The 65,069-nt window shown below is 28.9% G+C and overlaps 4 protein-coding genes across 22 annotated transcripts; 1 reads left to right on the top strand and 3 right to left on the bottom strand.

The window, feature by feature from the left end:
- The first annotated feature begins 449 nt into the window (after positions 1-449).
- Positions 450-1,123, top strand: LOC100807295 (ethylene-responsive transcription factor ERF098). The gene has a single exon (XM_003534825.4). The coding sequence runs from the start codon at positions 504-506 to the stop codon at positions 915-917; it is 414 nt and encodes a 137-aa protein (XP_003534873.1). The 5' UTR covers positions 450-503; the 3' UTR covers positions 918-1,123.
- A 25,631-nt stretch (positions 1,124-26,754) lies between these two features.
- On the bottom strand, positions 26,755-27,532 carry LOC111240477 (uncharacterized). The gene has a single exon (NM_001356517.1). It carries the CDS (start codon positions 27,439-27,441, stop codon positions 27,148-27,150), a length of 294 nt encoding a protein of 97 aa, NP_001343446.1. The 5' UTR covers positions 27,442-27,532; the 3' UTR covers positions 26,755-27,147.
- A 5,301-nt stretch (positions 27,533-32,833) lies between these two features.
- Positions 32,834-46,224, bottom strand: LOC100808366 (uncharacterized). 7 transcript variants are annotated; one of them, XM_014761919.3, is made up of 11 exons: positions 45,897-46,224; positions 45,610-45,750; positions 45,223-45,310; positions 42,166-42,234; positions 40,665-40,767; positions 37,899-38,255; positions 36,796-36,905; positions 35,706-36,182; positions 35,452-35,616; positions 34,190-34,605; positions 32,834-33,622 (listed from the first exon to the last, which is right to left on the bottom strand). In XM_014761919.3, the coding sequence occupies exons 6-11, from the start codon at positions 38,231-38,233 to the stop codon at positions 32,996-32,998; spliced, it is 2,130 nt and encodes a 709-aa protein (XP_014617405.1). In that variant the 5' UTR covers positions 38,234-38,255; positions 40,665-40,767; positions 42,166-42,234; positions 45,223-45,310; positions 45,610-45,750; positions 45,897-46,224; the 3' UTR covers positions 32,834-32,995. The 7 variants fall into 7 exon arrangements, with proteins under 7 accessions (XP_014617405.1, XP_040861314.1, XP_014617406.1 ...); XM_041005380.1 differs by having other exon boundaries at positions 45,535-45,750; XM_014761920.3 differs by lacking the exon at positions 45,610-45,750 and having other exon boundaries at positions 45,988-46,224.
- Positions 46,225-51,329: 5,105 nt separating this feature from the next.
- Positions 51,330-60,540, bottom strand: LOC100808896 (uncharacterized). 13 transcript variants are annotated; one of them, XM_014761930.3, is made up of 8 exons: positions 60,308-60,540; positions 60,165-60,219; positions 57,486-57,529; positions 56,568-56,773; positions 54,039-54,515; positions 53,235-53,408; positions 52,681-53,102; positions 51,330-52,074 (listed from the first exon to the last, which is right to left on the bottom strand). In XM_014761930.3, exons 4-8 carry the CDS (start codon positions 56,767-56,769, stop codon positions 51,433-51,435), a joined length of 1,917 nt encoding a protein of 638 aa, XP_014617416.1. In that variant the 5' UTR covers positions 56,770-56,773; positions 57,486-57,529; positions 60,165-60,219; positions 60,308-60,540; the 3' UTR covers positions 51,330-51,432. The 13 variants fall into 13 exon arrangements, with proteins under 13 accessions (XP_014617416.1, XP_014617411.1, XP_014617414.1 ...); XM_014761925.3 differs by having other exon boundaries at positions 56,568-56,800; XM_014761928.3 differs by having other exon boundaries at positions 57,486-57,581.
- Between the last annotated feature and the right edge of the window lie 4,529 nt (positions 60,541-65,069).

Consider the following 65,069-nt stretch of genomic DNA (forward strand, 5'->3'; position numbering starts at 1 on the left):
ATATATTTATAAATTATCTATTAATAAAATTTTCATATTAATAAGAGAAATTGAACTCATGTTTTTTTTTAAGATATGAGTTCATTTCTTGGATCAACTTTTATTAATAAGTGCACGGAATATTCAATACTACAGTCACGAACTATATAAATCATATGACAAAATACTATTCATCACCTTGTCCAAGTAGCATTTTTCTTTTTCTGTCTACACCGGTCCAAATATTTTGATTCCAGTTAACGTAAGTCGAGTCGGTATATGAATCGAAGTTTTACACTTCGTCGCGAAAAAAATTCTTCTAAGAAAACACGCCAATATATAGTAGGGCCCAACATAAATTAATTGAAGTGGAAGAAAACGTGTGACAGAATTTTCTCAAATAGGTTTCTTATATATACATGCACAATTGTATGGCATATGAACCCTACTCAAAATAATGCAAAGGAAAACTAGAAGAGTGTGTTAAAAAGGAGGGACCAAAGTTTTAATCAGCAAATAATAACATGGAAGAGGCACGTAAAGGGGAGCAAGAGAAAGAGAGAGGAGAGGAAGAAGTGAAGTACCGTGGAGTGAGAAAGAGGCCATGGGGTAAGTTCGGAGCAGAGATCAGAGACCCAACAAAACCTACGGGAAGGCAATGGTTAGGGACATTTGACACTGCTGAAGAAGCTGCTAGAGCTTATGATCGTGCAGCCATTGCTTTGAGGGGTGCTCTTGCAATCCTTAATTTTCCTCATGAGTTCCATTCTCATCTCCCTTTCATTTCATCATCATCGTCTTCTTCTTGTTCTTCTACTGGTGTCGTTGGAAGTTCTTCTAGTGCACAACAAGGGGAAGTTATTGAGTTTGAATATTTGGATGACAAGGTGTTGGAAGACCTTCTTGAGTTAGAGGAGAAGAGAGGGAAGAAAGAATAACAGAAAGTGAACTATTTTTTAAAACTAGTGTCTCAGTCTTCAGTATTTCAGAGTTCATATTGATCTCTGAAAATGTTCATTTTTTCCACATTTTTAGTGTCTTAGTGTGTTCCTTTCGAATATATCCAGGTTTCACTTGGCAAATTAAATTTAAAATTTATAAGCTAGCTTAATTTTAAATTTATAAGTTGCTATTATTATTATTATTATTAAGACCATTTTATGTTAATATTGAACGTTAAGTTTTTGTTACACATGGCAACTGGCCCAAACTTGTGATACTCGCCCCGACTTTGACGGAGAAAACTCGAGTTGATTGGGGTCGGATTTTCCCCAATAACCAAAGTCGGATTCGAGGTCGGAGATGGGATTAATAATATCCACCCCGAACCGCTAATAATTAATTTAAAAAATACATTTAAATATGAAATTATTATATTAAATTTTATGTTGGCATGTACAATTTAAAAATATGTTATGGTTATTTAAAATTTCATTTTTTATTTTATTAAAAATTATTTTTTTTAATAAAATTTTATAAATATATCGGGGACGGGAAAAATCCGATCCCATCAAGGACAGGAATAAAAAGTAAATATACACCCCGTTGAGTGGAGGAAAATGGGGAGTCGAGGCGGGGGTGGGGTAAGCAAAACCCACCCCCGACCCGCCCGTTGCTATACCTAATTTTTGTATTTGTTTATGTCAACCCTTACAATTTTAATAACATATTTTTATGCACTACTTAATTATTTTTTACTTAATTGTACGTCTCTTCATAATATATAACCATTTTTTTTTCATAATTACCAAAAAAAAACATATTTTACATTTTTTAAACATTTTTTCAATGACTTTTATATCCTCATTCTAGTATAGAAAGACTTATACAACTTGAACCTATATATGTTCTCAACAATCTTGTAAATTTTTTAAGGCAAAAGGACAACAAAGGATGGTCTTATATATATAAACAAAAAACGAAGAGATTCAAACCAGTGCATCCAAACCTTAGAGGTCCTTTTGTACCCGAAACGTGTCTCTGCTTGTTGCTGCTTTAATTAATTAATTAATTTCATCTTAATTCCCCTTTTTTTTGTCTTTTTTTTCTGATTGGGATATGGTAGCCTTTGTTAGTTTGGAGTTGACCCAATATGTTTGGGCTTTGAGTTTTTTGGTAGCCTGGATTAAAGGATGAGCTTTGCTATTCTCACTCCTAACTCACTTTTTCATCCCCAAGCTTTACTTTTCTATTTTATTTTTTATACCAAAAATATCCTTGATGAAAACATGTATCTATTAAACATTATACACAATGAAACCATATTTCTTTTGGCTTAGGGGGTGCATTTGTATACACAATAGAAATACACTTCCATTATGTATATTATTTAATGGAAACACATTTCCATTGAAGAACATATAGAACGAAACTGGGAAAACATGTTTTCACTTTATATTTTGAAATTAACTTTTATGCTTTTAATTATTCACTAATGCGTGAGCAAAGCACATGTTTGAATCGGTGTAATTAATATAGACCCTTGATTTATTATGTGCAAACTCAACTATTTCCTTTTTCTGATCACATCTATGTATAAATGCTTTTATTTAATTAAATAATATAATTTATGATGCCTTTTTTTTATCATGCATTTTAATTTTTTTATTGATAAGAATTGAACATGATATCAAAAAATTACAACAAAGTGCACTTTAAGTCCAACATATATAAAATTAAAAATGTATTTAACCCACCAAAAATACATACAATTGGATCCATACAAACGAATTAAAATACTAAATGCTGCGAATACAAAACAGAAATAAGAATCAATCATCGATGATGGTCCTCCTCCTTTGCTTCGACCTCTTAGGTGCACACAAATGTCATGTTTAATTTCCTCGTGCAATGCTGAATGTCTGCACACAAATGCCCTAATGGTCCACGAAATTAAAAAGAGTGAGATGAACAATAAAAATTTTAAAAATTCATATTTTTACTCTATTTTAATTTAAAACCTTTATTTCTTTTTCATTTGCGTTCTAGGTTTTGAGCAACTTCATCCCACTGTGTTTACCTAAAAAGAATGGAAACAATTATATATATTATTTAAGGTTTCATTGTCATACATAATACAAATGAGAAAGATATGGATAATTACCTTGCATGAATGATAATAGCTAGACAAAGACTCCTTAAGTTACAACAAAGGGACTTGTACAGGGTCTCACAGAATGTTCCTATCTCAGCAGAATGAGGTATTGATATTGAGAAACATGATAGAGCTATTACATGCACTAATCCGTGCATGTCTATGGAGCCTTGCGGAACACATGTAACCTTCTGTTCACCAAGGGTGCCTATTAGTCTGCCTAAGCATATCGGCACACTTGGTCAGCATGCATAAGAATTTGTTATATTATTTAATTTGTTTATTTTACCAGTAGTATATATGTATATTTTTGTTCTCTACACATTTTAGTTTCCGTACTTTGTAAAATTTTAGTTTTAGTCTCTTATTTCACGTTTTAATATTTTGGTTCCAGGACTTTTAAAATTTAGTATTTTTAGTCTCTCAGGATAAATGTCATGTAGAAAACAATGTTAATAATATTTGTCCTAATTAATGGACTAAAAATATTTATTTCAATTAAATAATTTTAAGAATAGAAGAGAGATACTGAAAATAAAATTTTAAGCTTAAATATATTTTTGGTTTCTGTAATTTAACCTTTTTTCATTTTTGTTTCTATATTTTTTTTATTTTAGTCCTTACAAAATATATTTATTTTATTTTTCATTTTTAAAGTACCTTAAATAGTATTTTGTTATTATTCAAAGTCTTATCTAAAATACTTTAAGAACAAAAAATAAAACAAATATATTTTGTAAGAATTAAAATAAAAAAGTAAATTACAGGAATTAAAATGAAGAGAGTGTTAAATTGTAGAAATAAAAAATATGTTTAAATCAAAATTTTAATTAAATTAAGGAGTATTTTATGAATGATCTCATTAATTAAGTTAAAATTAATTATAATTTTCTTATATTTAAGATCAACACTCCATGTTTTTTTCATTTTCTTATATTCGACAAAAAAAATTACCAAATAAAGTATTCTAGCGATTCTCATGTATGTTGTTAAAATATAGGATAGTAAATGATGGCTTGAATTTCATTCATATTAAAAATATGGAAATTTGATCTGAACAACTGAAATCATAAGAGCTATAATCATTCATTTAATAAATTGCAGGGGTAGTTTGTATTTATATAAGTATTCATAAATCATCATGTGGTAGTTTGTATTTAGGACTAATAAATATATACATTTATTCTACATAGATAATTAATTATGTACATGATAAGAGAATTCAAAAATAAAGTGATCATCACGCACTTCATTTACTGAGGAAGAATTTGTTCTAATAACAGGAGTGGGCATGGAACTCATGTAGATCGATACATGCATCACGCTCCATCTACAAGTGTCATGGATAATTAAAAGGAAAATGTTTAATGAATACCCATGTGATATCTAACACTTAAACAGAGAGAAAAAAAAGTAAAAATATTAATGATTAATAAGAAGAGAAAGATATAAAAAAATAAAATGTGTTGGTTGAATGTTTAAATCCTTAATTTCCACAAATAATATACTTGTGGATCCCGTTAATTAAGAAGGAAATTAAAATATAGAATTTTAGTTAATTAAGGTTAGGTAACAAGTCTCTTTCTCTGAGAAAAACACGCAAGGGAAAAACGGACAATATATTTTCTCTGACCAAGATCAAACAACCACAGTCCCTTCTGGATTGCAGTATGGCTGACGGAGTGACAGCTTTTAACAGTTGGAAGGAACAATATGTTGTGTTCACAACAGAAACATTCGATTTTGACCAACAAAAAACCTGAAGGAATATATATATATATATATATATATATATATATATATGTGTGTGTGTGTGTGCCCCTTAAGGATCCTAAGGAAAGTTACACACACTCTAAACTGTAAATGACCCTATAATTTGGAGAATATTTACTTGTCCACAAATAGAACCCGCATATTAGTTGTCAGTGTATATATATGTATAAAGCTAAATTCTTTTGTTTTTATGAAATTCATTTCCATATAAGTCATTATAGAAACTAATAGGTTAAAGTTAAAACTGGTTTAAGTATTACGGTTTAAATCTTTGAACACCTTAACTTACAAGAATATGTTTGACCAATTTTTTAAGATTTTTTTTTATTTTTTTAGGTTATATATTTATACCAATTTATGGAAAAAAATAATGATTAAATAATAATCTTTCACTTTTTAATCTATTAGTATATAAACATATAATTAACTAAATAACTATCCATTTCTGTAAAAAAAATAACTATCAATTTATTTTAAAGGATTTACATACTTTTAAACCTAAAACACTTTAAAAAATGAAATACAAACAAACGGTAAAATCTCCTGCTGTCTGATATCATTTACAAATGACTTAAATATATTTTTGTTATTTTAAATTTGAATCTTTTTTTCATGTTGAATTCCAAAATTTAAATTTATTTTTTTGGTTTCTGAATTTCAAAAAAGCTTTTTAGTCCTTCTCCTTAGAACAAAATAAATATCTCAATCACCCTAAAATTTTAATGAGATTTTCTTTTACGAAGATGAACTAAAAAAATATTTTTTCTGAAGTTGAAGGACTAAAAAAATAAATTGGAAATTAGAAAAAACAAAACAAAAGTAAGCCAAATTTAAGGATCAAAATGTATAAGTCCCCAAAAATATACGAATGGAGAGTCTACCTGAATTGCCCACAATAGACGTAACAAAGAAACACATGTAGTTTACCACTATTATTGAAAAGCTTCCCATATTCAAAGAGTCAAAGATATAGCTACTCCTCCATTAACGCAATACAAAGTCCTGTGATATTATTCGCAAATGATACTTCCACGAAAAATTAAGTGGTTTCTACAACCCAAAGAGGATAAGCTAGCACACGGCAAGACCTTGTCTTCTTAGTCACCATAAATTAAGTGTATCTATTGCTTTCCACAAGCATGGTCAATTTATTTGGGTTAGTTTTCAGAAAAACTCATACGTCAGTCATATGTATGTCACAATGTAAAATATTGTTCCCTGTTAATGGCTATAAAATTACTTGGTATGTTCCTTCCTTGAATATTGTTGACATACAGGGTGCTTGCTTCAATTTTTCATCATAAATGCAATATATATATAATAATAATAATAATAATAATAATAACACTATTATTATATGCCTTTATTTAACAATTTAAGTTTCTTGAAATAGTTTACAGCATAATATTACAATTCTTATGACCAAATGATCTATAGTTTCACACTTATAACCTCATTCTTTTATTGAGAAATAAATTGAATCGTAATTCAAGGTGAATAACTATGTATTATATTCATATTTCAAGTCCAAAGGAATATTTATTAGGAGATATATAAGAGATATAATATAAAGCTATTTTTATGTTTACCTAATAGTTTAAGGTTTGGAAATAATTAATTTAATTATGACTTAAAAAACCTGTTTAGTATTACAATCTGATGTATATGTGGCAACGAAAAATGTAGTTTAATATCCATATTAATCACCATCAAATTAATTACTTGGTAAGTTCCTTCTTTGAATGTAGGCACAGTGAGGCTTCAAATTTCCATTATAAATACGTCTGTGTGATATTGGAAGTAACGTGTGCCAATTACACAACTGCCAAACAAGCCATTACTTAACAAACTTTAATTTTGTTTTTCAAAAGCCCTTACTTAAAATGAGTTCCAAGGACACCAACATTCAGAAGGCCCTTTGTCCTACAAAACCCCCACCTAAGAGCACTGGCTCAACTTCTTCAAGCTCCGGTGGTAAAAAGCCACCATCTACGAAGGATATATTTTATCCCAAAAATAGATGATTTCTCAAAAGGTACTATATATCTAGCTATGATAATTAGGAATGACACCTTTTCTATTCGTTTTAGTTCATAATAAGTATCATATATCTTTAGCTATAAATTAGTTCGTATGCATTTGTTTGAGAGTCTTGCTTATTTCGTTAATTTTGATCTTCATGCAGGTTTACGTAGATGCGCTCAATAATATATATTTGAAGCATTGATTCTAAAAAGAACGAAAGCATGGTACTAGTTACTAGTTAGGTTACCATAGTCTCTTTTCGTTATTTAGGGTTTCCATGTGTCTGCTTCTAATAATGGAGATTAGAATTGCACAGTTCGTAATCCCTATTAATTACATAGCAAATACTTTGTGAGCTACTACCATTTATTTTGGTTTGTGTGCTTTGTACTCATCAAAATTAAAGTTGAGCAATAATGGTATACAGAACTAGCTAGGAATTAACAAAGTTAATGATTTAATTTTGTGTTTCTTATTCATGCTATCGTTATTAACAAGCTAAAAGTCAATTAATGTCTTAAATCTTTAATTTTGTTTCCTTTCACAAGTTCACATCTTAATACAGTGATGAGTAGGGGAGAAAGTAAAAACATATCCCTCTTAGTTACTAATAATTCTCTTAGTTAATTTGCAGTCATATATGGATTCAGTCATATCTCTTGTGAAATATGTAATAATAGAATATTGAGAAAAGTACATCAAAAGAAAATCAGAAAGAAACACGAATAGAAGGATTGCTTTTTTCTCTCCTTTTTGGTCGGTGAAACGGAAATTCGGGAGATCTTAGCGCAGTTAAAGTGCAAAAGCTAATATTCAATTCATACGAGTAATGCACAACGATGCAAGTCGATAATAACAGTATGTTGGAAATCTTTGTCAAAATAAATATAAAAATATATATTGAAACTAGCTTGCAGAAAAATAGAGAATTAAAATTGAAGAATGAAAATCTTCATTAAAATCCATATATTGATAATATCTATAAATAGACTTACAATCAATTAGAAATTCCTAAAAAATCTAATTCATCATCAAAATTATTTGAAATTACATTATATTAACTTACTGAAACAAAATATATAAAAGATAAATATGCAACAATAACAAAAGCTCAATCTAAAACTTAGTCAAAATTTAAATTTCAAATGAGACAGTTTATATCATAACTCTACCACTCCTCCTTGAGCTTTGTCATGAAAATGCTAAGTTTTACCTTCATGAATTTCTGAAATGTTTTAACCATTATGCTAGTAAGTTGTCATCAATTTCTTAGCCTAAACCATTATTATCATAACCAGATATTAAGATTTGTCATCTCAAATTCACCAAGTTTAAACATTAACTACTTCAAATTTATGTGATAAAATATTTCGCGCCAAACATCACTCATCAATTTTAACAATAAAGCCATGACATTCCACTAATCCCAACTTCAAATGAAAATGATTTTGAATCATTTCAACCTTTTTCATTTGTGTTCCATGTTCATTAGTGATAAAACACTATTTTTTTTTGAAAGAGACTATATTTGTATTCTTATCATTTGTGCAATACTAAATTTTTCTTGATCTAGTTTCAAAATGTAAATAACATCTTTGACAATTATCTTACCTTTTTTAGTTGATATAAAAATTACTTGTTTTCCTTTTACTTGTACTATTTCACCATTTCCTAACTTGACTTTTGGTTGAATTGATTTTTCAATGAAGATAAAAATTGGAAGACATTGGTCTTGTGGCTAACCACTATCAATGAATCAATTAAGTATCCAATCCATGTGAATAAGTTCTTATGATGCCATAAATAAAGTGTCCATCATCGATGTTATCTTCAATCAATTTTGTAGGTTGTTTTAGTTCTTGCTCATATATTTTTTTCTTTAATCTACAATAAATCTCACTATGACAAAGTTTATTGCAAAAATTATAGTGAATAAGAGATTATGTTTGTACTAGCAATCTTCTTCAGCATGATTGATTCTTTGGTAATCAGGATAAGGCAAAAACTTTTTTCTTTTTCTTGAAGAACCTTCAACTTTTCCTTTGTTGATATTGAAAGATTGAGTTTTCAAAATGTCTTCTATTGTGTTTACTCGAAAGACACCTTTAATAGCTTGTATACTTCTCATTGAAATACTTTGCTCTTTGCATGAAACTTGCTTAATTAATTATGTAATTGCGAGACTCTTCAATTACAATAAACTTGGCTTCAAACATTTTAGGCATCGAAATCATGAATTTTTTTATTTTATTTTAAATATTACCTCGCGCACATTTCACCGAAGTTGATCCAGTGATGCTTAAAACATTCTGCATATCTATTTATTAATCAAATTGTTACTATAAGATTTAAAAGAAAAATCAAATTTGAGACATTTTTTTTAACAAATCCAATTCACTTCCTTCTCTTGGATTTCTTTCCAATTGTCTAACAACAAATATGTTAATTATTTCAAAAGAAAATGTTTAAATAATATCACAAAATTGATACTAAAATGTTATTAAAAATATTCACTCAATTTTATTTATAACGTTTGAATATTGTTATTATATTTATTGATATTTATTTAATACTTTTATTAAATCTTTAATAATCTAATCCTTATGTTTACCAATTGTCTAATAATTAGTAATATATTATTATTATTATTATTATTATTAAATGAAAATGACTATTAAATTTTATGATTTTCTTAAAGAACTATTAACTTATATGATTGGAGAAACTTTGTGGTAACTAATTAATGTGTGTTTAAGTAAACATATCATAAATATTTTTTGATAATTTATTCACATTATTAAATTACTTTTTTATGAATATATATATACATGATTCCAAGTTAGTATCATAATTAGTAACGAATTAACAAGCCGCGGCGCAGTTGATCTTCATTGCAATTTGGAGTTCACTGTAGGCCTTGTAATTGGTGTCGTCGCCTCGTGAAGAAATTGAGATTGCAATCGATTACCTACCGTGAAAGGATTGCAATCATTACTTTCTATTCTCCACCGAGCAACCATGCTTTGGACAGGCGCAATATGTGTCAAGATCTTCATCCTAACTTCATCACATTCTCATTGTCATTGTTAAGGAGACATTAAGTAATCATATTTTTTTTATAATTACACACTTAGAATTATAATATTAACAATTTTGTGATATATTTATTTTTTTCAGACAAGAAAAAAGTTATGCATAAGAAAATATAAAAAATATATATAATGTCATTCATCGTATATAATAAATTTATTAATTTTTAAAATAATTATCTTAAAATAATTTAAATAGTTATTTATAATTAAATAATAATATAAAATCTTCAAACAATCTTCACAAAGTAGATATTAAACGAAGATCTATAAGGATTTAATCTTTCTTATCATAAATATTTCAATTTTATAATAATAGTTATAATCTTTTTCAATCAAATTAATAAGTGTATATTTTGTATATTATACATTTTTTTATTTAAATAAGTTTGTAAAATACAAATAAAATATATTTAAAATTATAAAAAAAATACATATTTATTTCAAAATAAATAAGTAAAAAGTAAGCGATATATAATTTAAAGAGAAAAAAAGAGAAAAGGAAAATAGTTAATTGAAATATAAATAACTTGATATTTAAAGTAGAAATAATAAAAATATAAAATTAACCTAAATTAACTAAGATTTGGGAGGGTGAAGAAAATAAATTTTAATTAAAATAAAAGGAAATATAAAAATACTAAATTAAATTGAGAAATTTAAAAGTAATATTAATACTGAAGTCACTTTTTACAAGAAGATCAGAGAGTATAATAAAAATATTAAGTCTTTACATTAAAAAAATATAGAGTTGATTTATATTATATGAAAAATAATTTTATAAAATATATCAATTAAATAGTGAGAGATTATGTTTTTTTTTCATTGGTGTCCAGTTACGGATCCAGAATTTTTCTAAATGGGGAAAAATATTTTAATATTTTCTCAGACAGTAAATAATATAAGTTTTATTAACAAGGTATATATTAGAGAAATTCAAAATAATAAAATTGAATTAAAAAGATAAAATAGATAAAATTAATATAATTTTTTTTATCTTATAACTTTTTACATTAATCTTTTTTTTTAAAATATCCTATGGGAGTAACATTTATTTTTTTTTATAAAAAAATATTCAAAATTTACTTTGTGGGAATAATTGTCCCATTGCCATTTGCCCTGCATATAAATCCGCTCTAGTGTCCATAGTTTTATTAAAGTTAATAATTATATTTTTTAGTAAAGATTAATTATTGAACAAGTCAACAGATATTTTACACTTATAGTATAATTAATAATAAATAAATATATAAGAGAATATTATAAAATCCATTTTTTTTTAAAAAAAATCATTAAATAATATAGATTTCGCTGACTAAACTTATTAAAATATATTTTTTACTTGACGGTGGTATCATAAACCAGATCATACGTGAATCTCCAGCATCAAATGAATCATTAAATATGTTCATTTCAGTATATGGAAGAGAAGAGGGGTTGACCTCAGTAGTCATCGAAAAGGGTGCTTTCAGACTAACGTATGATAAATGTCTGTTCAACAAAGAAACAACCGTTGACCGAATCGTGGAATTCAAACATATTAAGTACCCTATTTAATGTTAATGTTTTTTGTTTGTTTGTCAAAAACAATAACTACCCTATTCTTAACTAAAATCAACTCCGCGTAAGGATACACATATGCAAGTGATGTTCGTGAAAAAATTTGTTGAATCACAGTTAGATTTAATTCTTCAATTCATAAAAAAAAAAAGAGTTTGATTAATTTGAAATTTAATAAAATACAAATCAAATTTAATAAAAAAATATTTTCATTAAAGATTAAACTGAAATAATATTTAAATAATTCAACCTAAAAAATATTTATATATATATATATATATATATATATATATATATATATATATATATATATATTAATGGAAATTGAAATTTCTCTGTCCATTACCATTCGATTGCTTAGTAAGTTCCTTTTATTTAAAATGTGGCCATGAACGCGTTGTGTGGTGTACAACAACCAATATAAATACCTCTTCTCATCTATATATCTTGTGCATTTGAAGTTGTATCCAAAGACATAATTAGTTAACCCTAGCAGAATTTGGTTTTGATTTGCCAAAAGTCCTGTGTAATAACATCATGAGCTCCAGCAGCGTCAATATTCAAGAGGCTCTTCTTCCCACTAAGCCTCCACCTAATGGAAGTAGCTCAACTTCTTCAAGCCTCCAAAATCAGATGTACTACGTGATTTTAAGTGAAAATACGCTCAAATTTATGATTATTTTATATATCATAATGGACATTAGTAAAAAGAAAGAAAAAACGTGTCTTTCATCGTGATGAATTTGGCCCGTACCGTGTTGCAATTTTTTTGAGTGATTTGCGTGAAAGTAGATATGCATTTGCGACGTTTGAAGGTTCAGTCAAAAGTTGTTAACGTGCTGCGTTAGTATATGAATTCAAACTTTCAAAATATAATATTGGGTTCTACATTCTCTATCTGATCCTATATTATGCAAGAAACTGTAAATTCCTGCTTTATTTCCCAAATATATGGACTGCAAGTGCTAAATCTCTTTACTTTTGGTTTAGTACTTTAGACTTTGAAGAGATTAATATATTTTTCAACCATAAGTTATTTTGAAATTTTCATCATAAAGAAAACTATATGAAAATTATGGTAATAAAAACTCAATGAAAACTCAATCGCAATTGATATCATATACTAGTTGGATATATTAAAACTAATTGGCCAAAATTAGAATTTAATAGGATTGACCTAGCCGTAGAAGATAGGAATGTTCATGGATTGGATTCTTAAATAATATGTATGAGATCATATATTCAAACCTTAGTATGATCATTGTATAAAAAAATAATACTATAATTAATTTCTAAGAAATTAAATAATATAGCAATATGTACAAAGATATTGGAAGAATATAAAGTATAAATTTCTTTGGATTAAACGGTGATTAAAGTCCTGTAAAATATTACGATTTTTATTCAGTATATCATTTTCAAATTTTTGTAATTTAATGAAACTATTCTAAGTGGTCTCCACAAAAGGGTTCATTCATTGTCTTCACCCCAACACCTTCCTCCTCAATCGCGCCATTGAAGCCGAAACCAAATGCAACTGTCTCCGCGACGCCCTTTTAGCCATGAACTATTTGATAAAATGCCCCAATGTTGTCATATTGTTGTTACTTTCTATAATGCTCTTGTTGCTTGTTCTATCATGTTGTTTTGAACTCCCTTGTGAATGTGCATGTCAAGTGTTGTAACAAGTAAATTAATTTAAGTTTAACTTTGTATTTTAAAAATGTTTTTTTAATTATTATTACTCATAGAATGTATTTTAAAGTAAATAAATTGAAACAATAAAAACTTGGGTATTAATATTAATCTAGCATTTATTTAAAATATAAATAAAATATTTTCTTATATATATTAATTATTTTATTTATTAAATATAATATACTTTTCACTTTAATGATATTATTAATTATTTTTAATTAAATATGTTACAATTAATAAATTTGATAAATTTAATAAACACGTCACTTTTCATATGAAACTATGTACATTAAAAATTTATTATTGAATATAAAGTAATTATTACAATTTTTTAAAGGGACTCAAATTAGTCATTGAAATTCAGCATGAACTAAAAATAGAAAAAAAAATTAAGAGAGAATAGAAATCAAAATCTAAAGTATATAGCTGAGTAAGCAAAAACTTATTACTAATATTTTTCATAAACTATATTTTAGAGTAATTAAATTCAAATTCATATTAATATAATTCTAGAATTATTTAAAACTTATTATTGAATATAAGTTAATTAGTACAATATTTTAAAATTAAGGGTCTCAAATTAGTCATCCGAAAGGACTAAAAATAGACAAAATTTTTAAAAGAGAATAGAAATCAAAGTCTAAAATATATAGCTAAGTAACCAAAAGCTTATTATTAATTTAACCTTTAATTATAAATTTTAAAAATTCTTATTTTAATTAAAAAAAATTCATAAACTATATTTTAGAGTAATTAAATTCAAATTCATATCAATACAATTTTAAATTTTCTTAACAATTTTTAAAGTTCAGGCCTTACAATAGTGATCTATATCCAAGATCACAAATATCCCAATAGTGTGTGTGGAAGCATTTAAAATTCTTCATCCATCTTTATTTTTATCCTACGTAAAACTTTCCAATTATTTATATGATATAATGACATCAATTAATTTATAATTATATATTATAAATTCTAAAGAACATAGATAGTATAATGCAATAAAAGAATATATATATATATATATATATATATATATATATATATATATATATATATATATATCTTTTTATTTTAATCACACCGATCATATCATTTTTCATACCAATATTTATATTTCTTTTCTTTTCTTTTTATATCTCATTATAAGTATCATTTAGCATTAGATGTCCATGCATTTTTTCCCCATATATTAAAAAATTGTCATAAGTAAGATCTACATTTACTTGCGTTGTGGTGGTGAACTCATTTTGTTATTGAACAATACAAATGACAAATAATAGACTAGCTAGATTGTTTTCGATGTGCTTTCGAGACCTATATTTATAGATGCATGGGGCATGCAAAGGAACGTGTTATGTAACTCCTGGTAAATTTAAGTCCCATGTACAACTCGATTTTATTATCACACGAAACAGAGTTAAGTCTTAATCAATTAAATTAAGGTGAAATTGCTAGTGTTTCTCAACGTTTGATTATATCTGTAAAATATGTAATGGTAAATTAAAAAAAGAGACCACAAGGAAGCTCTGCTTATCGTCTATAAAACGGAGCAGGAACGAGTCATGATACGCAATCTCAATTTTCTTATATTATAATTTTTCTCTATTCTGAAATCCACCATTAATCTTCTCGCTTATCGCATGCAAAGTTGCGTCTTGCATTTCTTCGTTTATTCGACACTTTTGTACATGACAAATACGCTAAAATTAAATTTTAAATTTTCAATTACTTTATAGATTATAATGGAAGCCTTTTCTTGGTGAAAGATGTAAGAATTAATGTCTCATGTGAGAGATATATAACTTATGTAGGGACTAATAAGTAAATAATTAACGATTAAGAGCTAAATTGTAATTGGGCTTAATAGGAGAAATTTCTAGGGTTAACTGCTACTTGATGGGAGTAGTGATTATAAAAGGGGCTTAATATCCACTAACGTGAAATAAGGTCCCCTTCCTGACCAGAAAGTGTTCTCTCTCACCCATAGTCATCACGAACGAAGAGAGACAGAAAAGAAAGGCCTAAGGAAGTGAAATCTTATATCTCTCCTTTTTCAAGTAAATCAGAGTGCACTCGAGAGAAGTTCCTACGGAGAAAGGTACAAGTCTTCCTATGGAGAAAGATATACATCATTATCTATTGTTGTTTATTGATTGTTTGTGAGAACCATAAGTTTCAAGCTCCTTGATTCCCTTGGTGGCTAACATAATGGACTAAGTGACTTCCTTGATTCTTAAGTCTCGTTTCTTCCTGAACTAATTAACATTCTGTGCAATTCATGCACATTTCATTTATCTTTCATGGTATTATAGTTCATTTAGAACAGGTCAAACTCAGACGATAATGAGTTTAGAATAAACTGAACAAGAAAGTTATCATTCACAACCATTATATTTCCAAGGTCTTAAGTCTTGCTGCAATGTTTGTCATCTCAATGACATGTTCATTCATAGTACGTGAACCATCAAACTTCATGGTGGTCAATGTACTCATTAATGTCCCAGCAACAAACTTATCAGCTGTTTGAGAATACTCTCCCACTAATCCCATAAACTTTTTAGCACTTTCAATTTTAGGGAGAGTTGTCTTAATATTGTTTGCAACAGTCATTCTCATCAACATTAGGCTGAGTCTGTTAGGTCTTTCCCAAGTTTTATAATGAACCTTCTCTTCATTGCTACTAACATCAATAATAGTAACAAACTTCTCTTCTAACATAGTAAGATCATGATCCAAAACACCGAGGTGAAATTGGACTTGCTCATTTCAGTCAGAGAAGTTAAGCCCATTAAAATTGGCTCAGATGATGCATAAGAATCCAATGAATTCAAAACATGTATTACATAATAAAATTCACATAAGTGTTTTGAGACATAAAATACATGTCATACACATGATTCATTCAGATAACGGACAATGTATATTGATGTTTTCCTTTGGGTGATACACCAACATACAACATACAAACATAATGATGCTAATAAAATTTTAACATTATTTGGCAATTAAATATGCACCAATTAGTAGTATCTATTTCCTTTGGGCATATAAATAAAACTAATGATACACACAAATCGCCTACAATTATATTCATTAATTATAAGAACAACTAATCAACCTTTGGGCGATCCATAAATGCCTTATAACAATGAATTTCAATTACCCATAAACCAATAACCATATAATTTAGCATCCATTATTCTATGAGTAATCAAAATAATCATTAATTTTGGAATTAAATAACCTTACAAATTTGGCCACTTTGATGACTAATAAATTTAACATACATTTAATTCCAACCAAGTATAATTGAAATAATCATTAATTTGGAATTAAATAACCTTACAAATTTGGCCACTTTGATGACTAACAAATTCAACATACGTTTAATTCCAACCAAATATGTATGGCCTGCACATACTTATTGCTATTAACAATTCATAGTCATTCTATTAATTTCATTCCAGGCCATAAAATAATATTTGCATTTATTTGTGTTTTTACATTCAAACACGTTCAAGCAAATATGTAGCATATACATATATTTACTGCTACCAATAATTGCAAAACATTCACATTAATTTAATTATAGAACATAAACTTTTAATCCTTTAATCACGTTCAACAATAATTTTTCAGGAAAAAAAAGATCAAGTAGGATTGGAAATAGCAAACATAAGGTTGCAAATAGCAATTTCCAAAATTTCATATCTTCCTACGACAAACAACAAATGTATATGCGCACGCAACTTTTTAAAATTGAAATTGAATCTTTACGATTAGGTACACTTCATTTCTTTCACCATTAGAAGTAAAAACTTTCTCCAAATTTAATATATACATGTCGTGCAACTTTCTCTCCCATAATCATAAGTTTTCAAATAATCTTTCTAGAAAAATTGGTATTCAATAATAATAAAATATTACCAATAAAATAATACATGCAGCGGAAAATAAAATTCCTAAATTTCATAATTAGGATTTATGCATAATTGAGAGAAATTAAATTATCCCTAAATTTCATAATTAGGGTTCATACATAATTGAAAGAAATTAAATTATCCCTAAATTTCATAAGTAGGGTTCATGTATAATTGAGAGAAATTAAATCATTCTTGGAGAATCATAAATTTCATAACACATGCTCTGATACCACATGTAAAAATTCTTAAGGGGTTTCCTAGACTATCAATGATAGGAAACAACAGGATCTTGAAAATTATGGTTCTCACAAACAATCAATAAACAACAATAGATAATGATGTATATCTTTCTCCATAGGAAGACTTGTACCTTTCTCCGTAGGAACTTCTCTCCAGTGCACTCTGATTTACTTGAAAAAGGAGAGAAATAAAATTTCACTTCCTTAGGCCTTTCTTTTCTGTCTCTCTTCGTTCGATGACTATGGGTGAGAGAGAACACTTTCTGGTCAGGAAGGGGACCTTATTTCACGTTAGTGGGTATTAAGCCCCTTTTATAATCACTACTCCCATCAAGTAGCAGTTAATGCTAGAAATTTCTTCTATTAAGCCTAATTATAATTTAGCTCTTAATAGTTAATTATTTACTTATTAGTCCCTACATAAGTCACATGTCTCTCACATGAGACATTAATTCTTACAAAAGATTATAATGGACGTTAGTAATAAGAAAATAAAGAAAAAAATTGACTTTAATCGTGATGAATTTGGCCCGTTTCATCTTTGCAAGATTTCGACTGATTTACGAGAATGTGTAGAGGCATTTGCGCAGTTTGAATGATCCAGTTAGTTGTTAACGCGCTTTGTTATAGTACATATGAATTCAAACTTTCAAAATATAATAGAGTTCTATAATCACTGATCCTTACTGTGTAAGAAATTGTAAATTCCTGCTTTATTTCCAAGATATATAGACTGCAAGTGATTATTATATTTTTCATCAATAAGTTATTTTGATTGTTTTCAGATTATATCGATTACTTTATATTCTTTATTGGCTGTTCATTTTGGGGTATATTCTGATCCATTTGTATAAACCTTTACTACAGGATCACATTTCGTGCCCTATGAATAACTTGTTTTTGAGTTTGCCTTCAAAAAATATTATTTTGAAATCTTCAACATAAAGAGCAGTATATTAAAATTTAAATATTAAAAACACGATTAGATTAATTGATATCATATACTACTCAGATAGATTAAACTAATTTAGTGTAATTAATTTAAATAATAATGATAATAATAATAATAATAATAATAATAATATGGATAAATATATTGGAAAAATATAAAGTATAAAAATCATTAGATTGCATGATATCTAAAATATTATGATTTTTTCTATCATTTTAAAACTTTGTAATTTAATCCTTAGTTTATCTTTTCATCATGTAATCCCTTTGTTTATTTTTCGTTAATTTTGTTTATTAAATAACATTTTTTATTTAACTTTTGGTATATTAAAATATGAAAAATTTAACTTACTGGTCTAGAGTTCGAATACTCAAATTGAGTATGGAACAAATTATGCGGGAAGGAGGATAAATTCTCCATAAAGTTTCTCTAAATATCAAGATTTTTTTCATTTACTAAATTTTAATCTAGATAATTTTAATGCAATAAATTATGGCATATTTTATTTTCTTTTACATTTATGTCACTTTAATGTTTCTTAAAAAATTGTAATATAGATGTTTAATACAATTTCAATTTTTATCGTAACAGAGATAATTAAATTGTAATGCATTAAAAAATTATAAATAATTTCTTAATTTTTTGTTTCAAGAGTTTAATTTTTTCATAGCAAAGCCTATCTAAGTATCAACAGTTTCACTCAGAAATTCATAAGGGCAAAGTCACTAGGCAGTTTTCATAACATGTGCATGGACACTTTTGTTTTTATCTTAGCCTTTTTATAAAAATAAAATCAAACACTTAAGTACAAAATAAAAACTTAGAGAATTTCACCTAAAGAATTCCTTTATTGGTTCAATTGTTTCTTCATTCGATCCTTTGAGCTTTTTATAGTGAGTGTTGATTTGAATGTTGGAGGTTTATTGTTTTAGAAGACACACATGTACGTATTTATGGACGACCATGATTCTTGGTGCTGGGGCATTCGTGGTAGATCTTATACTGCTGCTAAAGCTTACTCTATGGCATCTTTTCGTACAGTTTATATTTTTTTATGCTGGTTTATTGGTGAAAAAAAATGTAATTATCCTTGATATAAAGTAACACTTCATGTCCTTTCAATAAAGTTCAATTTTTCCTTCAAAAGAAAAAAACCGGGCTTTTGAAATTTAATTATAACATCCTACTTTATTTATAAACAATTAAACAAAAATAATTTTTACAGAGAAATTAATAAGGACTTATATATGCGAATAAAAAATTCGTAGCCTATTATACAACAACAATAGAATTTTATCTCCCTAGATAAAATTGACTACATGAATCACACTATTAAAAACGTATTTATTTACCTACAGTAATATTTTGTTCTTCAGCCATTATGGGCAAGATTAACATTAATGTGTAATCAATTAACACAAAAGTCCTAAGATTTTACATAAGCAATAGACTACCATTTTGTAAATGATTAGCCGTGGTTAAAAACCATCTCCAACGTAACGTCCTTTGCCTCAGACTCAACAACAACGGGCCATGCTAGAGGGAAATACTGATCATTGTCATCTCTATCCACTACAACCAGCAGTTGCCCTCCAAAAGGGGTCTTTAGATGGCATCCATCCACCCTGACAAATGGTCTTGATCTCGGCAAAAATCCTTTCTTACAACCATCTAATCACATATTCAACAAACTAAATGTAGGTTCCACATCCAACTATTAATGTTCAATTGTATCCCTTTCTATATATTCAATAGCCAATTTCCTAGTCCTATCTGCCCAGGCCCAAGTAATACAAACAACCTAATTCATTCTAATGTCATCTTGAATGTCAGGAACTGTCATCCTTAAAGAAGCTCTGGACTTGTCTTTGATAACCTTTGCCATCCATTTTGGTCTTCTATTTTTGTTGTCAAACACTCTTCCACACTAATTATGACCATCAATTAAAGTTTGCATCCAGAAAGTCTTCTTCCCTATGTCACCTAGCTAACCAGTACCTTAAATGGGCATCCCTCTTTTTACACCCCATCCTTACTCTTATTGTATCATTCTTGACAAATTTCAGTTGCATACCATTCAATACAACATGCTCAGCCTCACTTTGAACTTGAAATCTTGAAGCTAAGGGATCTAAATTCCATGCCAACTTTGAACTTGAATTCTTTACACAACTCCTTCCTCAAAACAAATTGGTTTTGGTTTTGGAACATCATCAGCCTCACTGTCATCACTGTCACTAAATAATTCTCACTAAAATAGTCATCTTCAATTTTGTGCCTCTCATTATCTGCAACTGACTGCTGATGTATTCCAGCACCTAAAGTCACATCAATGCCACTTCCCCCAACGTCTTCCTCCAAATTGTTGTCACTGCCACTTTCACTTCCAAATGGACGTTGCCAACCCTAACCAGTTGACTGATTGAACCTACCGACACTGTACCACCGCCATCTTGTTCCTTCCTATCCTTCTGCATCCTGTCATAATCAAGCTGCTCAACTATGTCAGCACTAGACATCGTGTGTTCAACATAAATATGGGCTTTACATTTGTTTGTCAGTGCGAATTTAGCCAAATCCATCGCATCTAAGTCATTCATAAAATGTTTCAAGTTGCCTTCGAATTTTTTATTCTCTGATTTCCACCAAAATTTCATGTTCCCATCATAGACTAAATTCTTCAATAAACCAATGCCTTGAAAGAAGGACCATCTATCTATGTCGAGGCCATGGAAAGCATGTATTTCAACATCAGCAAAGTGCAAGGAAGACTAGAACTTGAATTTCCCCTATATGATGGGACTACAACGGTGAAGGCTCCTTCTCTATGTGTCATATTGTAAAAAAATATATTACTTGATTAAAATAAAAAATACATAATTAACAACTACATTAGAAATTTAAAACCCAAATAAGAAATCCCCCCAATTGGGGAACCCTAAATTCACCAAACCCTTGACCAGATAACCCTAAACCCTTTTTTGGGGATTAATTAAACACATTTCCCATTTAGAACGAAAACAACTATTTAATTACATAACTCTAAAAATCACCATAGTAATGTCTGTTGGAGAGAAGGAAAGAAAACCAAGGAATCACACACACTCAAAATGATGAGATGAATATTATTGAAAATTGAATTACACATTAGACCATTTATATAGTCTAAGTACAAATTTAACAGACTTAACAAACTTACAATTATGCATTATATCTAATATATTCTGAATTACAACTATCACACCCCCTTAATTCAAAATCTCTATAGATGACACTCCAAGCTTGTCTCTCAATACTACGAAACTGTTCACCTTCAAGTCTTTTGTGAGAATATCCACAAGTTGCATTTCAGTACTGCAGTACTTCACGTCAAGTTGTTTTTTGCTCACTTTTTCACGAAGAAAGTGAAGCCTTGTCTATCTGTGTTTTGACCTTCCATGTGCTACTAGATTCATGGCCAAGCTGATAGTGGATTTGTTGTTCACGTACAATTTGATTGGCCTCTGAATTTCTATCTTCAATTCTTCAAGTAAAGAGTCTAGCCATAGTGCTTGGCATGCAGCATAGCATGTTGCAATGTACTCAGCCTCGCACGAAGATAATGCCACTCAGGTTGTTTCTTTGAACACCAACTTATTGGTGCACCTAAGAACTTGAAGAGATATCCTGTAGTGCTCTTCCTTTCCACCTTGTCTCCACACCAGTCTAAGTCTAAGAAGCCCATCAACATAGTTGTAGATTCTGAAATTCCAACCTGACCTGTGAGAGCAGTTTGATTAGAATCCTTAGGAAATAGAACACCATAGTTGAGTGTTCCTCTGAGATATCTCAAAATTCTCTTTGTAGCAACCCAATGAGAGGCTTTAGGATCGTCCACAAACCTACTAATTAGACCAACTGCAAAAGAGATGTCTGGTCTTGTGTTGCAGAGGTATCTCAATGACCCTACAACCTGCTTGAATAAGGTACTATCCACTGATTTTTCTGAATCATCTTTCACTAATCTCAAGCCTGGTTCAACTGGAGTGGACGCTGGGTTGCAGCTCATCATCTTAAATCTTTTCAGCAGGTCTATTGCATACTTTAGTTGGTGCATAATCAAAAGTCCTTTGGCTTCCTTGAACTCAATTCCAAGGAAATAAGACAATATCCCCAAGTCTGTCATCTTAAATTCAAGCTTTAAACTCCTCTTGAATCTCTCTATATGAATCTGATTGCTCCCTGTGATCAATAGATCATCAACATACAAGCACATAATTATCAAATCATCTTTGTCACTCTTCTTTACATAAACTCCATATTCCTTTTCACACTTATGGAAACCTTGTTTGACAAGAAAGGAATCTATTCTCTTGTTCCAGGCCCTTGGAGCTTGCTTTAGGCCATACAATGCCTTATATAACCTGAACACCTTGTCTTCTTCACCCTTGATCTCAAATCCAGGAGGTTGCTTTACAAAGACCTCCTCTTCCAAAGTACCATTGAGGAATGTCGACTTTACATCAAGCTGGTATAGGGGCCAATCTCTACTGTGGGCTAGAGCTATTACAAACCTTTTGGTTTCTAGCCTAGCTACTGGAGCAAACACTTCTGAATAATCCAAACTAGCTCTTTGGAGGAATCCTCTTGCAACCATCCTTGCTTTATGCCTGGCAACAGTTCCATCAGGCTTTAATTTCACCTTAAACACTCACTTCACATCTATTGGAGACTTGTTTGGAGGCAAGTCAACAAGTTTCCAGATCTGATTTCTTTAAATTGCTCTCAATTCCTCTTCCATTGCAACCTTTCAATGGTCTTGTTGCAATGCATCTTTGTGATCAATTGGTTCAATATCTGCCAAAAAGGCAAAATGCACAAACTCACTTGCTTTCCTCTTTGCTTCTGCCTTCTCTTCATCTTCTGTCACTGCAGCTTGCCTAAGAATGTTAGGCATATCAACATGATAATCTTTATACTTCAAAGGTAGGTGTTTATCTCTCTGTGGTTTTTGTTGCACAGCAGTAGGTTCCTCATGATAAGCTTCTATTTCTGCTGCTTCACTGAGTCCAGTCTCATTGTTCTCTTCTCCAAACAAAGTGTTGATAATGCACTTCCTCTTCCAGTCCCAGGAGCCATCTTCATCTATCACAACATCTCTGCTAATAAAGATCTTGTGAGTTAGCGGATCATACAACCTATAGGCACCAGTTGGATGATATCCAACCAATATCATAGGTACATTCTTGTCCTGAAGCTTTTTTCTCCTCTCATCAGGCACATGCTTGAAACACAATGACCCAAACACTCTCAAATGCTTCACTGTAGGCTTCCTTCATGTCCACACTTCTTCAGGAACTCTATCTTTTAGCTTCTTTGTGGAACACTTATTCAAAATGTATGCTACAATGGACACTGCTTCTCCCCAAAAATCTGATGGCAAGTGCTTTTCTTTCAACATACACCTTGCAATGTTCATCACTGTCTTGTTCCTCCTCTCAGCCAAACCATTATGTTGAGGAGTATAGGGAGCAGTGATCTTGTGTATTATACCATGATGAGTACAAAAAGATTCAAAATCATTGGATGTGTACTATCCTCCACCATCCGTTCTAATGATTTTGATTGACTTTCCACTTTGATTTTCACTTAACACTTTGAACTCTTTGAAAATAGAGGGCACTTCACTTTTGGCTTTAATCAAGTATAACCACATCATTCTACTAAACTCATCAATAAAGGTTACAAAATATTTGTTACCTCCCATTGAAGACACTCCCAGTGGGCCACATACATCAGAGTGAACCACTCCTAGCACTTCAGTTGCTCTTACAGGTGATTCTGATTTGAAAAAGTTCTTGGGTTGCTTGCTTGTCAAGCATCTCTCACAAATCTTATTGGGAACTCTGATCCTGGGCAAGCCCTATACTAAATTTTGTGACTGAAGTTGATTCAGTACCTTGAAATTCAAATGCCCAAGTCTTGAATGCCAAAGCCAGCTCTCATCTTCATTGGCAGTTGATGCATACACTGCACATCAATATTATTCGTGTTCACCTGAAAAGTTCTATTTCTAGACAATGGGACTTTAAACACTCTTACATCACTTGGATCTAGTAAATCTAGAAACTTGTTTTTTAAGGATGCTTAAAATCCTTTCTCAAGAAGCTGGCCCAAGCTCATCAGATTACACCTCATATTTGGCACATACATTACCTCTTCTATTACTGCAAGGCTTCCATTACTCTTTCTGAAAGCAACATTCCTAATTCCCACACTTCTGATAGTACTGTGATCTGCAAACTTTATAGTGCATTTCTTACTGTCATCAAGACTCACTAGCCAACTCAAATTACAAGTCATGTGATTTGAGCAACCAGTGTCCAAATACCATGTTTCTGAATCTCCATTACTGCTAAAGTTGCAGGTGGTTGTCATTAATACAATTGCTTCTCCTTCTGAATCACTTTCACTATCATCCTATTGCTTTGCTTGTGTCATATGAGCCTCATTTTTACTGTATTTCTTCTTCTTCTCTCTTACATCTACACTTCCACATTCATTTGCAAAGTGTCCCCAGCCTTGACAATTGTAGCATCTGATCTTACTCTTGTCAAACTTTCCTTTTCCACCCTTATTACTTGATCCTGGTTCCTTTTTTCTCCCATATGATACTAATTGATCCTGATCAGAATCAGTATGGTCATGTTTGCCTTGAAATGAAGAGTCTTTCCTTCATGCTTGTTGCCCTGCCACTTAATATTTCCTCTCCACCTTTTGTTCATTCCTCCTTGCTTCGGTTTTACTGGGCTTCTCTCATTCATTTTCAACTCATGTGCCTCTAGAGAGGTTTGCAGCTATTCAATTTTCATCTCAGATAAGTCCCTGGCCTCCTCAATTGCAGCAACTCTCCCATCAAATCGAGGAGTTAGGTTCTCATCACCTTCTCGACCAAATCTTGATCCTTGAATTTTTCACCACATTCTTGCATTTGGTTTACAATTCTGAGCAATCTTGTGAAATAATCACAAACCCTCTCATTGTCTTCCATTTGGAGGAGCTCATATTGTCTCTTCAAGGTGTTTAACTTCACCTTTTTTAACTTGTCATCACCAGAACAAGCCTTTCCAAGAATGTCACGTGCTTCTTTTGAAGTTGTGGCAGCAACGATCTTCTCAAAATGTGTAGAATCAACGCATTGATGCAAGAAAAAAAGTGCCTTAAAATCCTTCTTCTTAAAATCCTTCAACGCTTGTCTTCGAGCATCTGATGTGGTGGCTTTAGGTTCTTCAACTCCATTCTGAATAACCTCATACACATCCTAAAATCCAAATAGAGCCCTCATTTGCACGTTCCATTAATTTGGACCAATTTTTCCCATCAAGAACTGGTAAGTTTCCAGGTGTGTGACCATTCATGATGCTATCTCGATCAATCTTCACAAATCTCTTCAAGAGTACACCAAGAATCTTGCACAAGATCTGAAATCACACGAATCTTGAGAATCAACACTCAACAAGATCGTTTCACTCACAATCTCACAGCTCTCAACAGTTTACACTTGAAGGATCCTCACAGTGTTTGAATCTCACAATCCTCTCACACTCAGATTTTTCACTCAAGAACCAACTTCTCTCGTCCCTCTTGGTCCCTAGTACATGGAGCTCATGATACCGATTCTATTGGAGAGAAGGAGAGGAAACCAAGGAATCACACGCACTCAAAATGATGAGATGAATATTATTGAAAACTGAATTACACATTAGACCATGTATATAGTCTAAGTACAAATTTAACAGACTTAACAAACTTACAATTACACATTATATCTAATATATTCTGAATTACAACTATCAATGTCATCCAACGGAGTCATGATTTCATCCAACGGAGTCATGATGGGGACCAACAACCAAATGTCATTGAAGTATCAAAACAAAATCTCCACTAACCCGTTCCAAGGTAACGTAGACATTGTTCAAACGAATGCACTACACTGTTCCATCAGCAATCTTCATTCACACAGTGGAGAAAAGCAAACAGAGTTTTTGCCTTTGGAACTTAGCAACACATTGAAAAAAAAATCAATTAAAAAAATTTATCCATCTCACTCAACTTAACAACTTAACAAAGGTGTTAATGATTACAAGGAAACAAATTGCCATGTCACCAACGACATTAATGTTAACCAAATGACTTCAAACAAAATTTGTCCAATTTGAGAGACTAAAAATAAATATAGATCATGTTTAAAGAAATAAAAATATATTTAAGACTTTATCGTCATCAATCTTATCCATTGAACCATGCTTAAGCTCATTAACTTTTGAAATTTGATTATAACATGCTACTTTATTAATAAACCATTCAATACAAATACAAATATACAGAGAAAATAAAAAGGACTTATGAAAAAAATCCACAACTTATTACACATTTATATTTTATACAACGACAATAAAATCTTATCTCATTAGATAAGATTAATTACATAAATTACACCACTGTAAGCTAATTTATTTATGTATCTAAATTCATATATACTTCTTAGTACATAGAAGATCTTGCTTGTAAACACTAGAGTCTAAATAAGTTGTAAACAAACATGTGATTTCTAAATAAAGTAGTTTTAATATGTTTAGACTAGAAACACTTGTATGAAAAAAAAATAAGAAGAGAAGATATAAAAAAGTTTCTTCATAAGAAGTATAATCTAATTTTAGAACTTTTATTTGTATTAGCTTTTCAAAAGCATAATTTTTTAACTTATGTATAAGTTAATTTTAATTTATGAAGAATTTTTTTAAATTTTTTTTATGGTATTTTCTTCTCCTTATCCTGTTTTGCCTTTTGAACTTGCGTAGCCCATTGCACCACCTAGGTTGGGAGGAGGCTGTTTCACATCACCTTGTGAAGACCAGGAACCTGTTTTGCCTTTTGAACTTCCCGTGTTGCCCATGGCACCACCTAGGTTGGGAAGAGGCTGTTTCACATTACCTTGTGAAGACCAGGAACCTGTTTTGCCTTTTGAACTTCCCGTGTTGCCCATGGCACCACCAAGGTTGGGAGGAGGCTGTTTCACATCACCTTGTGAAGACCGGGAACCTGTTTTGCCTTTAGTACTCATTCTTATTGAGTAATAGTGTAATACAAATACAGGGATGTGAGTAACGATGTGGTGAGTAAACTATATTGTTTTGTATGTGCATTGGAGGCTTGTTCATGTAATGTGCTTGTGCCTGCATTTATATGCATTCAAATGCAGGATGCAAAGACAAAGGAACTACCATGTAATTCATGCAGAACTGCATGCCCTAATTTCATAACCACACGAAACAAAGTATATGTGGTTTGAACAATTGAATGCTCGAGTTGAGTCTTGATAATTTAAATTAACGTGAAATTAATTGCCAATGCTTGTCAACATTTGATCATATAAATAAAACCAATTTCGTGGTATATTTATTCATAAACATAGGAAATTTTCTTGTGGTTGATTAGGAAATAGAAAACAGCTGATTTTTATTTTCAAAGAAAGAATTCTGAATTCCTATAAACACTAATCATCATCACTTGTCCAATTTGGAAGATTAAAGAAAACTTCATTGAATTGCTTTAACAGATTTTGAATGCTTCGGTCTGTCTTTGTAATTTAAATTCATGTGAAATTTCTAATGTTTTCCATCCTCTGATGATAGTCGTAACAAATTTCATGGTAAACTAGAAGAAGAAAAATAATACACGGCAACTCCTATTTTATATATGCCATCTGAGTTTTCTCATATCATACTATTCTGAGAACCACTATTCTCCCTTGTTGCATGCAGATTAGTGTCTTGCATTTCTCCGTTTATTCGATGCTTTTGGTTAGTTCCTTCTTGCAAGTTTTCCTACTGATTTGCGTGAAAATGGATGTGTATTTGCGATGTTTGAAGAATTGAAGGATCGATCGGAAGTTGTTAACGTGCTGTGTTAGTATAAGAATTCTAACTTCCAAAGACCTAATCAATGCACGCGTTCTCTAATATGTCTTATTATTATTAACTAAGAAACAGTAAATTGCTGCTTCATTTCCCAAATATGTATATACTGCTTAACGCGAATGCAAAGTCTAACGGTTCATTAATTTTGGGACCCCACTGCACTTCACCTAGATTATCATGAAATAAAAAATGAAGTAAATTCTTCCATTATTTAGCGCCCATCATATAATTTTTTTTAAGTTCATACGAAATATTTTAAATTTTAATTTTAATTTAATTTTATTAGTACATTTTATATTTTCATGGAACTATATTAGTGGAAGAAGAATATCATTTTTATGTAGAATTGATTAAATAAATACCCTTACAAATTACATATTTGGTTCAATTGTACATTGATTGATGATATTGATGTATCTTTTGTGATATATAATGTGTTTAGATAATACACAAGAATCAATTTTGCTTAATAAATCATAACCATGAAAAAGTAAAAATAATTATATATTATTTGTCTTCATCATGAAAATTTAATTAATTTTTTCCTACCGTGAATCTAATCAAACACACACATTGTGTAAAAATAGGAGAAAATATTATGAAGACAGTAGAAGGTAGGGATATATAGGACCAAAACCCTTATACTTTAACAACAATACTTCATCATAGACAACCTTGTTGTAATGGATTAACTCGTGGTGTAATCGACTAAAGCATGAATCTGGTTGCTCTCTTTTATACAATTCAAATTAATTGACCTTGATTTAAATAATTAATCCTAGATATAATTAATTAAACCAAAAGCTTGCGTTTTTCTAACTTAGTTGTTGATAATGTAATCAATTGCATATTCAAGGTAATTAGTTATATCAACAACAATGATTTTTTAACTAATTTTTTTATCAACAAATGTTAATTTGTTAGTGATGTTAGTTTTTGTTAGTAGAGATGATTGAATGTGTGACCTTTCATCTCTCCCCTTCTCCTTTAACCATTTAATTCATTTATATATTTGATTTTCCAATTAACTAAATAATTTGTGTATTTGATTATAAAAATGAGGTCACTGATAGACAGGAAAGTCTCACAATTCAAGGAGCACTTATAGTTGTACTTACATTTACCTCATCCAAAGAAGTGAGTGTTGCAGAATTTACGAACCACAATAACCAGAGTAGATCATGTGGATTGAAATATTGAATGTTGACCAAGTTGAGTTTGAACGTGAAATTAATTTCTCATATATTGTTTAATCATAAATGTAACCAATTTCGTGGTATATTTATTGCATACAGATTGGAAATTTTATGCTCAGTTTATTAGGAAACAGAAAGCAATTTTTTTATTGAAAAATCTGAACCCCTTTACTCACTAATCTATCCCTTGTCTAATTTAAAAGATTGAACAAAACTTCAATGAATTGTTTTAACAGTTGTCTTGTTTTTATTATTCCTATTTTTATTTTGAATGTCACTGCGAAATGTTCAAAGGTTTAAGAAAAGAAAAGGAAAAATAGAAGATGAGAGCGCCGTTTGTAGGAATATATATAAGAATTTTGTCATAAGATTTTACTATGCCGATTGATTTGGTTGATGTGATGAGGTGTATGTTTCTATGAAATGTACAGCCTATTTTATACATGACAAAAAAAAATTTTACTTTCTAAACTAATAAGATATATCATTTGATTTTAATTAAATTAAATAAACTAAAATTCTTCCAAACTTTATTGGTTTTTAAATTAAATAGCACCGAATCTTCTAGTTTAATAGTGATGAAATTGACCTTTAATTACCTTGTTCTTGTTCCATGTTTTCCAGCGGATTTACGTGAAAATGGATAGCCATTTGCGCTGTTAATTTGAAGGATATTCAATTTGAAATTGTTAACGTGTTGTACTGGTATAAGAATTCAAACATCCAAAGGCATAACAATGCGTTCTCTAGTCTCGGATTCTTACTATGCAAGAAACTGTAAATTGCTCCTTTAATTCCAAAATATTTTAGACTGCAAGTGCAATTCTTGTAGTTTAAACAACATATTTTATAGTAGTATTTTACAGTCAAATATTCCCCTTTAATTTCTTTCCTTGTTTATTTTAATTTAATTCTTTGTCAATTTAATTTATTGTTTTCTACAATCTTTTCTAAATTTTTTTTTAATTAAATATTCATATATCTAAGTATAAACAAAATCATTGTACATTTGATATTCGACTTCTATTTTAACTTTATTATTTGTGACAATTTGATGTACTTGTTAATAATTCAACAATAAAGTTTTGGACATAATTGATTGGAATTGTTTAAAAACTTTACTTCAAAAGATGGATTTTGATGATGTGTGGATTGGTTGGATTAGTATGTGTTCAATCAATGACGATGAATGGAGAATTAGTTGGTCCTTTTATTTTCGAGAGAGGTCTTAGTCAGGATGACTCACTTTCACCTTGTTTTTTTTTATCATTTGTATGGAGGGTTTCACTTGCCTTCTACAAAAAAATAGAATCAAAAGGAGACTTACATAGTATTAAGGTGTGCAGGGGAGCTCCTATCCTCACACACTTTTTTTTTTTTTTGCAACACAGATGATAAAGAGATCAAAGTGTTGAAAGAAATTTTAACCACTTTTGTGCTAGCTTTTGGTAAAGCCGTCAATTACATGAAGGCGATGATTTATTTTTGTAGAATTTGAGTAAAGCCGTCATTAAAGAAATTTGAGCTTAATTGATAGTTAATTTTGATTAAGAATAATTAGAATTCCTATACTTTACTATTATTTTTAAGGAAATAATGAGGAATTTAATATCATGTTAATTTTTTATCAGCAGGGTTCAAAAAAAGAAAATTACAAGTGCTTTAGAGGAAAATTGATGCAAAAACATAAAGAAAAGCCTAGAAGAAAAAGTTGAAGATTGGGATCACTTGTTTAGCGTACAAGATAGGTCCAGCGCGCCTCCTCGCTTAGTGGACTGTTCAAGCTTAGCGCAAAGAAAGCCCACGAAGAAGCCCAGCGCTTAGCGTGAATCTCACGTTAAACGCGTGATCACCACCATACTCGTTAAGCCCAGAAGACCCACCTAGCATGAGATTGCTTGAATTTTAAGCTACCTTAGGCCTATAAAAGGAGTAGAAAGCAAAGGAGGAAGACACTGAGACTCAAGCTCTCTAATGAATACACCCAAAGTTTGAGCAACTCAAATAAGGGAAACCCTCCTTCTATAGTCATTTTCTCCTTCTCTTTCTTTATCCATCCATTTTCTTCTTCTATCTATATCAGTCCTTGAAGTGTAAAGTCTCTCATAACAATAAGAGGCTAAACCTTCATTGTTGGGAGCCTAGTAGCTAAAGGTTCTTGTACTGTAATTCTTCCTTACTATTTGTTTAATGTAATGCCAATTTTTTTTTTGTGCTTTATTGTTATTGTGTGGCTTAATCATCCATGCATCTATTTAGGGATTAGGCATTGGGAAGCGTTTAATTTCTAAAGAAATAGAAAGAGCATTTAAACAACTCATTGGTAGGGATAGAGTGATCTTGTTTTGCATATACATACATCTCCAAACTTCATGTAATTTATTGTTTTATCTCTACAAAGGGATTTGAGAGAGAGAATAGCTAAAATAGACTCTTCATCACAAGGGATCGAAGTTGAATATCTTAGTAGATGTAGATGAAAATTAAAATAGTATTAAATAGAAAAACACATTAATATTACATCAAGGATAGTTAAGCATGCTAGGATCCAACATATTTAAATTATGAAGTTATCATTTATATTTAATCATGTTATTTTACTTATTTTTTATTTTCTAATTCTTTCTTTCTTCTTTCCATTACAAGCAGTTGAAAAACTTGTTTGATGATTAAATAAATAAGATTTTTAAGTAGTTTATGACATTTTTTAAATGTTATTCGAAGTAACATTTTTAAAATGTTAGTTTGTAAATATTTATGTTTTATTTCTTTTTCATGATTAAAATATTTATTAAATTTTATTATTATCCTCTTAAATAAAATATGATTTAATTATTTTTCACTAATTTCTCCTACACATTTTTTATATCACACGATTTATTTTAATCATTATACTTTAATATTTAATTTATTATTTTAATATTATACTTCAAAAATTGACAATAATAAATATTAGATTTATTTTATTTTTTTACTATTTTTAAATAATTTATATCTATTATTACACTAATTAACATAGAACTATAATTTCTGGTGTATGGTCTTTCTTTATTTTAAATTTGATTAAAATTATTTTAAGATATAGTATAATTTATAGACGAATACATAATATTAAAAAATATAATAATTAAAACTAAAAATATAATGAAACAAATATAAGATCGCGCGCGTCTCTTCCAAATGTCCAACGACATCAATACTTATTAAATAAATAAATAAAAGTCAAATGCATAAAAAATATTAAAAATTAAATAAAAAGTCGCATAAGTTAAAACTCTAGATAAAGAAAAAAAAAACAAGAAAAAAATATAATACACTAAGTTACAAACAAAGGAATGAATTGGCATAATACTGTTGAAACATAATAATGATATATAATATTGTTTGCTTCACAGTGGAACTGGATCACGTTAGACAATTCAATATTATCTGTCATAACTCAGAAATATTACAACTCTAACATCTCACAACATGATTCTTGGTTACAACACTTAGCTTCTACTCATCTAGAAGATATATGAATCATTCGTTTGCTTGGCTTAAATAGATTCCTGCAATGAATTGTTGAGTAGATGATATCTTTCCATAACGAAAATTGCAAAGTAATATATAGAAGAATAGGTACACTTGCAAGTATTGAAATTGAATCAGGAACCACCTTCAAACCAGAGTCGTACGTTATGAAGAAGGCACTGCCAAAGGCTACCATCATGCATGTTATGGAGATGAACAGAGTTACCAATCCACATATTAACTTGAAGGGCAGTGACTTGTGAAAATCATACTCCGCATAACGCGAGATGAGAATTGACAAGAAGATTAATATTGAAGTTGCAGATGAGATGAATGCAATTCCATCTGATATTGCAAACACCAGGAACGATGTTTTGTCCAAGTAATTTGGTTTTTTCGTTTGATCATCGATGCCACCTGGTATGTTAATCGCAGCAGAGAACACTGCTGTAGCAATGACAGTTGAAATAAGTATACAGAACTCAGCAGTGCGTTTCATCCAATCTTCTGCTTTTCTGCGCAATCCTTCATGTTCCCTTGTGAATAATTCCTGAGCGGTTTTGTCTTCAGAATTTTTCAACATTATGAATGATGGTGGCATTATCTTCTTCACCTCCTGTCATGTATATGTGTTAACAATTGGTATAGATTAATCAACCTCAAATCTTAATAATTAATCCCTCACTTTCTCAATTGTATTTTCCATACTTGTTTTTTCGTTTTACTGAATTAATGAATTTATTGTAATCTTTCTATATAGCGAAACCTCTTTTTAATGTTCCTTAGTTTCGTTTAAGTACAATTTATATTTTAACTATGGTTATATAACTGTCAACTTAAACCAAAAATTAATTTAGAGAATTTATATATTGATTAAAAAGATATAGGGGTAAGTTGAAAAACAAATATTTTTTTATCTGTAAAAATTAAAAATAAATAATAAAAAATTTATAACAATTCATATATAATGTTCAATCAACTCAGCTATACATCTCTTGCTAGCTAATTAAAAGACAAATGTAATTAAGTACATGAGTAAAGTATATTTTACCCTTATTAGCAGGAAAATTCATGATTCCTATTTGTTTAAAATGACGATTAAAGAAACTTAAAAACACACATGGGATAAAAATGTAATGGTGTACCGTGTGAAAATGCAAAGTCAATAAAATAAAGGGGTTACCTCAAACCATATTAACTCGTGGGACATTTGGAATGCTGCTCCAGAAACTAATTCAAGTCGATCTGATGGGGCTAATTTTGCTGCCAAATGCAATAAAGTGTTGTTTCCTTTCACGAAACCTTCTACTATAATATCCTTAATTGACCCTATTTCATGTACGACATTGAAGATGCTGGCATGGCGATGCGAAACCGCTGTGTGAATTATACTTTGCTTTTTGTCATCCACTTCCCATATCAAGCTAGGGTGAGCACTAATAAGCTCTGACAAGAACCCAAAATTACCAACTTCTGCAGCATCAAATAGTAGTTGAGAAGGTTCACTTATGATCTTAATTGCCTCTTTGAGGGTTTTTTCCCGAAGAATTGTTTCCCAGAGAAACTTAACCAGTTGAAAAATTACATGTTTTTTCATGCCTGTAAATATAAAAAATTTCGTATTAAAATGAAAGACATAACAGTTATTATTAGAATTTGAAGTAAGATATAATTCATTCTTACAAAATTGACCTATAAAATTAGAGATAATTCTCCACTTATATATAGTTATATTATTAATTGATGTGAGATTTTTAATACACTCATTTCACATCAAAAGCTAATATCTGAGGTTTGCTGGACTTGACTCAACATTTACAAGTGATATAATAGTTAGAATAAGTTCAAATATAAACTTATGATTTAGATTTAAGTCTAATTCAATTTTATAAAATTAATCTGTAAGAAGAATTATCTATCACTTATATACACTGATAGATAAGGGGGTGGGGAAGGGGCAAGCTAGGTCTTAGATTCCTTCCATTCCTATCTCTCTTAAGATTTTTTTATGTCTATATGAGAAAAATATTAAAATTACAAATATTAATAAAAGAAAATATATAAGAATTCTTTTCCGTTGATATATGCTTAATTTTAATTTTTTAGTAGTAAATTATATATCTAGCTTCATACATAAAATTAATAATAAATTATTTTGTTAAATTTATTATTTATTAAATAATTATATATTAGAAGTTAAATATTGTGTAAAAAAAATTTCGCATCCTTTGATATACCTTTGGATACGTCCCTGCTTATATACCACGCACAGATGTGGATTCATGTCCTACAAACTTCACCAACCTATATATACATATATGTAAGGCTTTAATTGTCTCTGATTTGTATACTTTAATTTATCTTCAGCAATTAGTGAAAGTAAGAATTTATCAGGGTTGATCATGATGGGAGTTTGTTGCTCTGAACATGAAAGTAAGAATTTACCGGGGTTGATCATGATGGGAGTTTGTTGCTCCGAACAATGACAACAAGAATCCAAAGGGTTTTGATCATGAGCCATAGCCAAGATATGCAACGCTGTGTCATTATTCAGATGATCACGTGCATAAGCTAGCTCTTTACACTCTGTTGCCATTTTCAAGGCCAAGTCTGAAAAATATTTTTGGATATTTAAACATAAATCATCAAATCTATAAACGTAAGTGCTCAAATAGTTTTTTAGACATGCAAATACGTACGATAGTTGCGGGTGGTGATAGAAGTGAAGAACAGTGATTCCCTGTCCTTTACGTCGAATACATCTTTGGTCTTGTCGTACAGATACTCTACCATGTCGCATTTTCTTTGCATGACAGCAAAATAGAGAGGGGTATGATCACCTCCACCCCTGATTATAGGCAAGTTTTCAACTCTTTGTTTCAACAATTGAACAATTTCCATGTTCCCTGATGCAGCAGCGAAGCAGAAGGCGGTGTTTCCCTTGATATCTTTCAATTTAATGTCTTGGTTGTCGAGTTCTTGCAGCAGCTCCTTCACAAAGGGAGCATGGTTTGCACCTACAGCAACATGCAGAAGTGTAGCCCAACCAACTGCTATTGCTGCGTTCTTGAGTCTAACATCTTTTTGTAAGATGACCTTGGCTGCTGGCCAATTGCCTTCTAGAGCAAACTTGTAAAGAGGCACACAAAGGCTTAGAAATTTGTCCTTTGCTTCTTCTGAAAGTGTAATTTATCACTCATAATTAAATTTAAAGATTAAAACGATAACATAGAGTTTATCGTAAGCTTTTCGTTAACAAAATTGGTCAATTACCGGTTATGTTTATATATCTTTTGTTGTCAGTCTATCTATCTATCTCTTCTTGCATATCAAATTTACCCCAAATGAGATATACTTTTGTATTTTTCTTCAGGTATAATAGATGAAAGAAAGATCATTCATGGACGCCTAAATGCTAATTAGCACCTACATTGAGAAATAGAGAAGAGAAAAAATAACTCATAGGCATGATATAATAAATAAAAAATAATTAGTGTTAATAAAATGTGTGATATACATAAGTACGGTATGTCATTATATTATGTCTAGGATGAGTTTCAGTTTGATTGTGTGAAAAAAAAAAAATAGAATGAAAAAAATTTAGAATATATATATATATATATATAAATTAAAGTAGTGTGATAAAAATGTACCTTTCCAAATAAAAATTTAAAAATGTGCTCTTATCTCTTAATAATTTAAACAGAATCAAATCATCCCTAATTAAATTAATACTCTTTCCTTGTATTCCTGGTGAAAACTAGCTTGAGGGAGACTGAGAGAGAGTACCGTCTGTTGCCTCTATAAACTCAAGGTTAGGACGATTATGACGAGCTGATGCGGCATTGCCCATTTGCGGTTGTTGTTGCTGAGTTGGAGAGTCGACAACTGTCATTTCCCTATAAAAGCCAATATTGCAAATAATGGTGTGTACAAATAGTTGATTCTGGATTGCCCTTACAACTTGAGAAATTAAATAGGAACAATTAGTGAATATATGAGTAATGATACGTAGAAATTAACTCTTTTTACTCCTTCCTTCTCTTGGTGTTAAACTAGAATTTCTGTTCATCGTTTTTTTCTTCTAAATAATACAATTATTCGTATGTATAAGAGAGAAAGAGAAAGAAATAAAAGAAAATTGTGGAATGGGATGGACGATATATACGATGAACAAAATAGAAAATAAAAGGGTTAAATATATTTTTTATTTATTAAATGAGCAAATTTTGATTTTTAGTTTTTGTAAATTAAATATTTGCTTTGATTTTCTCATCCTCATAAATCTAGAATTGAATGATTGTTTTTTATCTTTATTATCATATACTCATGTTATACTCATTAACCGTTTGAGTTTAACGGATGGTAAGTAACCACATCTAAGTGATATACACTATTATTTGTGATGTCATACCACTAATTTTTTTCTAGATTTTTAAAATTAATGAATGTTATTTATTAAACTTAAAATGAACGCCGAGATAAAAAAAAATGGTGATTTGAAATTTTGAAAAATGAAAGTTAAAGATTTTTTTATAGGGATTAAAACCATAATTCATAATTTTCCAGAGATCAAAAACATTATTTTTTTTATTTTTTGGGGATGAAAATTAAAAAAAAATTATAGGGACTAAAATTAAAATTTTCTTATTTCATAAGTACTAAAATCATCATATTTAATCTTAAAAATGATATTATGTAAGTTATTGTACAATTTTGTCATATAAATATGATATTTCTTTTAATTTTATTTATAATCCATTTTTTGCAAGAATAAACTATTTTATGATATGTCAATACGTAAATGCGTTCACTAAATGGAGAAAAAGTTCATGTGGCATTCAGAAATTATTTTTATCTTTCAAAATTTTGAATCTACAAAAGCACTTCACCTTTCAAGCTCGTCCCACGTTTGCTTGGCTGTTTTGTCCTTTGAGAATTTTTCAAAAGCATCTTGATTCATGGCACGGCATAAAATATTTCTTGCTTGTGCTTCTAGTTCCAAATTCTTCATGTCTTCTTCATCGTATTCATCTTCACTTTTCTCCACTTCTTCATTGCCTATTAGTTTTGTTGGAATTTTCGGTCCATTTTTTATCACAAGCCAAAGCTTAAAATCGATAGATCGTATGAATATTATCATACGCTCCTTCCACTCAGTGTAATTTTTGCCATCAAAATATGGTGGCCTCAAAATAGAATGTCCTTCACTGATGATATTACTCATCAAATTTGCAACACTGTTGAACCTACAAGGACATTTTCTTATATTATTATGCCTAGAAAATGTTAATTGGGTGGGATGGGGGTGACTATAAAAAAAAAAAAAAAAAAAGTGGGTTGGAAAAGCATGACATGCTCCCGGGGTTGTTATAACCAGAGTTCAGTTTCAATACTTTCAAAATATGAAACGTTAAAAAAAATAAGTGAAGAAAACTTTAGCAATGCATATCACTTATCTAATAAATGAAAATAGAGAAAAAAAAATTTAAGGATTTTAACGTGACAAATTAATGACACGCAAAATTTAATTTATTTTTTAATCAACCCAATAAATAATACTACTAGAAAATAGACTTTTAACTTTAATTTTTTTCGACTTTTAATATTAATTTTTAATCAATGTTGAAATCATTGATGTTAACAAACTCAATGTTAACATCAATTTTTTGATAATCGATGTTAATTAATATACAATACATGACATCAATTTTTTAAAAAATCGATGTCATATAATACGCAATAAACCTCAAAAATGTAAAATATGCAAAAAATAATATCGATTTTTTCTAAAAATCAATGTTGTGATCCATAAATCAACATTGATTTTATAAAAACTGTTGTTGTGTGTACTCACAACATTAGTTTTTCTAAAAACAAATGTTTGGTGCACTCACAACATCGATTTTTAGAAAGAAAAAAATTATTGTGAGTGCACCACAACATTGATCTTTTTAAAAACAAATGTTCTTGTATGTCATCTAGTAGCTGTCGTCTTGCATTCAAATAGTTTGTACAAGGACAAAAATATTTTCAGTCCTTATCTGGTTAACTTCTTTCTAAAGCAAATTGCAAGAACTATTTCATGTCTTCCTCATACGTAGGGCTCTTACAACTTGTATTCATCCAACTTCGATCCATCTAATTAATAACTTTATGATACTCTCAAAGTTTGTGATTCCATGCAAGAAAATCTCATTTTTCATTAAAGATGTGATCCTATCCTATATAGGAAGAATTTTTTTTACAGTAGACTCACGTAAATGTTAACTTTCTTTTCATAGATTTGACAAAATTTCAACAGGATTTCACATTGATCTCAAAATACACGACATGAAGTGATGACATGAATTTCACCACAATTAAGTATGCATCCGAAGAATAAAGTGAAATGCACTATACCAAAATTTAATCAAATTTTAAAAAAATAAAGTTAACTTATACGTATGAATATACTATAAAAAATGACTCTTCCCAAACTGTTCAAATGGACAATTTAAGATTCAATACAACGATTAATCCAAACTATCCAGAAGAATCATTATATTGAATTTCAAATGAAAAACTAAAGTTTATCAAGAATAAACATTAATTGTATATAAAACAATAGTCATTAATCACATAAAAAAATTAAAAAATAGTCATAAGAAAAAATAGCCTAAAAAATATGAATAACATTCATATCTATGATGATAATCACTAATAATCTCCAACAATTAATGTTCATGATGTCAAGTGTAAAACAAAATTTGCCTACAAATGACTTTCAACATTGAACATTAATATTTATACCTCATCTAGTCAAATGACAAGATTTACAAAAATTAATTCCTAGTCATATATATATATACACGCACACAAAAGGGAAAATAAAGAAGAAGAAAAAAGAAAGGACTAAAGTTTTGTAATAGATTGGTGTAAACAAATCTTTGTCTGTAAAATAATAATTATTTGACTATTCAAAGGTGTCACAGTTGTGCTATAAGATGGATATAAGATGAAAACTAATATGATGAAATCTTTGTCTGCATGTAAAACATTAATTGAAATCTTTGTCTTCTTTGTATATGGTGATGAAAACTAATATGATGCATCATATACAAGAGATATAAGATGGATATGATGATTAAAAAACAAAAAACAAAGATAAAAAGTCACATGTTGAATTAAGAAAAACTAACATTTCAACCACTAATGTTTGCATTGCCTAGATAATAGATTATATGCAACAGTTTAAAGGTTAGAACTGGAATGGCAGAAAAAGAGATGAGGGATGGTTGGTGATATGGCAGAAAGAAAAAGGCATTCATATTGGTTAGCAAGTTTGGCTTCTTAATTATTTCTTCAATCACTTTAGTTAGCACTAGCATACATTCGCTTATAACTATCTATGTTATTAAAAAACACACGACATTATTGATTTGAACAAGTTACATGATTTGACAATAGTGTAACCTTTTTTAATGTAATTTTTTTTTATCATTTCCTTAACTGTACGAATTTTTCTAAGTTGGTAAAGTGTAATATGGTCATACATACTGTTAGAAAATTATATATAAGAACAAGATCTAGCAGAACACACAAAAATTGAAACTATATAATTAAATAGCATATAGTTAAACACTATCATCTCTAATATTGATGTCAAAGGGTCGTACCCTGAGCCACTTGAAGCAAAACAGACCCCTGTGATCAAATCACTAGATTGGAGATTGGGTTTCAAATATGCTGGCAGAAGCTCCTTAATATCCAATTCTTCAACTGTTTTGTTACAATAAAAATTAAAAAAGAACTCAGCAAGAATCCATGGTCATGTAAAAAAAACTGACTAGGTACTACCAGCGAAATAATCAAGTAAATATATAGTATTAGTTCTCAAGTTTCTTATTATTCGACACCTAATTAATCTTTCTTTACAACTTGATACGAAAATCAGGAATCAAACCTGATGTCTTAATTAAGGAATTTAAGTATCAATCTACTCGTGACAACAATTTTTAGTATAATATTAATTCTTTAATTAGTGATTTTATTATCTGTTACTAGCCAATTAGTCCCACTCACGTGCATGACCATATAACGAGAGGGAACAAAATACTCTGAATTAAATAGTAGTCTCGGTTATTTAATTTATAATTTTAATATGTATTTAAACACTATACAAAAGTAACCAAACTATCTATAATAAGAATTAAGTTTATATTCAATTGGGATCAGACAAAGATCAAAATGATTAAGCAATTAATAAAAACCAACATGTTGGATTGAATTTAAAATACAATCTACCAAAAGAAACACAAATATTTTGCATCAATGTCTCTCTTCTTGTTATTATATTGCAGTAAGAGACATGTTCAAAAATAGAGTTCATGTGACAATGCCAAATGCATGTCAGCAATCAGGAATGAAAACAAATATGCAATGAAAAATCTAAAAGAAATGCTCACGGAACATATATTTTGTAAGAGATCATGTGATAGAACAGAAATGCTCAAGGATCAATACCTTCAACATCAAAGCAACAATTTTCTCAGCCTAAGTACAGATAACAATACTATTCTTACAGAATTTTAGCCGGTAAATCCATAAAGTCATTAACCTGTCTATGCACGAAAACCCTCCCAATCTCAGCAATGTCACAAACCCAAACCTTCCCAATCTCAAACCCAAACAATAGCGGTGAAGAACAAAGAAGAAGACAAGGCATTAAACTTGTTTTTGTCAATACATGAGCAGACCAAACATTCAAGGAAGAACAGAGAAGTGGTGGCATCAGGGAGCTCAAGCAGTGACAGTGTGATAACTGTTGTGTATCGATATATTTTGAAATCAAATTATATAGAAATTGGTAATTTTTCTCTCTTATTACTTCCTTTTTTGTTTAAATAATTGAAAATTTAACATCAATTAAAAGTTTTGTGAAGAAAGTGTAAAAAGTTGGTGAAATTATAATGTTTGGTGAATAATTCGCGAAAAAATAAAATAAAGTAAAGCCCAAGAAGCAAATTAAAGATCTGAAGTTGTTCGCTTAGCACGTCTTAGGCGTTCAGTGTGATACACAGACTCAGCGAGTAAAGCACGCTTAACACTAGGAAGTATGAAAAAGTTTGGAATGAGAATGTGCGCTTAGTGCGAGACACACAGTCAGTGAGAGAATACCATCATACTTGCTAAGTGCGATAAGTGCACTTAGCGCGAAGGTTGTATGGAAACTAAGTTGATCTGCACCTATAAAATAAGGAAAGAAAAGAAGGAAAAGAAACACACATAAATTTTAATAGAATATAATTCCTTATAAAAGGAAAAGGCTAGAAAAAGGAGAAATAATTATTAGGAGTTATTCCTTCCCTTCATTTCCTTTCTTATCTATCCCCTTTTCTATTCATAATCATCTTGTAATTGTAAAACTTTTTATGATAATGAGAGGTTAAACCCCCTTTGTTGGGAACATAACAGCCAACTACTTTTGATGTAATTTCTCTTCCTATTTATTTAATATCATTACCTTTTACATTATCATTTTCTGTGCTTAATTTTATTGTTTATGGTTTAATCATTCATTTGCATAGTAAGTTTTAGAGATAACATTGGGAAATATTATTTTCTAAAAAAACTGAGAAATAGTATCTAATTAGTATCTAAATGGGAAATAGTAAGTTTGATCACCCATTCTTAATACAATTTAATTGTTTGATCTTTCAAAGGGATTTGAGAGAAAAAATAAATAAATTAGGTTCTTTCACTTGAGGACTCTTAGTTAGAGTATATGAATAGATGCATGTGTAAATTGAAATAATTATAAGTAGAGAAAAATCAGTAACATTACATCAAGAGTAATTTTGATAGGCTAAGTTCTCAATATTTTCATATTTTGAATTTAACTTCTATAATATTGGTTTTTCTCATCTTATCTGTTTTTAATTAATTAATTTAAATTTATGTTTAATTTCTTCTCTTGTTTATTTTAATTTAAGTTTCTGGAAAGTTAAGTTACTGTTCTTCTACAATCTTTTTCAAATCTTTTTATTTAAATATTCATCTACTTAAATGTAAATAAAGTTCATATGGATTCGACACTTGATTTTCTGTTTAAACTTTATCAACCATGAAAATTTAATACACTTGTCAAGTGACAGCGGTGTAAGTGACCTAAAACGGTAACAGCGACAGCAAAATTAGAGTTGCACAATGAACTAAGAAAGGGATGGACTTTGGAAAGTTTAAACAAAATGAAACAACGAGTGAGAACTGAAAACATGCTACAAATTTAAATATATAAAATTGTTGACATTGGTTTTATAAAAAACTATTGTTAACATTAGCCTCTAGCGACATTGATTTTTTTAAAAATCAATATTAACAGTAGTTTGTTGATATTAATAAAATTATGTTATTTATAAATATATCGTTGCATTTTTGTTAAGATCAATTTTATTTAAAATGGATATTAATGTAGTGATGTTAAAACTAATTTTCTAGCAGTGTAAATATTCTTGGTTCTTTTATTGCAATTTTTTATCATTAATTTTTTTAAAGGAAAATCTGGAATATTATAAAGAAAAGAAGCCACTAATTGTGAGCTTAACAAAAGTTACAAGGATCTGCCAACCAAACTATTATCAACAGAAAACAGTAAGAAAAGACATAAGTTATAGTTGTAAGCATGCCAATGAGTTTAAGCACCAATTCATGTAAGACAAGCCATTCACCAAACGACTCCTCCCACATAAGACAAGCAATTTTTTTATCATTATAATTTCATTCACTACAATATATATATATATATATGTTTAAAATTTACCAACGTAGATCCACTTTTAAAAGGAATACGTTAACCTATACCCAGATATATTTTTAAGTGGGTGTATTTTAATAAATCACATTTTTTTAACGAAACAAATCACATCTTAGTTATAATTTGTTAATATATTTATAATATAATATGCTAATATATTCTTTATAAAAATAAGTGAATATATACTAATAAACTCCATAAGTATTTACAAAACTATTATTATTGTGAGAAATAAGAATTATGAATATAAATAATTAAATTATATTTAAATAATCAAGATTAAAGAGAGAAAAAAATACTTTTTTAAGTTATAACCCTCAAAATAGGGTGCTATGTTGTTGATTTTGTTTTAGTAGTGCGCTCGAGTTTTATACATATAATTGATATTAAGTATTTTTGTGAAATTCATTATTTGTTAATTATTTATTAAAATTTTAATATTTAATAATTGGGTGTAAAACAAATTGAACCCCTTTGATGCATCTTTGAATTCCTCCCCTCTTTGACAATTATTATAACTCATATTTATAAATAGTTCTTATCCAATGCTATCCTACTACTAAGACCAGGGCCGACCCAGCTTGTCGTGTTCGTCGGAGGTGTGATGACACAATGTTAATGATTAAAAAGAACCCAAAAAAATTTAAAAATAGATGTTCATATATTATTTTTTATATTATTTTATGATATTTTTATAATTAAATCAAAGTTATTATTTCATTTTTCATCTTTTTTTTGTTTAAATTAAAACGGGAGATGTGATTAAAAATATTAGTATATCGGTTGTTAATTTTTTTTTATATTACCTTCACAAGTCTATATTAAAGAAATTTTCAGCTTACTTGACATAAATATGTGATGGATTTATCATAATAAATTTTAAAAATGTTTATTTTTAAAAAAAAAATGAAAACAAAAACTCAAATCATAAAGAAAATAAAATTAAATGTCAGCATATTAATAAAGAATCAAAATATGTGTAAGCTTTAATATTAAATTATATTTTTTATAAAAAATGATTGTGATAGAATTAGAGCATTTTTAACTACAAATATTTTCTCTACGGTTTATTAACGGAATAGGGACATATATCTTTGTACTCGTGCATGCATATATCACTTGTTAGTGTTAAAATACTTTACTTATGTATTGAAGTGTAATTTGAATTGGAGCTTACAAATTTTTCATTTGGATCATATTTTATATTTTAAGAACTATTCATGGATATTTTTAATGGTGTAGAATAAATATTAGATTAAATAAAAATTATAGTAAAAGTTAAAAAATACTTTTAAGCTCTACTTTTTTTTATAAATATCTATAAATAGATGCATATATTAAAAAAATCACGGATATTTGTTTAACAGATACCCACACGAATAAGTATTTATTCAGTGAGATAGGTAGCCGGTAACTATTACCTATTTAAGTTTTGCCTGCAATGGTGTTTCCTTCTGAGCACCGATTCTTTCAAGTAAAAAGGAGTTCCCCTCAATGATGATATCCAGGCTGAAAATGAATTAAGGTGAGTCAATTTTAAAGTATGAGATTCAAATATCAGTAACTAAACTTTTTATACAAATTAATAGATAATATTAAAATATTATCGTAAATAACTAATAGTTTAATTTTAGCATTCTTTATAATATAAAAATCTGCTAACTAAAGACAGGATGAAAACAAAACATACAAGAATAATTGATACATAGGTATGGATGGTTTCTTTGATTTACCTAAGAAACGTGCAAAACATGGGGTGGTTAATATGCCAACCTACCAGTGAGATAGTACTGTTAGTACAAGTTTACCTTTACTTTTTCTCCCCCCTCCTTTTTTTTCTCTCCCCTCTACGTCCTACCCTCAACTTTTGGCAAATTATTGTACGACAAATTTCTTCCTTCCTAAATTGCGACTGAAATTTCAACTAGATGAAGAAAATGTTGAGGTACCTGCAAGAAAAAATAAGCTATAACATGTCAAATGGTAGTTAATATCTAGAAGAAGAAGAAGAGACTTGCCCTAATCATGATAATAGAAGAAAAGCCAAAGAACGTAGTCTTTTATTCTTTTTTTCTCTCCCCTCCTACGATCCTACCCTCAACTTTTGGCAAATTAGTGTACGACAAATTTCTTCCTTCCTAAATTGCGACTGAAATTTCATGTAGATGAAGAAAATGTTGAGGTACCTGCAAGAAAAAATAACGTTGGTGGTGCCGTAGTGTGTCAATTGAAGAAGAAGAAGAAGATGATGATGATGAGGACTTTGGGGGTGCCGTTGTGTGTCAATTGAAGGAGTGGAGAAGAAAGATAGTTGCCCTAATAATAATGATAATAGAAGAAAAGTCAAATTTATTCTCTGCTTGCATTATGGGTTTGGGATATTTGAAATTTTCTATATGGGATGACTCAAAAGCAACTTGCTTTTTCAAAAAAGCTGCTCTCGCCATTGTAATGTAGCGGAGACTTCGGTCGTCAACTGAAGTGAAAATGCATCCAAACGATTGAATGTTTTTCCAAGTCAGCTTAATATACTGTCGCAAGAGAATATTGAATCATATTTAATTAATGTGTGTTCTTTGGACAAAAAGAGAGTCGAAAAAAAATTAAAATTGAACACTAAAATAATATGAAATCCATATTTTTACATTTTACTTTAATTTAAAATTTTTATCTCAATTATCTTTCTTTTCACTTCTTTCATGTATTCTACCAGCCACTTCTTTTCTTTATTCTACCAGACCCTTAAGGAGAACTCATTTGCATTATTGTTGTACTAACGTTATGCCCTTGTCCTTTTTTTCTTTAGTTTTAGAATGTAAGAAAAATTGTAATAGCAAAAAATAATCATATTATTAATTTTGGATTTATAGTCTAACAATATATCATTTTATAAATTTATTTTAAAAAATAAATGTTGCGCAATGTAGCTAATATAAAATGTTTAACAATCTAATAATTTTGACCTATTTATATGCTTTTAACTTATTGTATATCTTCTTATATGATACAACTAGATTTTGTGCGATGCACAACATAAACATCAAATTTATTAATTTATTTAACGCTAAAAATAGCTTAAACATTCATAAAAAAAGGAAAAATTGTACTTGTTTTTTACTTTGTGTCTAATGTATATCACAATTTTTATCTTAAATGAATTTACTTTTATTTTATGAAACTAAAAAATGAAAAAAGATTTACTAAGAAAATATGTAAAATATGAAAAACTACAATATAATTAATAGATCACATGTAGCATTTAACTTTTGCAAAAAAAAAAATATACATAATTAAATTGAGTTGTACATTTAACATGTGTTATTCACTTAATATAATTACCTCATGTGTGGAAATAAACATAAGCAATTATCAAAGAGAATGTAATTTACTTGAATTTTAATTTTTATATCCGTTTAATGTCACAATTTTATGTTAAATATAATTACCTTTCATTAATAAATAAGAATTATTAAACAACTTTTATTAAGAAAACATTTGAAATATGAAAAATCATAATATGTGGGATTAATATATCAAACATAGTATTTAATATATGTTATTCATTCAATGTGATTTGTCCAAATGTAAAAATAAACATAAATAATTGATACATAGTGTGACAATTTTTACTTCATTTTACTTTGTATTCAAGTAACTCCATAATAATTCTATTTTGAATGTCATTGTCTATATTTAATGAAAAAGAACAATTGAATATCATATACTAAGAATATGATACAAGTGAAGCTCCTGAGGCCCAGGGTGAAGAGGAGACACCTGAGGCTTAGAAGGAGGCAGTCGAGGATACAGGTACTATTGATGTAGAAATGGATACAGACTATGTAGAAGATATTATTGTAGCACATGGGGACTTGGGACCCATGGCCCACACCTACACAGGATTGAGCGATAGGATCAGGACTTTATTTAATTCTCTTGTTTTACATACATTTCATTTCATTAATCTTTTGATTTTAACAGTAGTTTATGTTTTATAGTTTTTTTTTATACATGATAGAAATCTTGATCTGATTTGAATTGATTGCATGATATGAGTGAACTGCATTGTGAAAATATTTGACTTCAAGCAAGCTTGCATTATTTTGAGAGATAAAGCGTGAAAATGTTGCGCATGAGTGAAATGGTTAGTTTGCATGACAGGAAAGTAGGGAAGGAGAAACTAATTGTTGTTAAACCGATGAGTTGTGTGAATCTTAACTGAGAGAGCGACTAGCATTAATTATTGATTTTTGCATGAATCTTTGAATGTTGAATGGATGCATGATGTGAAAATGATGTAGGCTATGTTGAATTTGTTTTAGCTACTAAGCCAAATAGCCACCTTGTTTGAGCAAATAAAGTAAACCCTTGCACCTTGTTGAGCCAAACATAATTGAAATTGTCCTGAACCCTATGAATGATTGCCTGACACACCTTGTTCTAGGTTATAGGAGAGCATTGTCTTGAAAGAGATGTTTGGTTCAAATTTGGGGGAGTGATTATAATGAGTTATGCGCATGATTATAACTGCATCATACAGTCTATAAAAACAGTGGGAAAATGGTACAAGATCATTATTTTCTTTGCTTAAAAAATTGTTCTAAAGCAGTTATGCTTATGAGAGTACTATGTGATGCAAATAAGTGGTAAACATAGTGAGACGATTATAAGGGCAGGAAAATAGAAACAAGGGAATGCTCTCTTAAAACGTAAGTTTTGTAACTAAGAAAAACCATGAATTCGTTTCTAGCCCAGCAACATTACAAGCTGAACAAAGTCTTGGGATCCACATTGTGTATACATGATTGTATTGAATGAGATGGAAAGCAAAAGTTAGGAATTGTGTTAGTTGTTTAATTGAATCAACACTTACCTAAGACACTTGTGTGCATGAGAGAAATAGTGGCTTGTGAGGAAATAAGCTTAGTCAACCTTCCTTGATGCTTGTCATGCTTGCTAACTTACTCATCTCTTTTGCTCAATTGCACATGCTTTTATCTTTAATTGTGATGCATGCAAAATTTGGGGGAAATATTAATTGATGTTTGTGCAGTCATCGCAGTCACTGTGATCAGTGCTTATTGGACAAGAAATTAATCTAACTTAGCATAGTTAATTTCTTTTGCTTGATGACAAGCAAAACTTTAAATTTGGGAGAGTTTGATAATTCATATTTAGGAGTAAAATATGCACTAAAACATATGAAAATTGGCAATGTTCCTCCAATTTTACTACTTCTTTTTGTGTAAATCATTAGAAAGTTGGATTCCTATGAGTTTTACACAGTGGAGGTCTTAACATGATACTTTATATTGTTTTAATTTGAAATTTTGCAAATATCAAGTGAGGGAAGTTAGGAGGTGAAGTCTGAAGGCTCATGCTCAGCGCACATATCTCGCTTAGCGAGCGAAAAGTATCCGCCCAGTGTGAAGAAGAAACCCTAGAATCTACTGCCAATATTTTCTTGCACTCAGCACGCAATAAGCTCACTTAGCGCGGTTTCTCACGCTTAGCGTGCATCCAGCACGCTTAGCGCCCAATCACTTACTCGCGTTTAGTGTAGCCTGCGCGCTTAACGCGTATTTACGGATTGTGAAACCCAAGAAGCTTTAAAGTAGACAAAAAAAGGGGGGAAGAGGGGACGTTCTATAGAGAATGAAACATTAACCCTAGAGCCTAGGCTGGAGAAGACATTCACTAGCCCATCATTTCCTGATTTTCGCATCACATCATCCACTTTCCTTGCTTTTTCCACTTGTAGTTGAGCTCTCCATGTTAATGGAGGGCTAAACACTCCATTGTTGGAGAGTTTCCATCGAACTCTCTTGATGTAAAAACTCTTATTATCTATTTAATATTATTGGTATTGTCTTTTCTTCTTCCTATGTTTATTTCCATGTATTTGGTTTGATCGTCCATTTATATGCTATGTTAGAGTTTAAGTATTGGAAAATGCGGTTAATCCTTAGAACTTGGTATAGCAGCTAAAATTCTTCATTTCTAGGGATAGTGTACATGTGAAGTAATTTAGTTATAGCTTGCATCTCATTCATCATGTTGTTCACTTAGTTTGAATTCTTTGAGGAATCAAGAATGAAACTAGGAGGGTTAGACTCTTTCATATGAGGATATACCGTTAGAGTAAATTTATAGGTGTAAGTGACTTTTAGAATAATAATAAATAAAGAAAAACTATTACAATTTTATCAAGAGAGGTTCTAGTAAGGTGCTCCCCGACATAATCAACCCTATATTTACCTTCGCTCATTAAGCTCGGTGTTTATTTCTATTACTCAATTTTAACATAGAATTATATTATTGTTTACCTTGCAACTCAAATGATTTACTAAACTTCGTATAAATCCAATTACTAATTGCATATAAATTGAATATGCATTATTTGAGTACAAGAAAATCCCTGTGAAAACGATACACAATCTTATTGTCTTAAATTACTACTTAGACGAATTGGTACACTTGTCAATCAGTAAACAACAATAAATTAGGGCTATTAAGGGAAATTATAAATTAATACATTTGTATGTTTACATATGTTTCTTGTAATTAAAAAAAATAGCATTTGTTTCTTACATATAAAAAATGCAATAAAATATAATTTTTAATATTTATAAAATAAATGTTAATTATAAAATTATAAAAAAGGATAAAAAATTATTTCATTTTTTTATTATTTTAACTCATTAGCACACCATATAAATATAATATATAATAATTTTAAAATACATTTTTATACTTTAAGGATTAAAAATGGAGAATATTTTCATATAAAAAGAAATTTAATCATTATTCATATTAAAATTGTATACATTAAATTTAAATATAAATATATAATAGTTTTTTAGCATAAATAATGAATAATTATAAAAAATAATCACTACAATAGATTTTCCTCTGTGTGGTTAGGTGTGTGATAAATGAGTATAAATATGAATTAGTGCAATACAAATTATATGTAATAGTTTAAAAAAATTATAATTTCAAATAAAATAAAATATTGATATAAATTGAAATATAAAGATCATTCATATAAAATTTATATGAATTAAATTTAAATATAAATATTTAAGAGAGTTTTTTGGTATAAAAAAAACTCAATGATTATATATAAAAGAAATCATTTAATGAATTTGTCCTAATATAAATACCCCTAAATATATGGATTAACACAACATAAGTAAAATATATCATCTATTGAAAAATATAATTTGTATAACTTTAAATTAAAAAAATGAATAATATTTATATATAACGAAATATTAAAGGGTATTCCTATAAAAGTTGCATAAATTAAATTTAAATATACTTTTTTGTTATTTTTATTTTTCTCTCATGCTATCTTTTAAAGTTTAACATTTAATATCATATAATACAATTAAACGTATAATTATACAATAAAGTTTCTTTTGAGTTTAGTGGGTATTTTGCCGTCACACACATTGGGATAAAAGTTTGTTGTTGTTGTTTAACATGTATTTTGTATCAATAAAATAATCATTGTGCAAATATATTATTCACATTTCAAATTTATTTAAAATACCCTTACAATACAAATTGTTGCCAACTACTATATTACAAACTTCAACGAAACATTATATGATCCTTCATTTATCTTAAACATTGTATCCTTTTCTCTCTACCACGTAGAGCATCTTTTTACCTGGCTTAAAGAGAGCTTTGCAGTAGTAGGTCGAGTAGATAATAACTGACCACAGCGAAAATTGCAGACCTATAAAGAGAAGTATAGGTAGACATGCAAGTACTGAGATGAAACTAGGAACCCACTTCATGCCATAGTAATAAGTTATGAAGAAGGAACAACCAAATGCAACCATCATGCTTGTTATGGAGATGAACAAACTTATCAGTCCAAATATAAGCTTCAATGGCAGTGACTTGTGGAAGTCATACTCAGCATAACGCGAGATGAGAATCGATAAGAATATGAGTATTGCAGTTGCAGATGAGATCAGTGAAGTTGCATCTGATACAGCAAATATCAGAAACGATGTTTTGTCCAAATAGTTTGGTTCTTTTGATTCGTCATTCATGCCACCTGGTGTGCTAATTGCGGCAGAGAACACTCCCGTGGCAATAACGGTTGAAATAAGCATGCATGACTCAGCTGTGCGTTTCATCCATGATTCTGCATTTTTCCGCAAATCTGCATGCTCCTTTGTGAATAATTCTCGAGCAGTTAAGCCTTCGGAATTTTTCATCCATCTGAATGATGGTGGCATTATCTTGTTCACCTCCTGTAATATAAAATGTTTATATATATATATATATTATAACAGCATAATTTGTTGAATGCAGTATGAACCTTATAATTTAAAATTTAGGTAGATACCTATTGGGTTGTCTATATCTAGAAAAAAATAAAGAACCATGAAGTGTCAATGAAGTTACTTAGATGTCCAAAAATCAAAAGTCTTTACATTTATAAATGCTAAATAAGAAATCAATCAGTAGACACAAATAAGAGGATCTGTTGGAGAAATTATTACATGATCATCAGTTCGGATCATGTGGTCCTGACCAATTTCCAACAGACATGTAAACAATTTTTTTTTTTTTAATTTATGAAAAAGAATTAACGTGTTACATTAAAGATTGGTTAAGACTATATGATCTCAGATCATGTAATACTTTCTCAAACTTTTCGGGACCTGAAGTTATCATATTTATGAGCTCATAATATTTTTTTGATTATCATAGAAGCAGGGGAATTCATGATGCCCATTTCCTATATTTTGTATGACAACTAAAGAATTTTTATGAGACGGGAATGTGTTGGTGCTGTGAAGCCATACAAACACAATGTGTGAAAATGCAAAGCTATAAAATTAAAAGGGTAGTACCTCAAACCATGATATCTCAAGGCTCATTTGGAAAGCTGCTCCTGAGACTAACTCAAGTTGACTAGGTGGAGCTAATTTTGCAGCCAAATGCAATAAAGTGTTCTCGTCTTCTTCTCCGGCAAATGTCACTATAATATCTTTTATAGACCCTATTTCGTGTATGAGGTTGTAGATGCTAGCATGTCGATTCAAAACAGCTGTGTGAATTATACTTCTGTTTCTGCTATCCACTTCCCATATCAAGCTGGGATAAGCACTAATAAGCTCAGACAAAAACCCAAAATTACCAACTTCTGCAGCATCAAATAATAGATGAGAAGGTTCACTTATGATGTCAAGTATCTTGCTCTTGGAGTCTATGTTTTCCAAAAGGGTATTCCAGAGAAAATTAACCAATTGAAGAAACACGTGTTGTTTCATGCCTGCAACACAAAATTTACTTGCAATGAAGCACATAAAAGAAGGGGAATCTATCATAATATATAATAACAATAAATAAAAATTCAAGTTCTATGTCTTAGCATTCCAAATAAATTGTGAACAAAAGAATTTACCAGGGTTTATCTTGACGGGAATTTGATGTTGGTGGCAATGACAACAAGAATCCAAAGGCTTTTGATTTTGAGCCAAGAGATGCAAAGCTATGCCGCCCTTTTTCTCCTCACCGTTATTCCCATCTCGTGCAAAAGCTAGTTCTTTCCTATCTCTTACCATTTTTAAGGCCAAGTCTGTAAATTAATATTTTATCCACCTTGTTAAGATAATAAAGATAGAACATAACTTAGATAAAATGTTTTTATGTACTTGAGAATGTCTTAACAACTTTTAAACCCACTTTCTGAACACGTTTATTATCACACAATTTTATAGGTTGTACTTTAACATTTTACTAATTTGAAATAATTTTTTAAAAATTATCAAATTGAAATATATTTTGAATTAATTCTTAGTCAATGATAAATCATAATATAAATGATGCTACGAAAGCCACAACTTCTACCTCTAAAATCGTAGCATCCTTTGGGACTTATCTTTGACCAAAATTAATTCAAAATATGTACTCAATTAGTAATTTTAATTTGAAAGAAGTTACTTCCAATCGATAAAAAAAAGTCATCTTACTTATCATTTAATAAGTGTTAGTGAAAATATGTTACTTGCCGACACTCCTCTTATATTCTTTTATTATTATCTTTCAATCAGAATTAAATTAAGTTTCAGTTCAGTAACTTACTGACTTTTAATGCAAACAATCTGTTACCTATATTACCAAGTAAGACTACAATTCTTGTTAGAAAACAATAACAATAACACTTAAACAACTACATCTATGTTAAAAGTAATTTAGTGATACTCACGATAGTTGCAAGTTTTGATGCAAGTGAAGAACAATAATTCCCAATCCTCATCATCAAACATCTCTTTGGTCATAGGGTATAGCTTGCATGCCATTGGGCATCTTCCTTGCAAAGCAGCAAAGTGAAGAGGGGTCATTCCATCTCCACCCTTGACTGTTGGCAGAAGTATATTTCTTTTCAGCATTAACTCAGCAATGCGCCAATTGCCAGCCGCAGCAACAAAGCAAAAGGCAGTGTTGCCCTTTTTATCCTGCAATTGAATTGCATCATTGTCTAATATGTTGAGCAACTCCTCCACAAAGTGATAATGGTTTGTGCCTGCAGCAACATGCAGCACTGTGGGCCACCCAGGTGCTATGGCAGCAGTCTTCAGTGCAGGGTTTGCATCTAAGATGTGCTTTGCTGCTTGCCAATTGCCATCTAATGCATGCTTGTAAAGTGGCACACATTGGGAGAAGAAAACCTCCATTGCATCCTCTGAAAGAAACCAACTAAATCTTACTTTAAAATGTTAGAATAAGCATGATGATGCTATATAAACATTTTCCTTGTTAGAACTTTGTCAACCTGAGTTGGATTAAAAAGTGAGTAATGATAAACCTCCATCCTATTTCATGAGAAATTATTAGATGATTTGAAATTATTATAGTATTATTGCACCCCCATGTAATTGCATTCATCCAAGCATATATTCATCATGATTAAATAAATAAATAAAACTTAAAATTTTGATATCACATACTAAAAATTTTAGGTCAATTTTCATATGATATATATATATATATATATATATATATATATATATATATATATATATATATATATATATATATATATATATATATATTAATTAAAATGATAGAATAATTAAGATTTTATTCACTATTAATTATAAGTGTACAAGAAATATATATAGAGTACAAAGGAATAACAAACTTAAAATTATCTACTAAATTATCTATAACTTATATTATAACAACAACATGCAACTAATTATTGTATAATATCAATAGTCTAACATGTTCTTGCAGGATGGTGATCGCGAAGACAACATCAAGATTGTTCATAAAAAATTTGTGACAAAAAATGTAAGATATTTAATGAGAAGGTTTCCATGTCGATAAAAGTCAACATATGCAAACTTAACCATTAAGTAGAGGTGACAACACAAAGTTTAACCTTTTAAAAGAAGCAAACATATTTAATTAACATAAGACAAAACAAACACACCATCACAAGACAAAAGCAAAAAAGTTTAATCCCCATAAGACAGAAGCAAGAAAAGGATTTAATCACCTAAAAAGGAAAGTGCAAGAAAAAAGATTAATCACCTAAAAAAGACAAGCAAAATGTCTTAATCACTTAAAAAGATAGAAGTAAAATGATTTAACCACCTAAAAAGACAGAAACAAAATGACTTAATCACCTTAAAAGACAAGAGCAAAAGGATTTAAATACCTAAAAAGATAGAAACAAAAAAATGACTTAACCACCTAAAAGGTAGAAGAAAAAAAATGCTTAACCACCTGAATAGCAGAAGCAACACAAAAAATGACTTAATCACCTGAAAAGCAGAAGAAAAATGACTTGACTATCTAAAAAAGACTTAATCAACATGAATAATTTAAGATAAGAAACATGATGGGATCCTCATTATATAATCATCAAGAAGTTCTGAAACAATGATAGGTGACAGTGAGGAAATAAAAAAATAAAGTAGAGAAAAAAAAAAGATCAATTTGGTTGTTAAGCTCCTAACTCTATCATATCATATTGAAAGGATAGAATAATTAAGATTTTATTCACTACTAATTATGTGTCTACAATATATATATATATATATATATATATATATATATATATATATATATATATATAAAACAAAGGAATCACAAATTCAAAATTATCTATAATTTAAATTATAATAACTTACAATTAATTACTCTATCATATCAATAGTCTAGCAATATATGTAATTGAGTTTTATTAACTCCTCTAGTAGATTGAAAAACTTGATCCATTGTCATTGAAAGATTAATTGACTTAAATCATAAAATAATTTCTCTCATTTTAGGGGGTATTGAGATGGAAAAAAAAAAAAGAAATATATAGGTAGTAAAATGAAAAGATAAGGAGAGAAAATAATAAATGACACAAATGATGTGATGAAAACAAAAAAATAAATGAGGTTAAAATGAGATAGAAGAAAAGGTATTGTATGTTTATATTTTTTTTCTTAAAAAACCAGGGTTAATAGGCATGCATTGTAAGTAAAAATTTTCATACGGCTAAGTAAACATGATATTTGTAAATGGACAATCTAAAAAACATTTGCATTAAAAATGCATGTATTAATTATTGTTAAAACTATAATATGTAATAATTTTTTTTGTTGATGCAAGTATCTACTATATTTGATAATAATTGATCTCTACTAATAAACTTTTACAAATAACCATTAATGGGTGTTCTTTTACTAAAAAATATTTAAATAACTGAAACGAGATAAGCAAAAGACTGAATGAGTACTCGTATCCTGTAGAAAATCAAGTGAAGGCCTTTTGTAAGTAGCTGTGTCGACCCTTTTAAGCTGTGGTTTGGCATTTATTGGTACCCCATTTTGTAGTGATGTGAGTTGTAGTTCTGTATTTGTTGTTGTTGAGTCCTCAATGTCAATGACTACTGCGTCCTGTGGTTCTGGAGTTGCTGAGTCTATATTCTGTGCAATCATTTCCCTATTAAACCCAAGAGGTTTGCAACTGCTGTAAAAATTAGTATGCATGCATGGTAAAACCGAGTTCAGTCTTAATTTAATTAATCTATATTTTCACCAAAAATAAATTATTTTGTGATATATCAATTAAGCAATTACGTTTAGCATACTGCAGACACTTGCACATATACATAATGCATATACATTAAGACAGAAAAACAAATTTGAAGTTTTTTCCAATACACATGTTTAATAATTTTATTAAAAAAAAAAATCATAAAACACTATTCATTGGAAAAGACTATTGACCGTTACTAAGGCAGTACATGTTTTTTTTTTTTTTATAATGATCACATCAAAATTTGAATCAATATTACTCTATCCAACTTTCCACCCCTAGGTCAATCCTAATGGTTTTTGGTAGGGCATGTTTATTAACTGTTAAAATGCAAAACCATATTGAGCAATAGAGACTTTTATTAGCGCTTTTACAATACAACCATTAATAAAATATTATGAATTTGAAAAATTATTAAAAACATTGCATTGTTGTAGAATAAAATAATTTATATATTAAATTTAGAAAAATTAACTATTTTAAATAAATTGAATTATAGTCAATTGATATGGTAGGTTATAACATTTTAATATTTTCATGAATTTAAAAAAAATGCAGAAGAGATGAGGAGTATAAATAAAACGGAAAGTGCAAAAAGTAAAGGCATAACACCTACCAAGTTGCCCAATTTGCATAAGCAACCGTAGCCCAACAAGAGTCCTAAACACGCAACAAGTGGGTAAGCTCTTGATCCAGGCCCAATGGCCACACCCTATACGTTCATTGCCCTCTATTATACATACATTTGGTGTTCAAACATAATTATGAAGATCAACATTTGGTGTCCAAAATAAATTTAATATATTAAATTTATCAATAAAATGCACAATCATAAATTAATACTCCCTCCTATCCCATTACAATTGTTGTGTAAAAAGAAAAAAAAATTCTAAACAATTGTCATTATAGGAGAGTATATTCAATTAGGATTTCAAAAGATTTTTTTTAAAAAAAAAAAATCTTGAGACATTTAATCAAAATTTTTAAATAATAGAAATAAGTCTTATAGTATACCATCAAGATTATTAGGATTTTGTAAGAAATTTAATAAAGTTCGTTAATATTCAATTAAAAATTTTTACAACTTAAAAAAAGTTTTATAATATTTAAAAGTATATAAATTTCAATTGATTCTTTTTTATGATGGATTTTAATGGATTTTAGTGAACTTTTTATGATAAAATATACATTAAATACTCTCACCAAAACCCTTGACATTTCATGAGACTTTCTTTCTTTCTTTCTTTTCTTACAAATTGAGATGTTTTTTTTTTCATCACACATAATAATCCCTTGTCTCTTTGTTGAAAGTGATAGACATTCATAATTTTTTTATTCTTTTGACCAATGGTTAACATGCACTCGAACGTGTGATATGAGAAAATTTTCTAATTCTTTGAATTTGGAGGCATCTTGACTATGTGCTTATATATATATAAATGAACGTGAATATATATGAACATGATAAATATATAATTTTTATAAATTTGAAAAGTTAACTCATGTATAAATTGATAAATATATAATGAGGTTTGAAATAATTGCTTGACATGTGTTTGTGTTTGGTGGGATTGTTACTATGAGAATGACTACAAATATTCATGTTATTGGTCAACATTGTGATATATAATTTGTATACAATTAACATGATTGATGATTGAAACAGAATAAACCTATTGTGTTTATAAATATACTAGGAGAAATTGATTTGTTATGTAACAGGTTTAGGGTTCTTTATATAAAAGATTTTATATAAAGTGTTATATGGACAAAATTCATGAATTTTTATCAATAATTTTAAATATTTTTTTAAAAATTCACAGTTCTTTGATATCTTAAAAATTCATAATATCCTTTCAAATCTTATGAATTCATATTTTGTAAATCCATTAAAATATAAACTACAAAATCTTAATCATAAAAGTCTTTTAAAAAAAATCTTAAAAATTACATTCTTACAAAATCTTTTAAAATCCACAATATATTTTTTATGCCAAAGTAGTGTCTTAAAATCCCAACTCAATACATCCTCCTTAGTTGTTTTTTTAATGTAACATCAATTATGTGTTTTCACTTATTCCTTGTGATCCTCTTTATAAGATTCAAATTTAAAATAATATTTGTTCCTGTTTATAAGATTGAATCTATAACGTTTCTTATATTAATTATTTTAAGACTAGAAATATCCCTTATCAAAAGAAGAAAAAAAAATATATTGAGGAAACATTGAAAGAGAAAGAAATATTAATGATAATGATAATTTTTAAAAAAATATAAATTTAAGATAAATTTAGTACTACCAGCTAAATTAATAACTTTTATTAATTACAAAACATTTATACATTTTATTGTCCGCCCTTAATCATTATGATACAAATGAAAATAAAACGTGAGTTAAAGAAAGAACAAAACGAAAGAAGAACTAGTCAATAATAAAAAAACAAAATTTAACAAGACCTGAAAAATTGGGGCCAGCAGGTTCAAATTATAAAAGTAGAGTGGGAGCAAAAGAATACTTGAAAGCGTTAATTAAGATCTTGGATAAATTATGGATAATTAAAGACCAGAAAAAGTTTTTGAATTTTTTGGATAAATTTCACGTGTTCGTCTAATCTAACGTTTTCTGTGCTTTACTAACTTGTGGCCGGTGTTTGACTTAAAAAAGCATATTTTAATCTAGAATATTTCTAATGACAAAAATTGTCAAAAAATGATTTTTAAAAATATCTTAAAACTCATCGTCCGTTTCCAAGTAAACGATTGAACAACGCCTCCATCTTGGAGACTGGTGTTGTTTTCATGTATATCAATATAGGAACAATTTCTATAAATAAGTTTATCAACTAATATTAAGCACTGAAAAAGACTAACTAATATTAAGTAATAAAATAATTTCCCAAGTTTAAACAGGAACAATTTCTTAACATGCACGTACGGCGTGCCGGATTGCGGAATCCGGACAATGATTGATGAGATTTAATTTACAATTCAAAATTTCCGAAAGGGTTGTTCTCTGAACAAAGTAAACCAATAGATTAATTTACTGCAGTGAATAATAAACAATTTAAGATTATAATAACCTGAATGAAATGGGAAAGGATACAGTACTTTATTGAATAAAAACCGAAATGCAAGAGAATGAACTTGGTGTGGACTTATGTGTGCCCACCCTTTTGAGATTAATTTATGTGTTTTTATCATTAATTTTCTTTTGTCCTCATATTTTGGATATTAATTGTGCAGCTATATATATCCACTTTCTATAAATTTCGGCTAAAAAGGTTAAACTGCATACCTGAAAACACAACTAAACGGAGGTTTTTAATTTCCTCTTGCTAGCTTACACTTGCCTGAACAAAGATGATGGATGATCTACATCAATAAGTAGTTTGAGCAAAACAGGAAAAAACATTTTTGGAGTTGTGTGAATGTACGTACCTCGATTTTCTTTGAGCTCGTTGGTTTGATATTGAGTTTTAGAGAAGACAAAAGAGAGTTCATATGATCGAAGAAAGTAGAAACAAAACACAGGTTAAGTTTCAATGCCGCAGACCGCAGTTAAGCAGAGCCATGAGAAACAACGCAATAAGAAGTAGAATATATAATCAGAGATTTCTTTTAAGGCGTCGAGCTATAGCTTATGGCCAACTAAATATATCTATTACTTTTTTTATAGAAAAATATATTTTTAAAAAACCCCTTTACAAAAAAATACTAAATACTGATAAATTTTATTCTTTTTATAAAAAGATATCTTGAAATTTAGTTGCTCTCCCAAAAATATTTAAATTTTACTGTTATTCTAAAAATAATATCTTATACTTTAATTTTATGTTGATCCTTAAAACTTACTCATTTCATAAACTATATTCTATGTTAAATTGCTTCAACAATACATTATTGGCAATTACATTTATTTATTTGTATCACTGTAGTAAATTCTTATTTAAGTGATTAAAATGATATTTTAAGAATTCAATAAGATATTTACTCTACATTAAAATAAATACTAGTCGCATAAAGTATTGATATTAATATTTATTTTACTTAAACATATTAATTTTGTATATTAGTTTTTTCAACCATTTTAGATTTTTTAAATATTAAAAAAATAATAAAACCATATACTTATGTCAGTACCAGACAAAATAAACTTATATAAAGATTGGCCATTTATCCCACTTTCCTCCACATTTAATCAAGTAGTAGTCATGCTAAGACATAAACAGTCATAGATAATGACGTTTTCTGTCTCTAGAAGCAATTTTTTTTTATCTCTAAGTGAATCAAAGACGAACAATGATCCGACACAATCATTTTCTCTGAATTACTTATTTAAATTTGCCCATTTTAAAATATGTTTCATAAACTATTTTCTTAAAATAATATATATATATAATATTACAGTAATAACTAGTTGTTTTAATAATTTGATTTTAACTATTTATTAAATTAAATTTATTTATATATATATATATATATATATATATATATAATATTTCATAAATGTTATATTTATTAACGAAAAATGTTATTTAGTATGAAAAAAGAGTTCATGAAAGAGTAACAAAAGAATGGATGACTTCTAGGGTGAAGTCTGAAACTCCATCCCTCAATTTGTACCACAAAATTGACCGACAATAACAGGTTGATAACTGGAAGAAAAAACTTAGATAAATTAAATATAATTCATTTAAAAAATTGTTATTTTTTTTTTCCAGAACCCCTTCACTGCAACCCTTCCTTGCACCGCCATTGATTTCCGATCTCCGTCAATCTGAAGCAACACCATCACCGTGGAGACCAGCTGATTGCTGCCAATTTCTTTCTCCCCTCCTTTTTCTTTTTGATTTTTCTATATGGTTTACAGTACTATATAGTAAGAGCCTTTGTCAAAATATAAAAGGGAGCAACTCATTGTTGGATGAAAACACAAGATGATGAAGCAAATTCTGAATTTGGGATGAAATCGACTATTTCATGTTTGGATTTTTTTCTAGAAGAGTTGTGGTAGGAAGGAAGAGTTGAAGAAATAAATTAAAAACTATTTTATCAGAAAAAAATCAAAAACCTATTAATAGAACATGTGGAAAAGAGAAGCACCACACGTTCTAAACAATGAGAAAGATTCTCAAAATTTGATCTTAAAAATCTCTTGCCTGGGCCAGTTGACTGACCGAGATTTGTTAGAAAAGAAACCAAGTCTTTATCTTATGTATTTGGTAAGAAAATTCTTGGAAGGATCATTTGTGGATGAGCTTGCAATGGAATAATGGATTAAGGAATATGTTGAGCTTAGAATAATGATGAAACTTTTTCTTTGTTTTAGTCATGCAGTGATAGGGGCCTTTCAATTGACATTAATTTGTGTTAGTTTAATGAACCTGATGAGAGGGTTTTTCAATTTAGGTCACTTTTGTTTGGTGGCGGCTTTCTCGTTTCTAGTGTATTATTGTTTTTGTTTTTCCTTCTAAGTGTACGTGTTCCTTGTTTTTCCATGTGCCTAGGATGTAGCTAGTCAATTAGGTCCCTTTTTTTTTTATAAAGTTTTCTGCTTATAAAAAAATGGTGCATAAGTGAGGGGGTTTGACTGAAGGTAATTTTATTTGGAATTTATTAAAGGAAGGTATTTTTTAAATTAATTCTCAATGAGAGTAAGTAATTGTAAAGATTTTTTTACGATTTTAATATTTTTTTAAAATAATAAAGTCGTAAAACATCTAACGATTTTAGAATTTTTTAATTATTTATATAAATTCGTAAATTTTCCACGTATTCAAAGTTTTTATTATTTTTTTTATTTTTAAATGAATTTTAAATGACTTTAAAGTCATTTTAATTTATAATTTTATATATCATGATTAATTGTTTAACTCTTTTAAAATTAAAAATAATTATAACTAATATTTTTAATAATTTAGGACTTTAAAGTTGTCCAAATAATAATCATAATTAAAAATATTAATTCTTTTATAATCCAACGACTTTTATTTTATAATCTTAACCATTAATTATTATTTTTAATTAATATTTTCTTAACCAATAATAATTAGATAAAATAAATAAGGAATTATTTTTAAATAATTAATTTATACCGATTAGATTCCTTTTTATTTCTAAATTTAGAAAATAATAATAATTTACAAAATAAAATATATAAAATAACAGAAAAATGAACTTATACCACATTTATTGTGCACGATGACATGACAGAAAAATAGAGTAGTAGAAACATCCTAACATAAAATATAAAATTATGAAAGAAAGGAAACAACATTCTATGGTTGTGCAAATAGATTTTTTTATATTGATTGAAAGTATACTAAAAATAAGTATGTTAAAAGAAAAAAGAAATGGAAAAAAAATGAACTTTTATAAGAGAGTTATTGTGCACAATGACATGACAGAAAAATAAAATAATAGAAATTAAAATATAAAATATATAATTATAATTAAAATGATTTTAAAGTCGTTTAAAATTAATTTAAATCAAAAATGAAAATTAATCATGACTTTGAAAGTTGGGAAAATTTATGACTTTATATAAATAATTAAAAAAACTAAAATCGTTGGATTTTTTACAACTTTATTTTTAAAAGAATTAAAATTGCTGAATATGTTACGATTTCATTCCCAAAAATTGTAAAAATTCCTAAGTCTTAGTTGCATTTGGAGATTAATTCAAACAATACCTGCATTTGATAAATTCCAAATGAAATTACTCCCTCCTTTTGGTCAAACCCTCACATAAGTTAAAGTACATTATATAAGAAGTCTTCAATTCATAAATATTTTATTTGACTACTTAATTGGTAAAATATTCAATAGGTTTAAATATAAAAATAAATCAATTAATTGCACTTATATGTTTAAATAAAACTTAAATTCATGATATCATTAATTAAAATTAATTAATTTAACTATTTCCATTTGTCTTAAAAATCAGTTAATTATTTATTATATAAAAGGCGGGAGGTAATACGCAATAATATATATATTTTTATGATAGAGTAAAGATCACTTAAATTTTATTTATAACAAGAGTTTAAAGATTGCTATAAAATTTCCCTTTAATTAAGTAATTAACATGGTATAAAGTATTTACTAATTTTATGATGATAACTTTTTTAGGAAGAACTCTCGATAAAAAAAAAATTAATTATATTTTTTCATCTATAGACTCAAACTAAAGACTTTATTTATTTAAGAGATTCAAACTTAATTAATTTCATTCGAACTAATGCTTATTTGGTTGTTATAAATTTTTCTATTAAAACTTGATATAAAATATCCATTTTAAGATAATCAGCATTTATAATTTTTTATTAATTATGTTATGATTTGATAAAAAAAAATTAATTATGTGATGATTATTGATAATCTTACGGAAACTTTATCTTGACAATTTTTTACCAATTCATAGATGAATTATTTTCACTTTATAATTATATTTTCATCTTGAATTTCATTATATTCTTGGAAATAATATTGTTATTAAATTGAAAAATGTAATTCAATATATTTTATATTTTAATTATTTTGAATTGAATTTTACCAGTATACTTAAAGAAAGGAAGAAAGGAGAAAGAATATTTACACATATTAAAGACAGATCAAATGCTAACACGGCTTTTGAATATCTGCAATGATGCCTCTTATATTGCAAGCTTAGGAGTAACTGTTTCGTCAATGGAGAATATTGTTCTTAGTCAATTTAAAGTATGGGGTCAACAACCAATAGTTGCAAACGAAATCTTATCTTTTCACGTCCCTATATATATATATGGCGTCCTGCAATTAATATTTAATTATGTACACAATTTTTAATTGTAGAAAGCAAATAAAAAAATGTATAGAAAAGAAAGGAAAAGAACGGATCGGAATACCGAATTTGAAGCCACTAACATATAAAGGTAGAGTCACTATTCTAATTCACCTTCAAGTGGGTAGTTCTTTCAAAATATAATTTACAAATTAGAGTGCGTACCATGTTGACATGCATTTGCATGTAAACCAAACTTTTTGGGTGGAAGATTCTTAAATAAATATGGTCTGTTATAAATATTTAGTAGACACGAAGAAACTATTTAGCACCTAATGAGAAAAAATATATAATAAGTGGTATAACATGATAATATATATATATATATATATATATATATATATATATATATATATATATATATATATATATATATAT

Source organism: Glycine max, chromosome 9 (assembly GCF_000004515.6).
Source record: "Glycine max cultivar Williams 82 chromosome 9, Glycine_max_v4.0, whole genome shotgun sequence".
Lineage (NCBI taxonomy): Eukaryota > Viridiplantae > Streptophyta > Magnoliopsida > Fabales > Fabaceae > Glycine > Glycine max.

Coding starts and splice junctions, on each gene's coding strand:
- LOC100807295 (XM_003534825.4), top strand. CDS start 504: ATGGAAGAGGCACGTAAAGGGGAGCAAGAGAAAGAGAGAGGAGAGGAA.
- LOC111240477 (NM_001356517.1), bottom strand. CDS start 27,441: ATGAGTACTAAAGGCAAAACAGGTTCCCGGTCTTCACAAGGTGATGTG.
- LOC100808366 (XM_006586902.4), bottom strand. CDS start 38,233: ATGAGTAATATCATCAGTGAAGGACATTCTATTTTGAGGCCACCATAT. Junction 36,906..37,898: donor ACGTGGGACGAGCTTGAAAG/GTGAAGTGCTTT, acceptor TGGCTTTTATAG/GGAAATGACAGTTGTCGACT. Junction 33,623..34,189: donor ACGAGTTAATATGGTTTGAG/GTAACCCCTTTA, acceptor TATACATGACAG/GAGGTGAAGAAGATAATGCC.
- LOC100808896 (XM_006586904.4), bottom strand. CDS start 56,769: ATGATTGCACAGAATATAGACTCAGCAACTCCAGAACCACAGGACGCA. Junction 54,516..56,567: donor TGATTTTCTACAGGATACGA/GTACTCATTCAG, acceptor GGTTTCTTTCAG/AGGATGCAATGGAGGTTTTC. Junction 53,103..53,234: donor TCCCGTCAAGATAAACCCTG/GTAAATTCTTTT, acceptor TTTGTGTTGCAG/GCATGAAACAACACGTGTTT.